General features: G+C 36.8%; 4 protein-coding genes, 1 non-coding gene and 1 pseudogene across 5 annotated transcripts in view; 3 read left to right on the plus strand and 3 right to left on the minus strand.

Annotated features, from left to right (window-relative positions):
- Nucleotides 1–846: 846 nt before the first annotated feature.
- Nucleotides 847–976, plus strand: LOC116638992. The gene has a single exon (XR_004300757.1). It is a non-coding gene; the product is annotated as a small nucleolar RNA SNORA18 (small nucleolar RNA).
- Nucleotides 977–18,667: 17,691 nt separating this feature from the next.
- LOC116638462 (olfactory receptor 4P4-like) lies at nucleotides 18,668–19,594 on the plus strand. The gene has a single exon (XM_032414448.1). It carries the CDS (start codon nucleotides 18,668–18,670, stop codon nucleotides 19,592–19,594), a length of 927 nt encoding a protein of 308 aa, XP_032270339.1.
- An 8,599-nt stretch (nucleotides 19,595–28,193) lies between these two features.
- On the minus strand, nucleotides 28,194–29,123 carry LOC116638936 (annotated as a pseudogene).
- Nucleotides 29,124–45,160: 16,037 nt separating this feature from the next.
- LOC116638916 (olfactory receptor 4S2) lies at nucleotides 45,161–46,096 on the minus strand. Its single transcript, XM_032415093.1, has one exon. The coding sequence runs from the start codon at nucleotides 46,094–46,096 to the stop codon at nucleotides 45,161–45,163; it is 936 nt and encodes a 311-aa protein (XP_032270984.1).
- An 8,521-nt stretch (nucleotides 46,097–54,617) lies between these two features.
- LOC116638927 (olfactory receptor 4C11) lies at nucleotides 54,618–55,550 on the minus strand. The gene has a single exon (XM_032415100.1). It carries the CDS (start codon nucleotides 55,548–55,550, stop codon nucleotides 54,618–54,620), a length of 933 nt encoding a protein of 310 aa, XP_032270991.1.
- Nucleotides 55,551–71,916: 16,366 nt separating this feature from the next.
- Nucleotides 71,917–72,089, plus strand: part of LOC116638633 (olfactory receptor 4P4-like) — a 762-nt gene continuing 589 nt past the window's right edge. The window contains exon 1 of the mRNA XM_032414741.1: nucleotides 71,917–72,089. This exon is cut by the window's right edge and continues 589 nt beyond it. Within this exon, the coding sequence (XP_032270632.1) occupies nucleotides 71,917–72,089 (173 nt within the window).

Below are 72,089 nucleotides of genomic sequence, written 5' to 3' on the forward strand. Positions count from 1 at the left end.
GTGAATTCCACAATGAACACTAGTGACATATATACATCACTTTTTTTTTCAGATTCAGAATTTATCCATCTCAAGCAGTTTATCATTGATCATAGCTGATTTTCCTCTTGCAAGTGTCACACTTTAGTAGATCTTAGTTGGCAGAGTTTTATTTGAAGTCCTCTTCTATTTCATGACAAGGCATATACGAAAAGGGGAATATGTTGGATCTAATTTTGGTATCTCCTCGGAGACACTCTATTCAAAATGCCTTCTGGACACACTTCTGAGATGGAGTTCCCTGGGCTGCTGTTACTGTGTCTCTTGACAACAGAGGTTATGATCTAATTCCAGTTCAGAATTTTGTGATAAAAATAGTAGAACTGAAAAGGTGATGGAATGTGCAACCTCACCAGGATTTTTTTTTTTGACATCAGTGTTTTGATAGGGAAAGAGTAGTACTCTGACATCTAATGTAGACACATTTGTGTGGGTAAGAGGGAGAACTATGAACTCAGAGATGATCTTGCATCCTCTTGGTTGTCATAAGTAGCTCTGTCTTCCTTGAAAGAGGGCAACAACAGTCTTCTGTTGCCTAGACACCTTGTGATTACTTCATTTGAACAAGTTGTCAGACAATGATATTTGGTTTCTTCCTGAGATTCCTCCCACACCCTTCGTTGCTTCCAAACATCTAACCAGGTGCAAGTCACAGGGAAGGCCAAGCAGGAAAGTCCAGTATTGCTCTAGGAGGACATGTCATACATGAGAGAACTGTAGGATTCCATGACCACTATGTACAAGTGTGACCTAGGGGAACACTTAATGATGGGGGGTGTTTTCAGTGTGGTAAAAGAGAAGTTTGGAGTTGAGGTCTATCCTGATTGGCTTTTTCTGCAGACCCACATCATTGGAGATGCCTCATTGAATAACTATGTTGTCTGCTTTTTCTCACGGAACTCTTTGTTAGATCTGTGGAAAGAACTATAAGAGAGAGCTGCCAAAGTATGAAAGACCTGATAGTCCATTTTTTTAAAAAATCTTAGGTATTGGTATATCCTCAAAGTCTGTATTATTCTTGGGTGTGCTAGTTTTGGAGTAAATATGATTTAAACTCAATTCATATTCAGAGGACCCTAAAGTAAATTGTTTGAAAAAATTAGATCCCAAAGTTTATAGGTAGAAAAGTATCCCATCAGTAAGTCATCAGTGTGTCCATAATCACATAAAATTTTCAGAGAAAATAAGCCCAACTGAAAGAATTGAAGCTTGACATGACAACTGAGGATTGAGCATGGGGTGTGTGTGTGTGTGTATATATATGTACATATATATATGTGTATGTATTTATGTATTATTTTTTATTTTTATGCTTCTTAGCATTCTTAGAAACATCTTTAATACAAGTGATCATAAACACTTCTCCATAGGCATTGTAGAATGTTATAACTTCCATTTACTGATACTACACTGTTCTCAATGCATCTTGCAAGTTCTTATATTTTTAATGGCAATCATACTACAATATATTAATGTATCAAATCAACATGTTGTATACCATAAACTTACACAAGATATTTTAATTAAAAAAAAAAGATGTTCTTATTAAAAGGGCTATCCTGAAGATAAATTTTGATTCAAACTTTGGAGGAACTAACGGGACATTGGTGAGTAGTGAAAAACAATAACATGTGAGAGTCCCTAAGTAAAATTTTGCTGACTTTAAATAATTTGGCTACTATTGCATGTAATAATTAAAAAAAACTTTACAGTTAAAAAATGCATATGTCTGAATATAGAATCTTTTGACATGAAACATGTAGCTAGGACTTGAAATTTGATGTTAGGAGTTGATTTGTTGAAATCCCTTTAGGCATGTAATTCTACATTTAACATGTGCTATATTATCATATTTCCAGTTCCCAGGGCTAGGGCAGGAAATTCTGAGGGGCATTTTGGAATTATGTCCACCACAGTGTAAAAGGAGTTTTGGAAAATCATAGCTTTAACCCAAGAACTGGAGAGTGCATAATTCAATATTTCTAAAATGAACGTATTTCTATCTCTATTAAATATGCCACTTTTGCATCTTCTTCCAAATGTTATTTATCCATGTGGAGAATATGACATTCCCTTAGGCGTGGTTCGAGTCTTGGAAGAAATATAAGTAACATTTTATATTAACATAATCCTTGAATACAACTAAATATATGATCTTCATCAAGTATTTTATACAATCAGTTCAGCTATAACAAATTGTCCACATGCACAAACATGTCAATGCCATGGATGAGGGCCTGGAGTGGGGAACTTATATTTCAGTGTCACAGAGTTTTGTGCAGTGAGCTGTTGTCTTATTTTGTCCTTCAGTATCAATGACTTTGGTCTAAAGATTGTGATCTGAATGCTTTGTCCTGGAGATATTTCCAAGTTTCTTTGTAAATTGTGTCAGAAATTTTCCAATAATAATAGTAAATAATAGTAGTAATACTAATTATAATAATAGTGACTACATATTACTGATGTGTGATAAAATAATTATACTTATAGGGGAAGAATCTAAATATCAGTGAGATAAGTGTCTTATCCAAGGTCACATAGCCTGTGAAAGGTACGCCTGGGATTCAAACTCAGACCCTCTGGTTTCAGCGTTTGAGGTGGTAAACATGAAATCATCCTGGACATCCGGCAAATGCATCTCACATAAAATTGTCTCTTCTTCTAAATACTTAAGATGCATATATAATTAGGTTTTGACGCTCTTCCTATGGTGCATCCTTCAGCCATCTTCCTGTTTCCATTCGCATGCTCAAATGCATGCACTCACACAAAAATAATCAGTCCTCCTTGCAGTGTTTCTGACATCAAAAGCACAAAAATTAAATTGTTTAGACAGGGAACGGAATTGTATTTCAATAAAAAAATGAAAAATAAATCTTTTAAATTTTATGGTACTTTGCCATCATCAAATAATCAAAACTACAGAAATTATCTTAGTAATTTATTTTGTTGGTGCAATTGAGATTCTACTATGAGTGGACTGTGTAAGTTGGAAAATAACATTATTTATCCTAAGTACACAATTCAAAATTTAAGTGTAATTTTGAAATATGCAGTACATTATTTTATTATTTTAATAAAAATTCAGATACACTTATTAAGTACTTCCTCTGTGTAAAATGTGGTAGTACTGGTCACAGTCATTGTAGGGTCAGTAAAGCATCTTAGCCAAGGTCAAATCCTACTATACTAGTTACTAGTTGCCTAGTCTTGTCAATTTATCTCTTTGTGCCTCTGTGGAAATATTAATAATATCATCTCATAAGATCATTATGTGCATTAAATTTAAAAAATTCCTTTAACATCCTTAGCACAATTACTAGCACACTGTAATGACTTTTCAATTACTGCTATTACACTTGCTATCCTCAAAATTTAAGTTATTAAATACAGTCTAAGGAAGAATAGACCCTATTTTCATTGAGTTAATATTCTATTGAGAAAATGAGAGAAGAACACCAATATTTAAAGAATACACACAAAACCCCCCAAAACAAAATGAGAAAACCTTCAACTATTTATGAAAAGAGGGTCAAATGATCTGGTGAAATTAGGTATTGGGAGTGTAAAGGGATGACTTGGGTTGTGCAATTAGGTTTCAGAAAGGTGATATAATGAGGATAAGCTTTGTTGGAATGGGGACATTTAAATGACACCTTAATTATTTTAAGAAAAAGCTGAATACCTCAATGTTAGTAAATAATTAGCCTTGATAATGGAAGCAGTGGAAGACCCTTAATAAATATAATGGATGCATTAGTGTTTATTCTTTGTGTAGAAAGGAATAAGGCCACTTTAAAAACTTTTTGATCAGTGACCGTAGAAACTACATTCGATATTTAACATCATATATTTGAGGCAATCTAAAAAAAAATCTATTTTAAAAAGCACATTTGAAAAACCAAAGCAATAGCAAATTAAAATCACCAGTTTATTTTTACTAGCCTTGTCCAAGAATTCCCATAAGGATTGCCATTGACAGGTACAGTTCTCACGTGCATCCAGAGCCTTTAAATACTCTTCCTGACCTGTTCCCCTGCAGCTTCTCCAAGAGTCCCCAACCCTGTGTATTTAGGGAAGTAGATATTGAAGCTCATTATTGCACCAAAGGGAAAAAAAGGCAAGACAGAAAGGCCCAGATGCAGTTGAGATTTTCCTTCCAGTTTTATGCTTCTCATTCCTGTTCTGAGTATTCATAGTTTTTAAGATATATTTATTTTATTTTTTTATTTTTGTAGTTTCAAGTTTTTATTTATATTCCAGTTAGTTAACATATAGTGTAATATTAGTTTCAGGAGTAGAATTCATTACAGTTAAATATAATTTGAAACCTACCTACAAAGTATGAGACTTTTTCATTACTTTTTTTGTCCTAAGAGATCTATTCACCTTCTGATTTTGAAGATTTTTTTTCATTTGTTGTCTTGAGTTCAAGAAGACAAAGATATCCCTTTCAATATTAATTGGAATTGGTTGATACTAAATATGTGAGTTCTTATATTTTTTTCCTTTTCCTTCTTTTCTTTATTCTTACATTTTCTATTTTTGCATGTCTGAGTTATGTCATCTCTTTGAACAGCTATAGAATCATCTATCTTTATTCACTTGTTTTCTAAGGTAATATTTTTGCATGAATAATATTCTAGAAATATATCTTCTTGATAATGATTTCTTTTATAACCTTTTAGGCTTCTAATTCATGTAACAATTTGGCATTTTAATAGTTTAAAAACAACTTTTAAAGGTCTATTGTAATAAAAAAATTAAAAAAAAATGGGAATGCTATTTTGAAATCCTGGTTTCAAACTTGGGACTGCTTAGCTGCCAGGTCAGGAGGCTAAGAGAAATTATGGAACGTTGTGTATTCTCCTTTGGATAGAAAATCAATGATTAAAAACAGTAAAAGTTTAGAAAAAATCAAATAATTGAATAAGATAAGAAGTAAGTAATAAAGAGAATAAAGATAGTAAAAAATTGATGGAAATTAATTGATAATTTTGATAAACTGGTAAATGAATTAGTAAATCATTTGATTAAAAAAATTAGTTCTTTGCAGCTGGAAGGATCCATGAAAACTACAATTCCTTATTTTCTTAAGAGGAAATAGATATCCAAAGAATCTGAGGAACTAAATCCCATAATCAGGGAGTGGCAGATCAGGACAAGAACCTCCATTTCTTGCCTCACTGTGCCATAGGTCTGTAATACTGAGCAGTAATCCATGGTATTTGAAATGAATAGGGATTATATGGAAGAAAATTTCAGTAACCACAGTTAGAGAATTTCAAATTATATAATCGATGACTATTTCTTTAACAAAAATAAATTTGATATATATTAAAATTTTAAAAAACCTGCAGAAAACTAGAAAATGACCTAAGTAAAATAGAGGGATAGAGAAATTATTTTCTTGAAGTGTTTGATTCATTATTCTAAATAATAAGAGAGAGACTATTTTTTGTAGGGTATTGAAGATCTTTATGAATAAATTTTTACTTTGATTTTAGTTCTTCCATCTGTGAAATGGGAGAGCCTATGACCTCCCCCAGGTCTTGGTCATTAGTTTGGGATTTTCAGTAATGGTTAGTTGTCAAAATACTTTTATAACTTCTGTAGAAATTTATATTCAGTGGCATGTTAAACTCATTAAAGAAAATTTATTCCCAATGTTCCCTTTGTCCTAGAACTGTGAAGCATTTATAGAATATTAGTCATTTTTAAATTAATAATAAAATTTCATAGTTAATTCTTATGATGTATTATATGCACTGTAGCTAAACATTTTATATGAGTATTTTAATTTGATTCCCACAAGAATCTTATGTGATAAGTACTATTATCACTGTTTTACAGATGAAAAACAAGGCTCAGAAGGTTTATAACGTGCCTAAGATTATTTAGGTTTAGTGGACCATATATTGAAAGGCATTCAGCCAAATTCAAGCACTCTCTCCCACCATGATAACCTGTCTCTCTTGCAAATACAATTGCCAATTTCACTTCAGGAATTGAAGATTAGCCAGTCAGTCTTGTGTCCTAAGAAATATTTTCTGTGAGAACAAGGACACCAAGATGATCCTGAAAATCAGGGGTTATTTTTTTCCCTCCTTTTTAATGCCTTTTTAGAAGTTGTGGTAAGGCAGAGTGAACACCAGTGTCCCAACTGCCCCTTTTAGGATGCTGTCTGGTGTAGATTTTCTTAGTGACCTTGTTGCAACAGAGTTGAAGATTGCAGGTAATCAGAAGTTTTAAATATGGCGGCATTTCTACTGAGTCCATATATATTGGAGGTTGTTAACCTTTTGTGTAGCATATCCTGATATTCAGCAATCTCTGCTGCAAATTTGTTGTTTCCTTCTGTTAAAATGAAAATAGAGTTGGTTCAGTAAAACAAGGAACCATGAAAAGGAGCAAATTATGAACTTGAGTCCTCAGTGATAACAGCTAGAGATATAACAAATCACCTTGAAATTTCTTTAAATCCTATCTGGATTATAAAAGTATAACTAGATGTGCTAGTGCTGATATAAAGACCAAATCCAGATAGAGGTTTAAAAGAGATACAGATATAGATGTGTTTCCTGTTTCCTTATTATCAAATATGTCCTCATGAAGGAGTGTGGGAGTTGGGTACATATGTACCTGTCTAGTTATATTTACATTTTTTATGACAATTGATGACATATGATGCTTGAGGAACAGCATCTATGTTTAAACTTGCTAAAGACATTGAGGAAACAATGTAGTAATTAATGATAAACAAGTTATTTAAGTTTACTGAATTCCAGTTCACTTTTTATTCTGCTTCATTTCATTTCTTATGTATTGTGTTCTTCTCAAACCATATTATAAAATGAGTTTTAAAATTAACTTTAATTTCAGAAGTAATAATGAAATATAATCTCTTTAATAAAGAAATTAAAACATTGAATAACACTACAATCTCCTTTGGCCATCACCTCCTTTATTTCTGAGAAGTAAATCTTTACTTCACACATTTTTCTATTAATTTATAAGCACAGAAGTTCTCACAGAAACTACATGGTATTCTGTGGCTGTGATCTTTTTTTTTTTAACATGCATGTTATCATATGTGATTATTTTTGTCCACTAAGTTTTCCATACTAAAGTATGTCTTAGCGATTTGTATCATGGTAGATGTCTCCCAGGGATTGAACATTTAAATTTGCCTACTTTTCCATAATGAGAACGTACCACCCCTTATTTCCATTCTATTGTCAGGTTTTAGATCACTTCTATTTTCCAAATTTGAATGAGTATGTGAAGAATATCCTTTTGTATGCTTTCTGGGGTAGTTTTTCTGGGTCACTCATCAAAATTTTAATGGACAGCCTTTAAATTTTATTTTTATAAAGTTGATGAGTGGGAATATAGTATCTCATTCTTGTTGAATCTACATTTCCCTGATTCTAATGAGGTTGAATATTTTGATATACACTTTTTGACAGTTGTGATTTCCTTTCTGTGTATTGCCTTGTCAAATATTTCTTTTTTAGAATATTGGACTATTTATCCTTATGTGATTGATTCATAGGATTTATAAATATTTACTCCCATTTGCCACTTCTAAATATATTTGGTTTATATGAAATTATGTCATATAGAAGGTTTTAAAATAGATTTTATTTTTTTTAATGAATTTCCTTTTTGTGCTTTGCTTAAAAAATGTTTCTCCATAAGATCGAAACCCATTCTAATTATTTCTCAGATTTTTATTTTAACTTTTGTTACATACATTTGTATCCTTCTCCCATTTGGATTATGATTTTTTGTGCCTTTGAGGTATATTGTTTTCAGCAAGAGATTCAAAGTCTTAACATCAGTTACTAAAATTCACATCAATTTGAATTCACTGGAGTTCATATCAATTTGAAATTTCAACTTAAATATGGAAAAAATTCCAGGATATATGTGTTTATTTATTGACTGTCTTCAAATATAGCAATCTGGGGGCGCCTGGGTGGCTTAGTCGGTTAAGTGGCTGCCTTCGGCTCAGGTCATGATCCCACATCGAGCCCCACGTCGGGCTCCCTGCTCAGTGGAGAGCCTGCTTCTCCCTCTCCCTCTGCCTGCCTCTCTGCCTACTTGTGCTCTCTCTCTCTCTGTCAAATAAATAAAATCTTTAAAAAAAATAAAGCAATCTGTCTTTACCTACAACTTTGTTTTTCAAGATTTATTTTTGAGAGAGAGAGTGCACATGCGAGAGCAAGAGCAAGAGGGATTAGGGAGAGGGAGAGAGAATCTCAAGCTGCATCTGCTCTGAGCACAGAGCCCAACACTGGGCTCGATCTCACAACACTGAGATCCTGCCCTAGCCGAAACCAAGAGTCAGATGCTTAACCTACTGAGCCACCCAGGCACCCCTACCTACAACTTTTTAATTGCCATAGCTTTATAATATACTTCAATTCTGGAAGGTATGTCTATTCTCTTTGTTCTTCCTTTAAAAAAGTTAGCTTAACTACTCTGCATTTTAATTCTTTCAGAATTTTGGAATCAGCTTTTCATGAAAAAGTTTGTCAGAATTTTTGTTTTAATTATTAAATGCATTGATTAATTTGGGAAGAATTGCATCTGTCTTATAGATCGATCCTCCCTAACCATAAACATGGTATAATCTTTTAACTTGTTACGATGTTTTCATATCGTTTTTTTTTTAGGATTTTATTTATTTATTTTTTCTATTTGTTATTTTTTATTGTTATGTTAATCACCATACATTACATCATTAGTTTTTGATGTAGTGTTCCATGATTCATTGTTTGTGCATAAAACCCAGTGCTCCATGCGGTACGTGCCCTCTTTAATACCCATCACCAGGCTAACCCATCCTCCCGCCCCCCTCCCTCCCCTCTAGAACCCTCAGTTTGTTTTGCAGAGTCCATCGTCTCTCATGGTTCGTCTCCCCCTCCGATTCCCCCCCTTCATTCTTCCCCTCCTGCTATCTTCTTCTTTTTTTTTTTCTTAACATATATTGCATTATTTGTTTCAGAGGTACAGATCTGTGATTCAACAGTCTTGCACAATTCACAGTGCTCACCATAGCACATACCCTCCCCAGTGTCTATCACCCAGCCACCCCATCCCTCCCACCCCCCACCACTCCAGCAACCCTCAGTTTGTTTCCTGAGATTAAGAATTCCTCAAAGCAGTGAGATCATATGATACATGTCTTTCTCTGATTGACTTATTTCGCTCAGCATAACATCCTCCAGTTCCATCCACGTCGTTGCAAATGGCAAGATCTCATTCCTTTTGATGGCTGCATAATATTCCATTGTATATATATATACCACTTCTTCTTTATCCATTCATCTGTTGATGGACATATTGACTCTTTCCACAGTTTGGCTATTGTGGACATTGCTGCTATAAACATCAGGGTGCACGTACCCCTTCGGATCCATACATTTGTATCTTTGGGGTAAATACCCAGTAGTGCAATTGCTGGATCTATGGTAGCTCAATTTTCAACTTTTTGAGGAACCTCCATACTGTTTTCCAGACTGGCTGCACCAGCTTGCATTCCCACCAACAGTGTAGGAGGGTTCCCCTTTCTCTGCATCCCGCCAACATCTGTCGTTTCCTGACTTGTTAATTTTAGCCATTCTGACTGGTGTGAGGTGGTATCTCATTGAGGTTTTGATTTGGATTTTCCTGATGCTGAGCGATGTTGAGCACTTTTTCATGTGTCTGTTGGCCATTTGGATGTCCTCTTTGTAAAAATGTCTGTTCATGTCTTCTGCCCATTTCTTGATTGGATTCTTTGTTCTTTGGGTGTTGAGTTTGATAAGTTCTTTATAGATTTTGGATACTAGTGCTTTATCTGATATGTCCTTTGCAAATATTTCCTCCCATTCTGTCGGTTGTCTTTTGGTTTTGTTGACTGTTTCTTTTGCCGTGCAAAAGCTTTTTATCTGATGAAGTCCCAATAGTTCATTTTTGCCCTTGCTTCCCTTGCCTTTGGCGATGTTTCTAGGAAGAAGTTGCTGCGGCTGAGGTCGAAGAGGTTGCTGCCTGTGTTCTCCTTTTGGATGTTGATGGACTCCTGTCTCACATTGGGTCTTTCAACAATTTTGAGTCTATTTTTGTGTGTGGTGTAAGGAAATGGTCCAGTTTCATTCTTCTGCATGTGGCTGTCCAATTCTCCCAACACCATTTGTTGAAGAGACAGTCTTTTTTCCATTGGACATTCTTTCCTGCTTTGTCAAAGATGAATTGACCATAGAGTTGAGGGTCCATTTCTGGGCTCTCTACTCTGTTCCATTGACCTATGTGTCTGTTTTTGTGCCAGTACCATAATGTCTTGATGATGACAGCTTTGTAGTAGAGCTGGAAGTCCGGAATTGTGATGCCACCAGCTTTGCTTTTCTTTTTCAACATTCCTCTGGCTATTCGGGGTCTTTTCTGGTTCCATACAAATTTTAGGATGATTTGTTCCATTTCTTTGAAAAAAGTGGATGGTATTTTGATGGGGATTGCATTGAATGTGTAGATTGCTCTAGGTAGCATTGACATCTTCACAATATTTATTCTTCCAAATCATGAGCATGGAACATTTTTCCATTTCTTTGTGTCTTCCTCAATTTCTTTCATGAGTATTTTATAGTTTTCTGAGTACAGATTCTTTGCCTCTTTGGTTAGATTTATTCCTGGGTATCTTATGGTTTTGGGTGCAATTGTAAATGGGATCAACTCTTTAATTTCTCTTTCTTTTGTCTTGTTGTTGGTGTATAGGAATGCCACTGATTTCTGTGCATTGATTTTCTATCCTGCCACTTGACTGAATTCCTGTATGAGTTCTAGCAGTTTTGGGGTGGAATCTTTTGGGTTTTCCACATAAAGTATCATATCATCTGCAAAGAGTGAGAGTTTGACTTCTTCTTTGCCGATTTGGATGCCTTTTATTTCTTTTTGTTGTCTGATTGCTGTGGCTAGGACTTCTAATACTATGTTGAATAGCAGTGGTGATAGTGGACATCCCTGCTGCATTCCTGACCTTAGGGGGAAAGCTCTCAGTTTTTCCCCATTGAGAATGACATTCGCTGTAGGTTTTTCATAGATGGCTTTTATGATATTGAGGTATGTACCCTCTATGCCTATACTCTGAAGAGTTTTGATCAAGAAAGGTTGCTGTACTTTGTCAAATGCTTTTTCTGCATCTATTGAGAGGATCATATGATTCTTGTTCTTTCTTCTGTTAATGTATTGTATCACATTGATTGATTTGCGGATGTTGAACCAACCTTGTAGCCCAGGGATAAATCCCACTTGGTCGTGGTGAATAATCCTTTTAATGTACTGTTGGATCCTATTGGCTAGTATTTTGGTGAGAATTTTTGCATCCATGTTCATCAGGGATATTGGTCTGTAATTTTCCTTTTTGATGGGGTCTTTGTCTGGTTTTGGGATCAAGGTAATGGTGGCCTCATAAAATGAATTTGGAAGTTTTCCTTCCATTTCTATTTTTTGGAACAGTTTCAGAAGAATAGGTATTAATCCTTCTTGAAATGTTTGGTAGAATTCCCCTGGGAAGCCATCTGGCCCTGGGCTTTTGTTTGTTGGGAGATTTTTGATGACTGCTTCAATTTCCTTAGTGGTTATAGGTCTGTTCAGGTTTTCTATTTCTTCCTGGTTCAGTTTTGGTAGTTGATACATCTCTAGGATTGCATCCATTTCTTCCAGGTTATCTAATTTGCTGGCATAGAGTTGCTCATAATATGTTCTTATAATTGTTTGTATTTCTTTGGTGTTGGTTGTGATCTCTCCTCTTTCATTCATGATTTTGTTGATTTGGGTCATTTCTCTTTTCTTTTGGATAAGTCTGGCCAGGGGTTTATCAATCTTGTTAATTCTTTCAAAGAACCAGCTCCTTGTTTTGTTGATCTGTTCTACTGTTCTTTTGGTTTCTATTTCATTGATTTCTGCTCTGATCTTTATTATTTCTCTTCTCCTGCTGGGTTTAGGCTTTATTTGCTGTTCTCTCTCCAGCTCCTTTAGGTGTAGGGTTAGATTGTGTACGTGAGACCTTTCTTGTTTCTTGAGAAAGGCTTGTATTGCTATATACTTTCCTCTTAGGACCACCTTTGCTGCATCCCAAAGATTTTGAACAGTTGTGTTTTCATTATCATTGGTTTCCATGAATTGTTTTAGTTCTTCTTTAATCTCCTGGTTGACCCATTCATTCTTTAGTAGGATGCTCTTTAGCTCCATGTATTTGAGTTCTTTCTGACTTTCCTCTTGTGATTGAGTTCTAGTTTCAAAGCATTGTGGTCTGAAAGTATGCAGGGAATGATCCCAATCTTTTGGTACCAGTTGAGACCTGAATTGTGACCTGGGATATGATCTATTCTGGAGAATGTTCCATGGGCACTAGAGAAGAATGTGTATTCCATTGCTTTGGGATAGAATGTTCTGAATATGTCTGTGAAGTCCATTTGGTCCAGTGTGTCATTTAAAGTCTTTATTTCCTTGTTGATCTTTGATTTAGATGATCTGTCCATTTCAGTGAGGGGGGTGTTAAAGTCCCCCACTATTATTGTATTGTTGTCGATGTGTTTCTTTGCTTTTGTTATTAATTGGCTTATATAATTGGCTGCTCCCATGTGAAGGGCATAGATATTTACAATTTTTAGATCTTCTTGTTGGATAGACCCTTTAAGTAGGATATAGTGTCCTTCCTCATCTCTTATTACAGTCTTTGGTTTAAAATCTAATTTGTCTGATATAAGGATTGCCACCCCAGCTTTCTTTTGGTGTCCATTAGCATGGTAAGTGGTTTTCCACCCCTCACTTTCAATCTGGGGGTGTCTTTGGGTCTAAAATGAGTCTCTTGCAGACAGCATATCAATTGGTCTTGTTTTTTAATCCAATTTGATAGCCTGTGTCTTTTGATTGGGGCATTTAGCCCATTTACATTCAGGGTAACTATTGAAAATAGGAATTTAGTGCCATTGTATTGCCTGTAAGGTGACTGTTACTATATATTGTCTGTGTTCCTTTCTGGTCTAAGTTGCTTTTAGGCTCTCTCTTTGCTTAGAGAACCCCTTTCAATATCTCTTGTAGGGCTGGTTTTGTGTTTGCAAATTCCTTTAGATTTTGTTTGTCCTGAAAGCTTTTTATCTCTCCTTCTATTTTCAATGACAGCCTAGCTGGATATTGTATTCTTGGCTGCATATTTTTTTCATTTAGTGCTCTGAATATATCATGCCAGTCCTTTCTGGCCTGCCAGGTCTCTGTGGATAGGTCTGTTGCCAATCTAATGTTTCTACCATTGAAGGTTACTGATCTCTTGTCCCGAGCTGCTTTCAGGATTTTCTCTTTGTCTCTGAGACTTGTAAGTTTTACTATTAGATGTTGCAGTGTTGACCTATTTTTATTGATTTTGAGAGGGTTTCTCTGTGCCTCCTGGATTTCGATGCCTGTTTCCTTCCCCAAATTAGGGAAGTTCTCTGCTATAATTTGCTCCAATATACTCTGCCCCTCTCTCTCTTTCTTCTTCTTCTGGGATCCCAATTATTCTAATGTTGTTTCGTCCTATGATATAGCTTATCTCTCGAATTCTGCCCTTGTGATCCAGTAGTTGTTTATCTCTCTTTTTCTCAGCTTCTTTATTTTCCATCATTTGGTCTTCTATATCACTGATTCTCTCTTCTACCTCATTTAACCTAGCAGTTAGCGCCCCCATTTTTGATTGCACCTCATTAATAGCCTTTTTGATTTCGACTTGCTTAGATTTTAGTTCTTTTATTTCTCCAGAAAGTGTTTCTCTAATAACTTCCCTGGTTTTTTCAAGCCCAGCTAGTATCTTTAAAGTGATGATTCTAAACTCTAGATCCGACATCGTACTAATGTCCGTATTGAGTAGGTCCCTGGCAGTCGGTACTACCTCTTGTTCTTTTTGTTGAGGTGATTTTTTCCGTCTTGTCATTTTGTCCACAGGAGAATAGATGAGTGAGAGAACAACATTCTAACAGGGTAACAATGTCTCCAGAAAATATACTCTAAACAAATCAGAAAAGACCTGAAGCTGGGGGAAAAGAAAGGGAAAGAAAGAAAAAAGAAAAAGAAAAAAAAGAAAAAGAAAAAGATAAAAACAAACAAAAACAGAACAAAACAAAAAAAAAAACAGAATATGATCAAATATGATCAGGCTGGTGCATAGATCAGTGGCATACACTAGATTTTGGGTGTATTTTGGTCTGTTAGAAGGACGTGCCTCCCAAAATTTTAAAGAAAGAAAAACTTATATATGTACAAAAATAAGGGGTGATATGATGAAGGGATGGAATGACTGTAAAGATGGAAATTATAAAAAATTTTATAAAAGGAATTGATAAGAAGTTGTTTGAAAAAAGAAAGAAGATGATTTAAAAAAAAAAGAAAAAAAAAGGGAGAGAATGTGATCAGGCAGGAGACCAGAACAAAGCCATACACTAGAGATTTAGGGTATATTTTGATCTGTTAGAAGAAACTATCTCAAAATTTTAAAAAGAAAAACTTATATATATATGCCAAAAATAAGGGTAACTACTATGAAGGGATAGAATATGACTCTAAAAATGAAAAATAAAAATGTTTTTTAAAAAAGGGATTGATAAGATGTTGGTTGAAAAAGGGAAAGAGAAAAAATTAAAAAAAAAAACACAGTTAAAAAAAAATTATCTTTGAAAGACTAAAGAATCATGGTAAAAAAGCCATGGATTCTATGTGCAGTATTCTCCTAGCGCTGGAGTTCTGCCGTTCATTGATCGGTAAACTTGGTCTTGGCTGGCTGTTCTTGCTGATCTTCTGGGGGAGGGGTCTGTTGCCATGGTTCCCAAATGTCTTTGCCAGAGGTGGAATTGCCCCGCCCTTGCCCGGTCCGGGCTAAGTAATCTGCTTGGGTTTGCTCTTGGGAGCTTTTGTTCCCTGCAAGCTCTCCGCACAGCTTTGGAGGCCCAGAGTGAAAATGGTGGCCTCCCAATCTCCACCCCGGAGGAGCCGAGAACTTGGGCCCCACTCCTCAGTGCGCCCCCAGAGAAAAGCAGTCAATCATTCCCATCTCCCCGGTCTCCGGCCGCACTCCGTGCTCACCTGGCCTGTGACCGAGCTTTTCTATCTCTGGCACCCGACCCCGTGTGGAGTGTCCAAACCTGGCCGATCCCTGTGGTGCGCTCCCATGCTGCTCCTCCCGAGAGAGGAAGGGGAGTCTCCCCAGATCTGCCACTTGTTGGGTCCCTGCTGGAGGAGCAGTGGCCCGACTGTGCCGCGGATCATGGTTTATGGCAACCCCGAGCTGAGAGCCCGCGCCTCGGCTCCGTCTCTGCAGCCGGCTTCCCCGCTCCGATCCCTGGGAGCTCTGCCGCACTCAGGCACCCCCCGTCTTTCTGTGACCCTGATGGTCCTGAGACCACACTGTCCCATGAGGGTTCCACCCACCGCTTAGCCACTAGAGCGATGTCCCTCAGTGGAGCAGACTTCTAAAAGTTCCGATTTTGTGCTCTGTGGCTCTATCACTTGCCGGAAGCGGCAGATGGAGCCCCCCTCCCCCACCGTCTATCCTCCTGAATATCGCCTCAGATTCACTTCTCTGCATGTCCTACCTTCCAGAAAGTGGTCGCTTTTCTGTTCAGAGAGTTGTTGCTATTCTTTTCTTTGATCTCCTGTTTAGTTTGTAGGTGTTCAGAATGGTTCGATCCCTATCCAGCTGAATTCCTGAGACCAGATGAAATCCAGGTCTCCTACTCCTCCGCCATCTTGCTCTGTCCCCTCCTAATACAATTCTATATTCAATGAGGGAATTCCATTTTTAAGGACAGAAGAGATAACTCACAGATAAAATAATCTTGAACCATTTATTTTAAACAAGTCACACCGTTGCCCAGAATCATTGCAACTGATTGTGCTTATGTGACAGTGTTATTTTCAGAGATTTTTGCAAGAAATTAGGCCACAGGTGGTTAATTTGAGGTTCATGGATAGAATTCAACCCAAAAGTCCAAAAACTACCTAAAATCCTATTAAAAATCTTGTTGTATGCCCAATGTGCATTTTTCTAAAATAATCTCATAGGAACTCACATTATAAAAGTAAAAGTAAAAGTAAAAAGCATTGTTAAGTTGCTGTTATAACCCCTCAAAATAGACTGTCATATTTTATCAGTGTGTAGAGTTTATGTTTTGTCCAACTGGGCACTGAGTTTAGCAGTTTTGTAATACATTTTTTTGCTAAAATGAAGTAAGAGAAATAGTTTAATATTTTGCACCAAAGCAATATGTCCTTTTTAATTAAAATATTTCAGGACTGGGACCCACGAGCCTGTAATGAGCCTGTTAAGGAGAGAACGTGGTTCAATTCAAAGAAATAGAAGGTGGTAAAACAGATCTAGTGAAAAAGAATCTCTGGATGCAATTTACCCTTCAAAGGATGCTGTCATACTGGGAAGTGCCAGAAAACTCCTGGATTAGGCCTGGTAAATGAGGTCAATTACAGGAAGCCACAAATATATTACAATCCCTTAGCATAATCTCCTCTAGTTCCATCCATGTTGATGCAAAAGTTGGGTATTTATCCTTTCTGATGGCTGAGTAATATTTCATTGTATATATGGACCATATCTTCTTTATCCATTCATCTGCTGAAGAGCATCTCAGCTCTTTCCACAGATTGGCTATTGTGGACATTGTTGCTATGAACATTGAGTTGCATGTGCCCTTTCTTTTCACTACATCTGTATCTCTGGAGTAAATGCCCAGTAGTGCAATTGCTGGGTCATAGGGTAGCTCTATTTTTAACTTTTTGAGGTACCTCCACACTGTTTTCCAAAGTGGCTATACCAACTTGCATTCCCACCAACAGTGTAAGAGGGTTCCCCTTTCTCCACAACCTCCCCAACATTTGTTGTTTCTTGCCTTGTCAATTTTTGCCATTCTAACTGGTGTAAGGTGGTATCTCAATGTGGTTTTGATTTGAATTTCCCTGATGGCTAATAATGATGAAGATTTTTTCATGTGTCTGTTAGCCATTTGTATGTCTTCTTTGGAGAAGTGTCTGTTCATGTCTTCTGCCCATTTTTTGACTTGATTATTTGTTTTTTGGGTGTTGAGTTTGAGAAGTTCTTTATAGATCTTGGATACCAGCCCTTTATCTGTAGTGTCATTTGCAAATATCTTCTCCCATTCTATCGGTTACCTTTTTATTTTGTTGACTGTTTCCTTTGCTGTGCAGAAGTTTTTTATCTTGATGAAGTCACAAAGTACATTTCGCTTTTGTTTCCCTTGCCTTTGGAGAACTGTCTTGAAAGAAATTTGCTGTGGCCGATGTCAAAGAGGTTACTGCCTATGTTCTCCTCTAAGATTTTGATGGATTACTGTCTCACATTGAGGTCTTTCATCCATTTAGAGTTTATCTGTGTGTATGGTGTAAGAGAATGGTTGAGTGTCATTCTTATGTATATAGGGTCCAATTTTCCCAGCACCATTTATTGAAAAAGACTGTCTTTTCTCCATTGGATATTCTTTCCTGATTTGTCGAAGATTAGTTGACCATCGAGTTGAGGGTCCATATCTGGTCTCTCTATTCTGTTCCATTGATCTATGTGTCTGTTTTTGTGCCAGTACCATACTGTCTTTGTGATCACAGCTTTGTAATATAGCTTGAAATCAGGCAACGTGATGCCCCCAGCTTTGTTTTCCTTTTCCAACATTTCCTTGGTGATTTGGGGTCTTTTCTGGTTCCATACAAATTTTAGATTTGTTTGTTTCAGCACCTCGAAAAACGCCATTGGTCAATTATCATATGGTTTCACTTATTTGTGGAACATAAGGAATAGCATGGAAGACATTAGGAGAAGGAAAGGAAAAATGAAGGGGGGGGGAATCAGAGGGGGAGATGAACCATTAGAGACTAAGGACTCTGGGAAAAAAACAGGGTTTTAGAGGGGAGGGGGGTGGGGGGATGGGTTAGTGTGGTGATGGGTATTAAGGAGCTCACGTATAGCAAGAGGCACAATGAAACAATGAATCATGGAACACTACATCAAAAACTAATGATGTAATTTATGGTGATTAACATAGCATAAAATAAAATAAAATAATAAAATAAAATAAAATAAGGGAGGGATGGAGTGGCTGGGTGATAGACATTGTGGAGGGTATGTGCTATGGTGAGCGCTGTGAATAGTGTAAGACTGATGAATCACAGACCTGTACCTCTGAAACAAATAATACATTATATGTTAAAAAAAAAAAAAGAAGATAGTAGGAAGGGAAAAATGATTGGGGGGAATCGGAGGGGGAGACGAACCATGAAAGACTATGGACTCTAAATGAATGACTTTTAAAGATTTTATTTATTTATTTATTTGAGAGAGAGAGAATGAGAGAGAGGGAGAGATCATGAGGGGGGGAGGGTCAGATGGAGGAGCAGACTCCCTGATGAGCAGGGAGTACAATGTGGGAGTCGAACCCGCTACTCCAGGATCATGACCTGAGCTGAAGGCAGTCACTTAACCAACTGAGCCACCCAGGGGCCCCTCAATAAATGACTTTCAAAATCAATCAATAATTTTAAAAGTTGAGTGTTTCCAGTTAACTTTCTCCTTTATATGATCAAATCCACAGAAGCAATGGGACATGAAAACATCACAGAATTTATCCTCCTGGGACTTTTCAGTGATGAGGATGAAAAGGTTGCCTGCTTTGTGGTGTTCTCATTTTGCTACATTGCGATTCTTTCAGGAAACCTGTTCATTCTTCTCACCATCAGGGGCAGCCGCCTCCGTGAACAACCCATGTACTTTTTCCTGAGCTACCTGTCTTTCATGGATGTCTGCTTCACTTCCACAGTGGTCCCCAAACTGATCACAGACCTACTGACTCAGCGGAAGACCATCTCCTACAATAGCTGCATAGCCCAGATGTTTTATGCCCACTTCTTTGGTGCCACTGAGATCTTCATCTTGGTGGCCATGGCCTATGACCGTTATGCAGCTATCTGCAGACCCCTTCACTATATGGTCATCATGAGAAGACAGGTGTGCTATGTCCTTGTGATGGCCTCAATTCTTGGAGCATTTATCCATTCAATCCTGCAGGTACTGATTATTATTGAACTTCCCTTCTGTGGCCCCAATCAGATAGACCACTATTTCTGTGATGTTTTCCCTTTGCTGAAGCTAGCCTGCACGGACATTAGCCTGTTGGTTATTGTGATCATTAGCACCACCGGAGTGCTGTCCATTTTGACCTTTGTTGCCTTGGTAATTTCTTACGTCATCATCCTGTCCACCCTGAGGACCCACTCAGCCCAGGGCTGCCACAAAGCCCTCTCCACCTGTGGCTCACACATCACTGTCGTGTTCATGTTCTTCTTGCCCCTCATCTTCACATATGTCCCCATGGCTGATTCCGTCAGTAACGACAAAGTTTTTGCCCTATTTTACACCATGATTGCCCCAATGTTCAACCCTCTCATCTACACGCTGAGAAACACAGACATGAAGAATGTCATGAGGAAAATGTGGTGCCGGGACACAAGGTTTGAAGGGAAATGAAGTCTCTGGAGCTCAAACCCTTGTTTGGATCTGGTTCTATCCACAGAATCCTAATGTCAACAAATACAGCAAGTATAGAGAGGTGGTGCGCTGTCATCAAAGTTGCAAAACTTGAAGAAGCCCCCTCAGCCACCCTCTTTCTGTTACTTTAGTTTTCTGAACTTGTATAAGAGGAAAAATCACATGAGCTCCAGGTCCCTTTCATCTTTGACATTCTGGAACTTAAGTCTGGTATTCTGGAACATTCTGTCCTTCATGATCCTAATCATAGTGGACATTATAACACTTTTATCAGGGCACACTGTAAAGATTGCCTGGTTTGAGAGTTATGCCCTGCTTTAGGAAACAGATTCTTGATTAAGACACCTCTCACAGAGAGAGAGAGAGAGAGAGAGAGAGAGAGGTCATAAGCACTCCGTTTTTTGGTGGTATCCATTGCAATAAAAGAAGAGCAATACCAAAATTTTAATAGTGTTATTGTATATTTTAACTCTTTACATAAACAAAAAATGTTTTTAAAATAATGTAATGCAATGTAATTACACTATTCACACTGTCCTTATGGAAGTTATTATAAATTAATTCTTAGTACCCTATTGATGGTGTATTCCAGAAATTAGAAGTTTCAAATTAGATAACAAACATCACTTTTCAATCCTTTAAATGTAATTCCATGGCATATTTATAACCTCATTTGAAAATCCCTCATGAGTATACAAATTGATGCTTTTTGTAAATGTGCAACATGGAAAATCTCCCATTCTGTAAAGGGCCCTGAGCTTAAGAAGCCACATAGCTTAGGGTGCCTGGGTGGCTCAGTTAGTTAAGGGATTAAGCATCTGACTTTGGCTCAGGTCCTGATCTCAGGGTCCTGGTATTGAGCCTGTGACCTACTCCCTGCTCAGTGGGAGTCTGCTTGTCCCTCTTTCTCTCTCCTTCACCCTTTCCATGCTCTTGCTCTCTCTTTCTCTTTCTCTCTCACAAATAAAAAAAATAAAATCATAAAAGAAAAAAAAAGTAACCACATAGCAGAATAGATGTATGTCTAAATGCATGGGGTACATTTTGTTAATCCTCACTGCTCTTTTTGCAAACAGTATATTTTGACATTTTTTTCCACCATTCACGCTATGCAAAACTGTCTCAGTTCTACTCAGGCACACCCTTATTCTAGTGAGAAACAAGGAAGGTTAGACTGAGAAGCAAATGTAACCAGCTGAAAACTGGGGCATAGGCCAAGAACAACTTTGGTGCATTGAGATGTTTCCTTAGTTTATACAAGAATACTTAAGCTTTGTGAATTGGAATGGGCCTCTGATATCATCCAGGGTCATCCACTAGCATGACATGAGGACCTGAGTCCCAGAGGATGGGGTCACCAAGTTCTCAAATATGAGAGGCAAGTACTTGTTATTTTCTGGTGCTCCATTCTCTTCACCACAGTCCCCACGAAGAGACTGAATTATATTTACTTGAAGTATTATTGTCCTTTGTGCAACAGGAATCTGTTTTTGTTTCTGTTTTGGAATATAGTCAATCGATACACAATGTTGCATTAGTTTCAGATGTACAGACGAGTTATTCCACAGATCTCTGTGTTTTGCTGTGCTCACCACAACTGTAGCTACCATCTGTCCCCATGCACTGTTATTATAATACTGTAGACTATATTCACTATGCTATGCCTTTTATTCTCATGACATATTCATTCCATAACTGAAGCCTGTATCTTTCCCTTCCCTTCACGCATTTTGCCAACCCCCCCACCCCACCGTCCCTCTGGTAACCATCAGTTTGTTCTCTATATTTATGGGTCTGCAGGAATCTGGGTTTTAAGGTGAGGAGTAGTAATTAGCCATAGTTGATGATGATTTCAGCAATAGTTTTCCTCTTCCCAAAAGACCCTGACATGTGTACTGCCTGCAAATTAGGGAACTTAGAACATAAGGGGAGGCAGGAAAATAATGAAGTATATTGAAAAGGAGGTAAGAAAGACAATAGCACATTAAGTCAGGATTTTGTTTTGATGTTGATCTGGTAGCAGTTATGTCCTGGTGGGATTCTCCAATTCAGAAAGGTGAAGGTGAACAGCAATGTCTATAGCTGCATGGGCTGGTGCCTAATTCTGGTGTTTATTTTTAACAAGCCTGTTATTGATGTATATATAGGCCACATTCTCTGGTAATGAATTAAATTTGCTTAATGTAACAAATTTGCTGTTTGTTTTTTCCCCTAAGAAGACAGGCCTTTCAGAAGTCCGTTTGAACTTGGCTCTTATCTTTTGTTAACATTCTTCTTATAATTTATCAACAAAGGAGGGGTGGAAAGAAACCTACCCCAAAATAATAAATATGTCTTTCTTTTCCTGTGGTTATCCATGGATGAAATAGTGAAGAGGGAGGTTGGCTGCATGCTTAGGTATTTAGAATTTGTCCTTTATGTATATAACCAAGCTTAGGTGCTGTCCCTCATGCCCGTTCTCTCTTGCTCGGCCTTTTATACTGCTCCTTTCAAGGTACCTTACACTAAACATATTGGACGTTTTATTAACTCAAGAGTATGCCTCGATCCCTACTTCTATAGTTTGACCATGCTGTTCCTGGATCAGTCAGCTCAACAATGCTGTGTAACAAGCCACTGTAGTATTTGTAGCTTATACAATAAGCATTTCATTTTTGCTCATGTGTCTTTGCAAAAGGTGGGGTTCAGCTGATTTAGGGCAGGTTCAGGTATACTTCAGGCAGCTCTCTTTTTCCTCAGGCATAAAACAGAAATGTTATCTCAGTCTTTCCTGAAATGGAAAGTTTATCTTCTGGACACGTGATGTTTGACATTACCATTGACTATTATGAAAGTTCAGCATTGTCTGTCTCTCTTCATACTGTGGTACACTTTGCTGGTGGATTTTTTTTTTTTTTTTTTAAAGATTTTATTTATTTATCTGACAGAGAGAGAGAGAGAGAGAGAACAAGTAGGCAGAGAGACAGGCAGAAGCAGGCTGCCCGCTGAGCAGGGAGCCCGATGCGGGGCTCGATCCTAGGACCCTGGGATCATGACCTGAGCCGAAGGCAGCCACTTAACCGGCTGAGCCACCCAGGTGCCCCTGCTGGTGGATTTTTTAATACTAAAATGTAAAATAAAGACTATTTTGAAAATTTGAATAAAGTGATGAAGTTGCATTACACCTCAAAACAAAAATGGTTTCTATGAAAGATTTGGATATATTGAAACACTGACAAAATGAGGCATTCCCACTGAGTTATTATAAACATGGTGAAATTCTAGAGACTGATATGTGACAAATGTTTTTCTCCTGGATATGTTTAAATGAAAGAGGGGATAACATATGGAGGAACGTGAAAACTATTTTTACATATTAAACTGAGCAGTGCAAGAAAACATGTTTAAAAATGTTTTTGCTCCTCCCAGGGACAGAAGTATAACCACTGATTGGAAGACAGAGGGAGACACATTTTTTTTTATTGTTTTCCACTGTGAAATAAATTAATTTATCCATCTGGAAAGTGAGAAGGGTTTTCATTAATTTTCATCAATGAAGGCTCTAGTCAAATTCCTATCTTGTAACATCTTGCAACAGCAACGTTGAAAACTACAAAAACTATAAAACTACAGTGGTTGGCGGGCAATGCTGAGATCATATGTCTATGAAATAAAATGGTATAAACCAGACTCACCCCTACTGAAACTGGGGAGAGTCTAGGTTCTAATGAAAGAAATGATCTCTTTCCAGGAACCAAGAGTAGACTCTCTGAGCTCCTCTGATTGGGATTGGCACTGAGGACCTTTTGTGAACGGGAATAAATGTAAAAAGTCATTGGTAGAAACTTGAATACTATTTCACATGTCCTGCTTCTTGGTCTTTGAGAATAATAATCTGTCAGCTTTTACCTTCTTAGGGACGTCAGAACTTCAGAACTAACATCTCTTGGTAGTCAAGATTTAAGTGCAAAGACATACAGGAAAGAGTATTGTGGAGGAAACTTACAAATAGATAATAATATTTATTTATTCCTGTTCATTCTTCTGGAGTGTAGATTGGGCTCTACCACACCACGGTTGTTTCAGGGCAGTGGTTGTTTCACAAAAACAAAAGCCTTAAGGCCTCTCAAGCCAACCTTTAGGGATTATACAAGATCACTTTTAGCACCTTCTGTTCATGTTGTTAAAGGTTCCAAGTAAGATGTGTCACAAGTTTAGCTCAGATAAAATCACGGAGAGATAGACCCCACTTTTTTTTTTTTTACTGAGATAATTAGCATATAACATTATTAGTGGTTTCAGGTGTACAACCTCATGATTTGAATTTGTATATATTTCAAATTGATCACCCCAATAAATCTAGTTAGCATCCACCACCACACATAGTTACAACTTCTCCTTGTGATGAAAATTTTCACGAGCTACTATTTGTAATTTTCAAATAAGTTTTATAGTGTTATTAATATGGACATTAGGTTGTATTTTAATCATAATAGAGATCCAAAGTCACTGTTATGCACTAATTTTTAATACATATAGTTATTTCATGGCCTTTTATTCTGTACAAATAATCAAATAATCTCAAAATTTAACATTTATCTGTTTTTAACAGCTTTATTGAGATATAATCCACATACTAAACAATTCACTTATTTAAAGTATATGATGTAATGGTTTTTAGTATAGAAAACTGTGAAACAAGACTGTCTAATTTTAAACATTTTGCCACCTTAAAAAGAAATTCCTTACCCACTCGCAGTTACTTATTCCTCTCCATCATCATCATTAGACATCCCAGGCAAATACTAATCTACTTTCTTTTTTTCTTTTTTGAGAGAGAGAGTGAGAGTGTGCAAGTGAGCCAGGGGAGGAGGGGTGGAATTGGGGTGTGTGGGATGGAGGTTGGGGAGGGGCAGACAGGGAGAGGTAATCCCAAGCAGACTCTATGCTGATCACAGAGCCTGACATGGGGCTCAATCCCATGACCCTGAAATAATGACCAGATCAGAAATCAAGAGTTGCATTCTTAACCAACTGACCCATTCAGGCACCCCATAATCTACTTCCTTTCACTGTAGAATATCTTTTCTAGACATTTCATACAAAAGGAATTATGCAGTATGTTATCTTTTCTAAATTGTTGCTTTCATTTAGCATAATGTTCTTGCATAATTTTCATCCACGTTGTGGCAAGTATCAGTATTTCTTTCCTTTATGTTGATGAATAAAATTCCATTTTATGAATATATAAGTTACCCATTCATCAGTTGATTGACATGTAGATGTTCCCCCATTTTAGCTATTATGAATAATGATGCTATGAACATTGGTGTAAAAAGTTTCTGTGATAGGGGCGCCTGGGTGGCTCAGTTGGTTAAGCGACTGCCTTCGGCTCAGGTCATGATCCTGGAGTCCCTGGATCGAGTCCCGCATCAGGCTCCCTGCTCGGCAGGGAGTCTGCTTCTCCCTCTGACCCTCCCCCCTCTCATGTGCTCTCTCTCTCAAATAAATAAATAAAATCTTAAAAAAAAAAAAAAGTTTCTGTGATAATATATACTTAAATTCCCTTGGGTAGTGCCTAAGATTAGAATTGCTAGGTCATTGATACTATATGATTAACCTTTTGAGGAGCTGCCACATTGTTTTTCAAAGTCATTTTACCAGGGAAGCCTGGGGGACTCAGTCGGTTGAGCATCTGCCTTCAGCTCAGGTCCTGATCCCAGGGTCCTGGGAATCAGTCCTGCATCAAGCTACTTGCTAGGTGGGGAGCCTGCTTCTCCCTTTGCCTCCCCTTCACCTACATGTGCTCTTTCTCTCTGACAAATAAATAAATAAAATCTAAAAAAAGAAATCGTTGCACCAGGCTACATTACCACGAGCAATTTATGAGAACTCCTATTTCTCCACCTCCTCACTAAAACTTGTTATTGCCTGTCTTTTTTGATTCTAGACATTCTAGTGGGTGGTAACTACATAGAGAAGACAGATTTGTTAATTACTTATATTGTGGTGAAATTTTCACGTTATATGTATGTCAAAAAATCAGTTTATACAATTGCAATATATATATAATTTTTGTACGTCAACATGTCAATTTTGGGACACTAGTGCCCTCACTAGCTTCATAATATCCCCAAAAGCAAAAAGTTGTGAGAACATGGAAAACATGATATTTTAATGAATTTAGCTGAAAATAGTCTTTGACAGGAGGAAACTATTGGTAGAAATGGTTTTCCAGGTAAATAATGGGGAACAGCATTAAAAATGAAATGGAATCTTGTCATAGTTACTAAGGATGTGGTACACTTGAATACACTGAAATAATTTATTTTTTTTTAAAGTTTCTGTTTAAATTCCCATTAGTTAACATACAGTGTAATAGGAGTTCCAGGTGTACAGTTTAGTGATTCAACACTTACATACCACAGCCAGTGCTCATCACAAATGTACTCTTACATCGCCATCACCTAATTAACCTGTCCTCCTACCCACCTCCCCTGGTAACCATTAGTTTGTTCTCTATATTTAAGAGTCTGTTTGTTGGTTTGCCCCCTCTATCATTTTGTCCCTATACTCATTTGTTTTGTTTCTTAAATTCCACATGAGTGAAATCATATGGTAGTTTTCTTTCTCTGACTTACTAATTTTGGTTAGAATAATACTCTCTAGCTCCATCCTTGTTATTGAAAATAACAAGATCTCATTCCTTTTGAGGGCTGAGTAATAGTCCATTTTAGATGGATAGATAGATGATAGATAGATAGATATATCCCCCACATCTTTATCCATTCATCATTCGATGGACACTTGGGCTATTTCCACAGTTTGGCTATTGTAGATAATGCTGATATAAACATTAGGGGGGCATGTATTCCTTTGAATAAGTATTTTTGTACTCTCTGAAATCAATGAATTTCAAAATTACATGATATAACCCCTGGCATACACATATTGAAGGCATGGCTGCAAATCTGTGCTCACTATCAGCATCAGAATTCTACTGGCAATTCTAACTTGTGAATAGACACTCCCCTTTTATCAGGAAAGTACAAACAGAGAAAGAAAGTGGTTTCCTGCTGTAAAAGTACGTTCTCTCCAACTCCATTACTAGACACAAGTACCCTGAGTATTTCTGAATGCCTCTGATAGTTTCTCTTATTCCATTGATACATCCCAACTGCAAATGAAATAATATACATTTTTTCCTTCACACTATGTCCTAACCTTCTGTACTTCAATCTCAGAAAATATGTTGAATCTGCGTTGTATTTATTTATTTAAAATTTTATTTATTTTTTGTCAGAGAGAGAGAGAGCACAAGCAGGGGAAGTGGCAGGCAGAGCAGGCAGAGGGAGAAATAGGCCCCCAGCTGAGCAAGGAGCCTGATGCAGGATTCGATCCCAGGACCCTGGGATCATGAGTGGAGCCGAAGTCTGACGCTTAACCGGACTGAGCCACCCAGGCATCCTTACGGTGCATTTAAATTCTTATTCAGTCTTGACCCCATACATATTTTACTTCTTTCCCTCTTACAGTTGTAGAAGTCTCTTGCTGTAGCCCCTATATCCTAATCACACAAATTAGTTGAATATCATGAATACTTTGTAATACTACATTTAAAAAATCCCATATGTGCTATGGTGAGCGCTGTGAATTGTGTAAGACTGATGAATCATAGACCTGTACCTCTGAAACAAATAATACATTATATGTGAAAAAAAAAAAAGATAGCAGGAAGGGAAGAATGAAGGGGAGAAATCGGAGGGGAAGATGAACCATGAGAGATGATGGACTCTGACAAGCAAACTGAGGGTTTTAGAGGGGAGGGGTGTGGGGGAATGGGTTAGCCCAGTGATGGGTATTAAGGAGGGCATGTATTGCATGGAGCACTGGGTGTTATACACAAACAATGAATCATGGAACACTACATCAAAAACTAATGATGTAATGTATGGTGACTAACATAACAAAATAAAATTAATTAAAACAATAAATTAATTAATTAAAAAAAAAAAGATGTGCCTTATGGCCCAGAAAAAAAAAAATCCCATACATAATGCCATAGTTATATTAATAGTCAAAGGAAACATAAAAATTATTTAAGAAAAAATTACATATTTTATATATGCAGCCTTTTGGCCTTTAGTTCACTAGTATGGAATGTTTTTCAAGATTAATGATAAAATGAAAAGAATTTCTTGACACAGAAATTTAGTTCCTTTGCTCTGAATGTGTTCAAGAGGAAACCAGATACCTTATTTAAAATGTGCTATAGAGAATTACAAGTCATAGAGAACAGGCTAATCTTTATTTATGGGTGCTCACTTTTTGAACAGTTGTGATTGTATAAATACCTTTCTCCTTATCAAACCAGAGTGTAGACTGAGATGTAAGTAGTATTTCATAATCAGCAATGTCAGAATTGAGCTCTCAGGAAAAGTAAGAACCAGGCTGGCATTATGAGGGAAGCTATTAGTTTAAGGACAGAAGTACAGAAAAAAATGAGGAAATCAGGTGTTAGAGTGTCTTGTGCAAGTCAGGATATACACTATCATATTTGATATCTGTACAGATTAAGGAATCAGCCAAAGCCCTCAATTCATCTTTTGCTTTTTAAAGTAATTTTGATATGCCATAGCTTTCTCATGGCATTTTTCACTTCTGCATTTCTCAGTGTGTAGATGAGTGGGTTGACAAAAGGGGTCCCAATAGTATAAAATACAAACACCATCTTGTCCATGGGGAAAGTGGTTGAGGGGCGTGTATATATGAATATACATGGACCAAAGAATAAGATTACTACGATGATATGAGAAGTACAAGTAGAGAGAGCTTTTTTCCTCCCTTCTGCACTGTGGTTTCGCAGGGAATGCAAGATGACAATGTGTGAGATCATCAGAAACACAAACCTGCTTGTGCAAATGGTCCCGCTGTTAGACACCCATTCTAAGTTGATCATATAGGTGTCCATGCAAGCAAGTTCCAGCAAGGGCTGCAAATCACAGCAGTAATGATCAATCAAATTGGGTCCACAGAAGGCAATTTCAAGGCCAGTGCAATCTCGACTACAGAATGGATAAAAGCCCCTATCCATGCAATAACAATCAAGATGGTGCAGACCTGCCGTCTCATGATGGTTGGGTAATGTAAGGGCTTACAGATGGCCACATAACGATCAGCAGCCATGAGGATGAGGACATAGATCTCCATGCAGCCAAAGAAATGTAGTGCAAAGACTTGAGTCATGCACTCATTATAAGTTATGATTCTTTTTGCAGAGAGTGAATCCACAATTAGTCTGGGGGCTGTGGATGTTGAAAAGCAGGAATCAGCAAGAGACAAATAAAATAGGAAAAAGTACATGGGCTCCCAAGTGTCTGGCTGAACTTTTGGTCACTATAATAAGTAAATTCCCTATCATGGTTCCCATATATAAAATGAAGAAGATTACAAATATCATTTTCTTTTTCATAGGATCTTGTGTCAATCCTGATAGTATGAACTCAGTTACGCTGTTATTTTGCTGCATTATTTCAGGCAAAGTGGAGAAAGCGCAGGTTAGAAATAATTAATCTGCAAAGAAAGAAATATTATGAAATGAATACTCCATTTTGAGATCATATCCATATGCTTGATCATGGATATGCCACTTACCTGTGTGTAATCCCTTACCTTTCATGTTTTTTTCTTCTGAATAAAGTGGAAATCATAATATTTATTCATAATCTATTCACCTGATTGTTTATGGAAACAATCAAATATATCAATAATTAGAGTACCTGATTCTTCAGGCATAAAAAACATTAATTTAGGGGATTTGGATTGGGAGGGTATCTTTCTGAGCTGAATGTCTTTCTTTAGTTTATGGCAAGATCCTTTTAGGGTAGAATGTTGCCAAATGGAGAAAACTCATGCATGATTTACATAATGCCCTTTCACACCACTTGAAACTGGTAGTTCAGTTATAAAGTATCTTCTCGTAAATATTCTGAACATTCAAGGAATGATGTAGAAACTTTTGATAGTGTTCCCCTTAATGTAACCTGAGAGAGAGAGTGAGAGAGAGAGAGAAGGGAGAAACAATATTTTAGCAGTGAGCTTTCCTCAATTAATCCAGTCCATCCTGAAATTTATTTTAATCTGTTAGTTTGACTGTTTATTTCCTGTTACTTTAACTGTCAATAATTTCTAGTTGTTTGTAGTTTTAAATTCAGCTTCTATCATAAAGCTTTGTACTTTTGAAATTGTACTATGTTGTCCAAAGTTAAATCTTTGCCTTTTTTTATTATGTTATGCTAGTCACAATACAATACATCATTAGTTTTTGAGGTAGTATTCTATGATACATTGTTTGCATATAACACCCAGTGCTCCATGCAATATGTGCCCTCCTTAATACCCACTCATTGCCTCTTTCAGTATTTTAATGGGTCTTTCAGCATATTTTCTTAAGAAACAAGGAGAGACTCAGACTAAATAAATATAAATAGAGAACATCTGGCACAAAGCAAAATATTTTTTTCAAATTTCATGTTATTTTAAGCACCAGGGATTTAGAAAATGAGCTAAGGAAGTTCCAAGTCATAGCTGAAACTTTTCAATAGAATTCTTGGAATCTATATTCTTGAATGTCCCATATTCTGACTTTAGTAAGAGAAGATAGAAAGAGGAAGGGAACTAATATTTATTTATATATGCCTAACAGTGGAATAACGTTCTCTGTCCTCATCACATACATTTTCCAAATAGTAGCACAATTAAAAGCATAAGTGACAAGTCATTTAAGTATATTTACCTCATGCATTCTAGACAAAAGGAAAAGTTTCTCAAATATAATTAGATTTCAAGGATCAATCTTTAAAAACTTAATGCTTAGGGTACCTGGGTGGCTCAGTCACTTATGTGTCCGACTCTGGATTTCCACTCAGGTCATGATCTCAGGGTTATGGGATCGAGCCCCATGCCAGGCTCTGTGTCTGGTGTGGAGCCTGCTTAAGATTCTCTCTCTCCCTCTCCCACTGCCCCTTCTCCTGCTCACACACACACTCTCCCTCTCTCTAAATAAGTAAAATCTTAAAAAAAAAAAAGTGCAAATGAAAATGGGTCAAATAATTGATTTCAAAAGAAACTCTTCTTATTAAAAATGTGAATAGATAATCAATTTCATTCATATCTAAATACATTCAAATTTAAATTCCAATTATATATCTTTTCACTTATCAGATTAATAAATTAAATAAAGATCTTTTTGAAAAATGTGTTTTTTTAAAGATTTTATTTATTTATTTGATAGAGAGAGAACACAAGCAGGGGGAACAGCTGGCAGAGGGAGAGGGAGAAGCAGACTCCCCGCTGAGCAGGGAGCCCGATGCAGGGCTCAATCCCAGGGCCCTGAGATCATGACCTGAGCCAAAGGCAGATGCTTAATGACTGAGCCACCCAGGTGCCCCATTGATAAATATATCTTAATAAACACTACTGAAAATAATGTGGGAAACAATGGATCCCACACAATTTTGGTAGGAGTTTAAGGGGGTGCAATTTCTTGGGGAGTGATTTTCAGCATTGATGATACTTCAATGGCACATAGACTATGAGTCCATTTGCTGCAAGTAATCCACTCACAGGCACAAGGACAATCACAGCAGTCCTTTCCAAATTGGCCAAAGGTAAGAAACAACTTCAATGCCCATCAGAAGGAAGCTAAATGAGTCAGGGATGGTATTTTATGCAATAATAAAAAAACTAATGATGTAATGTATGGTGATTAACACACAAAAAAGGGAAGTGGATATATATGCAATGGTTTCTAAAATATTTTGAAAAGTGATAGAGTTCAGAACGCTATGCAGAGGATGGTAATATTTTCATTATCAGCAGAATAATATATATCACACACACACACACACGGACTCTTACCAATTAATTGTATTTAAGATAGTACCAAAATTACATAATATTTGTGGCCTCAGGGTGGGGAAATTGCTTTCTTGGAATCAAAGTCAGGAGGATGACCTGTGTCTTAAAGTATTTCCTTTGGTAGTTGAAAATATGTCATAATTATGTTTCATTAAAAATAAAAGCTCAAAAACCTTCTCTTAGTAGATGGTTTGTTAATCACACTGGCATATTACTGGTTCATAACAACTGTCTTCTGGCATAGGCTGCTGGGACAGCAAGATTCCCAGGGCCAGATGAGATTTAAATGTCTGTTTAAGAGGGTGAGTCAGCTAGAGACAGTTCTGGACTCAAGGCTCTTTACCACATCATGCCGCAACCACACTGCCATTCACTACAGATTCCCCTGCACTCTTAGAGAAGTTCGCCAAATATGTTCTTTGTCCAACTCTTCAGCAAATCGGAATGAAAACTTTTCTGTTGTTTCTAACAGTTAAGTACAATAAAAAGACATCTATTTATCTATGTATTAATTGATCAATCTGTCAGTCTATCTATCATCCATCTACCTGATAGAGATATACACAGATACTGGTATATTTCACATAATAATAGATATGAGTGGCATACATTGGAATGAAGCACCATAAAGAGGGTAATTTTTATCTGTTCACGGCTGAATTTAACATCTAGGAAAAAGTACATATTTAATAATAAGTATTCATAATGTGAATGAAAGAATTAAGAGAATTTCCTATTGATACAATCCAATAGTGTTCAGTCCTATTCAATATGCAGTTACCACTGAAAAGGGAAGCTTACTCCATCCAAAGTAAAATCATCAACTCCATGGAGCATTTCCTGGAATGCTCAGATATTAATTCTCTTTGCTTAGATCTCCACCCGGAGCTGCTATGCATTTCTGTTTTTCTGTCTTCTCAGTTTCGATTGTAAAGCTCTTTTAGAAAATTCCCTAAATTTTCTATCCTTCCATAGATGCCTTTTACATGTTAGATGCACACTATGGAATTGATCAGATGAATTTTCTCAGAGTATTAAAAACAACTAAGTTAATCCCCAAGAGAAATCTTACCAGTTTTGATAAGAGCTTTTGCAAAGGATAGGATGTTCATTCGTACTCTTTTCTTCTCAAGGTAATTTGGCTGTACTTTATTCAAATGAGAATTAAAAAAAAAAGTGTTTCTAAAATTCTATCTGATCTCTTTTGATGTCACTGAGGCTCAGGTTCTTACACGCATGCCAGAAGATAAAGTTTGTCCTGGATTCATCCCACACTTTCTGAAACGCACCCTCACATGTAATTTTGACTGGGAAATGCTTCTCTTTTGCCTTTCCTGCAGGAATATTTAACATGAATGATGCAAAATATAGGAGTCTGGGGAAGGTCATTCCCTAAAGTCTTCCTTCCCTTTTAATTAAGAAGTATCAGCTAGATATGAGAAAGAACTTAATCTTCAATATGTATTATTAGATTATGGGAAAAAAATGATCAATTCTTGCAAGGGGTTTATGTGGGCCATAAATGACGTATTTTGACTAAAATAATAAAAAAAAACAGTGATTATCTAGTTATCTAGTGGCCAGGGCATGGTTCCTGATACCATTATCAAAGAAAATGAGTTAAGATTTCTTAAAGAAATGACGGATTCTAGGTCTGCGGCAGGGAACGTAGGAGATGAACTGGAACATCCTGTAATTCTAGAAGGGAAAGAAATGCTAATACACACACACACACACAGACACACACACACAACACACACACACACACACACACAAGTACATTCACACTGATGAGAATACGCCAAAGGGAAACAAGAGCCAATGGGAAGAGCCTCCAGTGCCAAAATTTGGAAAAGATTTGAGCAACAAAATAAATGACACTGAGTTGAAATATAACTCATAGTGTAAAAAATCCACAAGTTCATAATGATGTAAATCACTTAAATAAATAACTAATAAATAGGGGATAATAGATAAAGCTCCCATAAAAAAGAATTCATAACGATTTTGTAGGTACTCTGCTCTCAAAGGTTATAGGATAACACTCAATCTCTTATTTGTAGGCTGCACACAAGTGAGTTCCTTTTAAAAGACACATTGTGGAGTGGGGCAGGGGGGAGTAAATTTAAAGAGAAATAGGGAAGACACTACCTCAAACATGTGATCAAGGTTAACATCAATGGTGATGAGTCACATTGAAAATATGTACCCACTGGCAGGATGTGATGCAAATGGCACTTTGCCTCTGTGACCTTTCTCCCAATAACCCATAGCCCCAGTCCAATCTTGAGTAAAATATCAGACAAACCCCAAATGAGGGTTTTTATATAAAATGTTTGTCTAGTTCTGCTCAAAACTGTCAAGTTCATCAGAAACAAGAAAAGTTCAGGGGTGCCTGCTTTGTTCAGTTGATTAAGCCTCCGACTCTTGTTCTGGCTCAAGTCATGATCTCAGGGTCCTGGGATTGAGCCCTTCATGGGGCTCCACACTAAGCAGGGAGTCTATTTCTCTGCCTCTCTCTCCCTCTGTCCTCCTCCTGCTTGAGCTCTCTCTCTCTCAAATAAATAAATAAATTAAAAAAACAGCAACAACAAGAAAATTTAAGAGTATACTTACCATGATGGGCATTGAGTAAACTATAGAATTCTTTTAAAATTTTTTTAGATTTTATTTATTTATTTATTTATTTATTTATTTATTTATTTATTATCAGAGAGAGACAGAGGGAGAGAAAGAGCACAAGCAGGGGGAGCATAGGCATAGGGAGAAGCAGGCTCCCCTCTAACCAGAGAGCTCCATGCAGGGCTCATTCCAGGACCCTGGGATCATGACATGAACTGAAGGCACATGCTTAACCTACTGAGCCAACCAGGTGTCCTTAGAATTGTTGAATCATTATTTTATCCACTTGAAACTGATCTAATGCTGTATGTTAATCACACTTGAAATAAATAAATAAAAGAACATTCAGAGAAACTGTCACTGTCTGGAGTTACTGAAGAACACACAACAACTGAATCTAATGTGGTATGCTGGATGACATTCTGGAGAAGAAAAACGGCATTAGTTAAAATCAAAGTAATCTGAAAAAAGTATGGATATTTGTTAAAAATAACATGTTCACGTGAAGTGAATTAATTGTGACAAATGTACCATACTATGTAAGATGGTAACAGGGGAAACTGAGTGCAGAGCATATTGGAACTCTATATCATTTCCACAATTTCCCTATAAATATAAACCTTTATAAAATATAAAGTTTATTAAAAAGAAACAGCTTATTTCATTTAATATGTCATCAAAGTTTATCTCTCTTGTAGCATGGGTCAGAAATATATTCTTTTTCAACGCTGAATAATATTCCACTGTAGGTATACCACAAAATCTGCACAGTCTATGTCCCATTTTGAGTCTAAAGACCAGAAACTGCTATAAACTGATAAGAGCTGATGTCCCTGTTTAGGTCCATATGCAGGAGGCTAGTGTAGAATCAGGGAAGAGTTGATGTGTCAGTGAGCAAGCCATCAGACAGGAAAAAGGCACTCAGGCAGGAGATTTCCCTCTTACTCAGGGGAGGTTAGCCTTTTGTAATTTGCAGGCCTTCCTTTGGTTGGATGAGGACCCTACTTTAGTGAAAGCCATCTTCTTTATTCAGTCTATCAATTCAAAAATTAATGTCATCCAGAAAAATCTCATAGTCACAACCCAAAACAATAGTCAAAAAAATATCTGAGCACCCTGTGGTCTAGGCAAGTTAACCCATAAAATTAGTCAGTACAAGTTCATTGCTTAACTACCTAGCACCTATACACATCTCCTTAAACCATGCTTAAAGTCCAAGTAAAGAAAACACGGGGAGTCTGGGTGGCTCAGTCAGTTAAGCGTCTGCCTTTGGCTCTGGTCATAATCCGAAAGTCCTGGGATCAAGCCAAGCTTTGGGCTCTCTGCTCAGCAGGGAGCTTGCGTCTCCCTCTCCCTCTGCCTGCCTCTCTGCCTACTTGTGCTCTCTGTCCCTCTGTACAGAGGTCCCTCATTATGTGGGGAGAGCGATGTGTTTCATGACCCCATTAATGCCTGAAATTATAGAGGGTACTGAACCCTATATATACTATATTTTTTTCTATACATATATACCTGTGATAAAAGTTAATTTATAAATTAGGCACAGTAAGAAATTAATAACAATAATAATAAAATAGAAAAATTATAACAATAGACTGTAACAAAAGTTATCTGAATATATTCCCTCTCTCTCTTTCAAAATACCTGGGTGTACTGTACTCACCCTTCTTGCTGTCATGATATGAGATGGTATGATGTGAATGACATGGCACTGTGAAGTAGCAATAGGATACTGCTGACCTTGTGATATTATGTCAGAAGGAGGATCACCTGCTTCTGAACCTCAGGTAACTGAAACCTTGGAAAGCAAAACTGTAGATAACCTGTGACTTTTCTATTTCATAAAGGAGTGCTACTTTGTACACCCAACTTTATGGCTCTACGAATCCGAAAACACCAAGTTCATGATAAGCAGTTCTGGTTTCACAGAAACTTGATGGCCCATGGTTAAGTGTTTAGTCTCTGCTAAGGCCTGGTTGCAGGCCAAGAGCCATTTCTAAAAAGGAGAGTAATTATCTGTAAAGGATGGCAGGACTTTGCTCCAAAATCCTGAGGGCCTGCACTGCAATTCATATATAGAGGACAGCCAAAGACTCCAACAGCATCCTTTTCTTTTTTTTAATTTTATTTTTTTATGTTATGTTAGTCACCATCCAATACATCATTAGTTTTTGATGTAGTGATCCACGATTCATTGTTTTTATATAACACTCAGTGCTTCATGAATCCTTTACTTCCATTGGCACATGAAGCACAGTAGGACTTGCTGAATCCTGACACCCATGTGGAATAGAAGCTTTCACTACAGCCTGGACCTGTAGCAGAACCGTTTCTTTTTTCTGAGCTCAATGCAAACTAGCAACTTTTGAGTCACTTGATAAATAGGCCAGAGTAAAACACCCAAATGAAGAACACATTGGTTTTCCAATCCAAAGGGGCCTAATGAGTATTGTGTATCTTTTTGGTGTTGGAGGGGTTAGATGGACCAAGATACCCTTCACCTTAAAAGGGATATCTTTTGTTTTATTTATTTATTATTATTTTTACATTTTATTTATTTTATTATTATTATTTTTTATTGACATACAATGTATTATTTGTTTCAGGGGTGCAGGTCTGTGATTCATCAGTCTTACACAATTCACAGCATTCACCATAGCGCATACCCTCCCCAATGTCCATCACCCAGCCACCCCATCCCTCCCACCCTCCTCCACTCTAGCAACCCTCAGTTTGTTTCCTGAGATTAAGAGTCTCTTATGGTTTGTCTCCCTCTCTGGTTTCGTCTTGTTTCATTTTTCCCTCCCTTCCCCTATGATCTTCTGTCTTGTTTTATTTAAGTTCAAGTTAGTTCACATATAGTGTATTATTAATTTTGTGGTAGAACTTAGTGATTCATCAGTCACATATAACACCCAGTGCTCATTACATCAAGTGTCCTCCTTAATGTCCATCCTCCAGTTACCCCATCACCCTACCTACCTCCCTTTCAGCAACCCTCAGTTTGTTTTCTATAGTTAGGTGTGTCTTATGGTTTGTCTCCCTCTCTGTCTTTATCCTATTGTATTTTTCCTTCAAAAGGGCTATCTTGATATGCTCTATACTCTGGGCCACTGGAAAATTCACTGAGTTTCAGTCCCCTGAATTTTAATTGTATTTATTTTCCATCCCCTGACCCAGAAATGTCTTACTAATAAATCTAGAGTAGTTAAGTCTTGATCAGTAGATCCATTCAGCATAATGTCATCAATATGACAGACCAGTATGGATATCTTGTAGAATGAAAGATAATAGGGTTCCCTGTGAAATAAAATATGACATAGTCCTGGAGAGTTGACAGAACCCTGAGGTAGGGCAGGGAAGGCATATTGCTGGCCTTGTAAGCTGAAATCGAACTGCCTCTGATGGTCCTTACTGACAGGGAGATAAGAAGCAGTTGCCAAATCAGGTGCTGCATACCAAGTACCAGAGAATCTGTTAATTTGTTCAAGCAAGGAAACCACACCTGGCACAGCAGGTATAATTTAGTGGGGTCTCCACCTGGTTAAGCTTATAAGTATCTACTGTCATTCTCCAAGATCCATCTAACTCCTGCATAGGCCAAATAAGTGAGGTAAATGTGTATGTTGTAGGAATCACCACCTCCGTATCTTTCAAGTCCTTGATGGTGGCACTAATCTCTATGATTCCTCCAGGGATGTGGTATCACTTTCGGTTTACTCTTACCTAAGTAGAGGCAGTTCTAGAGGCTTCCACTTGGCTTTTCACCATAATAGCCCTCAGTCCACATGCCAGGGAACCAATGTGGGGATTCTGCCAGTTGCAAAGTATGTCTATTCAAATTATGCATTCTGGAACCGGGGATGTAACCATAGGATGAGTTCAGTGACCTATTGGTCCCAATGCTAAGTAGCCCTGACCTAAAACTCCAGTGACAACCTGTCCTCTGTAAACTGATGCTCTGCCTGGTGAATCACACTGTTGTTGAGGGTTTTCTGGAATCAATTTCAGGTCAAAGCCAGTGTCCAGGAGTTCGTGAAAGGTCTGCTTATTTTCTTTTGTCCAACACACACTTTGACTGATAAAAGGCCACAGGCCTCTTTTGGGGAAGGCTGAGGGAAAGATTATTATAAGATTTTTTTAGCAATGTCCCAGAGTCCTTCCTCAGGAAGACCCAATCTCCCCTTTATTCAAGGAATTTTTACTCTATAAACTGGTTTGAGTCTGGGAATTGATTGTGAGGTCATGAATCTCTGCTGTTATGATTAAGTTAGACTTCTGTTTACTTAACCTAGACCGTTTTTACTACCCAGATCAACTAAAACTTGAATAGAGAGGCTTCCTCTGTATTTGACTTCTAGGAACAATGTTATAAACTAGCCAACAATCTGATTATGCTTGTATTGATTATTCTGATTGCTGTTTTGAATCTGCTGTCCTTTATGGGAAGCATGCCCACCTTGCCTTTAAGGTTGTTGAGTGCTACCAATTGGCCACTATTATCTAGGATCAAATACCTCCCGTTGCATTAGGATTTCCAGTTTACTGACACTAAAGGTCTTGTTTATAGAAAACAGTGATCACAGAGGTTTTCAAGGATGCTGGGACTAGCCTGACAAATTTATTTCTCAGGGTCATATGAAAGGTATGTCTTCTGGATCCTCCCAGGGGCGTTAAGTAAATCTTAAATGACAAATCCATTCTAACATTCCAATATCTCCATAGCGTTAAATCGCTCCCTTTCCATTAAACCAAGGAGGTTTTGCATTTCTAATGAGCCTAATGTGGTCCACCTTTTCATTCATGCTTTAGCGACTGAACAGAAAAACTTAGCTTTTCCTCAGTTCCAGCTACAATATTAAATGAAGAATCTCTTCTTAGTGACCCATATCAAGAAATTTGACTTTATTGAATTTTATGTTTCTTCCATGATTATTCTATATCTAACTTTATAAATTAGAAAACTCACATAGTTATTCTGGAGTGTAGTGTGTTTCTCATGGGTCACATTTAGTACCTCACCTTTAGGGGTCTTCTGGGAATCATGTCTAGTTATAGGTCTAGGAGCAAAGAGGGTGGTGGGGGTGGGTCCTGAGGAGAATGAGCCCTTTTTGTAGGGCAACTGCCTGGGGTGGGGGCCATCACAGTTTCCTTAGGAAATGCAGAGTTAATACTTCAGGCTAAGAGGGAGAAGCCACATCAACTGCCAAAATGTCTCATCTTTCCTGTTCCCTCATCCTTCCATTAATCTAAGGAAGAATCTGGTTTTCAACAATGACTTCTTTCTTAAATTGTCATCCCATGTCAAGTTCTTCTGTTTATACTTTGAAGTATTTCTTAACCTTTTCTATGTCTCTGTGTTAGATTGAGTTCCCTAGATGTAAATTCTGAGATGAGGATTTTACTGAAAATGATTTATAAGGACAAGGGTGGAGGGAAGCTGACTACAGTACAGGAAGAAGGTTGTGGTCTCAACTGGGGCTTAGCATCAGCTTGGAACCAAGGGAATTCTGTGGTATCCATTGTAATACAAGACTGGTTCCACCTTGAGGCAAAGGGACCAGCCTATCTTTCATTGGTTCCTGCTGGGTCCTAGGATGATGGGCATAGCCTATAATTTCATTCTGGAGGAAATATACAGAAAAGATGGGGCACTGAGCTCTGAGCTATTAGTAGCCCAGACATACAACAACTGGGACATTGGAGGATTGAAGGGAAGTGGAGCTGAACACAGCAGTGCCCACCACGTTCTGTATCCTCACTGACACCACCAGATTTCAGGCCTCCATCCTTTCACACCCAAATCATTATATTAACATCCTGCTGCCACTCTTGTTCCCTTCAATCCATTTCCCCCACTGATAACCCATACAGCTATCATCTCAAACTGAGATCAAACTGCATCACTCACTGGTTCAAAAGTCCTCCCAATGTTTGTCCCATTGTATTTAGCAGTAAATCTTAACATGATTATGAGACCTTTCTTCATCTTCCCTGTTCCTCTCTCTCCAGGTTCACATCCTGCTGTTTACCCTTTATAAGCTCATTGTCTAGCACACTGCCTGGCACATGGTGGTAGTTCATTAAATAATTGTTGACTGAATAGATGAATTAACAACCATAGCCACACTGATTTCTTGAGGTTTCCTGCATACTGATTTCCACCCCCTGGCCTTTGTTATGTATTCTGTCTTGTAGGAATGCTCCTACTTCACCTGATGTGAACATATTCACACTGCTGACTTGATTTCAAGTTTCAGGTTCCATGTTGCTTGTCCTTTCATCTTGGAACCTTTCTTGACCCTCATTCTTTGCTGTGTATCCCTCAAACCTGCTTCCATAGCACCCTGTGAAGCCACTACCTTACCATTTATAACAAGTTTTTGTCATTTTCTGCTCCCCTCTGTGTATCTCTCAGTGTATCCAAAGCTCTGTGAAGGCAAGACCCAGGTTCCTCTCTATTCACTTTTGAATCCCCAGCAACCATCAATGTGTCTGATATATTCTTTAGGCTCACAAAATTTCTGTTGATTAATGAGTGAAGGATGGAAGGAATAAATGGAACGTATTTAAACTGAAGTTGTTTTGGGTATAGATAGAGCCACATATTTTTAAAAATACCTTTTCATAATGAAATGTTACCAATAAGTAAACTAATTAAGAGAGAAAAATAATATGAACAGCTCCCAATCATATGATGAAATCTTGCTGAGAGGAAGAAGGGTAGCAAAGTAAGCTATTTGCTCCTTCACAGAAAATCTGTTTCAATTTCTTTCTCATCACACATTTTAAGCAGGAGTTAAATTATTGTTTCTCAAAGAGATATAGCTAGAATTCTTAGAGTCTGAATCAGGTAAAATAGGAAGAAATTCCCTACACTGCAGTATTTTTTTTCTTTATATTTTATTGACTTATTCAACTTCCTGTATACTTTTATTTTTTATTCAATATTTATCATGCACCAGACATTGTACTACTTGTAGAAACTATTTTTCGTTATCAGGCAAGAAATTTTTGGAGTATAAATGTATATTAAAAAATAGAAATTCCAATCTGATATTAAAATAATCTTTCATTTGAGTCATTGCATTTTCTCATGGTTTATTGGCATAAGAAGGGTGACATGAACAATACAAAATGATTCTGAAACCTACATGCTCTACTGACTGAACCAGTCAGGTGTCCCCAAGATACTGATTTTAAGTCTTTCAAATATACCCAGAAGTAGAATTCCTAGATCTTATAAATATGGTAGTTCATTTTTTTTATTTTTTGAAGTCTCACCATATTGTTACCCGTAATGGACATGCCATTTTATATTCCCACCAACAGTGTATAAAGGTACATCAAAAACTAATGATGTAATGTATGGTGATTAACATAACATAATAATAAAAAAAATTAAAAAAAATAAAGGTTCCTTTTGTCCATATTCTTGCTAACATTTTTTATCTCTTGGTTTTGTTTTATAATAATAATTTGAACAGGAATGAGATGATATTCAGTTGTGGTTTTGATTTACATTTATTGACAGCTAGTGAGGTTGAGCACCTTCTCATATATACTTTCATGATTTTATGTCTTCTTTGAAAAAAATGACTATTCAAGTCTTTTGCCCAATTTTAATTGGATTATTTATTTATTTAATTGCTATTAAGTTGTATTAATTCATTAGGTATTTTATTTTATTTTATTATTTTTGTAACCCCTTATCAGATATATGTTTTGTGAATATTTTTCCCATTCTGTAGATTGCTTCAATGTACTATTTCCTTTGCTGTGCAGAATTCTTTGGTTTAATGTAGTCCCCACTTGTTCATTTTAGATTTTGTTGCCTGCTTTTTTTTTTTTTTCTGTCCAATCCCCGAAATTCTTTGGAAGACTAATGTCCAAAATCTTTCACCCTGTTTTCTTCTGGGAGGTTTATTTTATTAGGTCTTATATTTAAGTCTCTGATTCATTCCAAGTTAATTTTGTGATTTGTGTGAGATAAATAAGGACAATTTTATCTTTTCCTGTGAAAAATGCCATTGGAATTTTGATCAGGATTGCATTGAATCTATAGCTTTGGTTTGTTTGGATATTTTCACAATATTAATCTTTTTAATCCACGAACACGGAATACCTTTCCATTCATTTGTGTATTCTTCAATCTCTTTCTTCAGTGTCATGGTTTTCAGTCTACAATTCTTTCACCTCCTCAGTTAAATTTATTCCTAAGACTTTACTGATTTTGAGGCTATTGTAAATAGGATTGCTTTCTCTTTTGTCTTTCAGGGTGTTTCTTATTAGTGTATAGAAATGCAACTGATTTCTGTATGTTGTTTTTTTATCCTTCAAATTGATTGAATTCATTTATTAGTTCTAATATATATACTTATTTTGGTGGAGTCTTTAGGATTTTCTACATATGAGATCATATCTTATGTGAATAGAGAGAGTTTTACTTCTTCCTTTCTTTAAGAGGATGCTTTTATTTATTTTTTAACCTAATTTCTCTGGCAAAAACCTATAGTAAAATGTTGAATATAAGTAGTGAAATTGAACATCTTGGTATTGTTCTGACATTATGGGTGACATGTTTTGTGGGTTGTGGTTGTTTGTTTCTTTGGCGATTTTTCTAAATTATTTTTCTAAAATATGTATTCTTTACTATGTGTGGTTATCAAACAGACTCTTCTATTAGGAATGACATATGGAGGAACATGAATGAAAAAATAGTTTTTTACAGATTAAATTGAGTGGTATAAGGAAACATGTTTAAAAATGTTTTTGCTACTCCACAGAAGTATAACCACTGATAGGAAGACATAGGAAGACTTATTTTTATTGTTTTCCACTATGAAATAAACTAATTTATTCATCTGGAAAATGGGAAGGGTTGCCATATTTTTCATCAGTGAAGGCTCTAATCAAAGTCCTATCTGTCACCTTGTAACAGCAAGGTTGTAAAACTACAAAACCTATAAAACTTCAGTGGTTGGCGGGCAATGCTGTGATCATATGTCTATGAAATAGAATGGTATAAACCAGACTCAACCCTACTGAAACTGGGGAGAGTCTGGTTCTAATGATTATTGGTCATCTCTTTCCAAGGATCTAAGAGTAAACTTTCTGAGCTCCTCTGATTAGGATTGACCCTGAGGAACTTTTGTGAACAGGAATAAATGTATAAAGTCATTGGTAGAAACTTCAATACTATTTCATATGCCCCGCTTCTTGGTCTTTGAGGATAATAAATCTGTCAGGTTTTATCTTCTTGGGGACTTCAGACCTTCAATAGAACTAACATTCCTTGGTATTCAAGCCATCAGCGCAAAAATATGAATGAAAGAGTGTTGTGGAGGAAAGTTACAAATGGATAATATTCATTTATTTCAATGTTTTCTAAACTTATTTAAATTTAGCTCCCTTTGCATCAGTTAGTAGAACAGACAAGGGCCTATATTCAAAGGTAGGGCTCCTAGTATTTCATTGACTCACAGACCTCTTGTGCTCTAAGAACAAGTATCATCCAGTCCTGCTCTTTCCAATCTAAGTGCTCAGATGTTCCACTGACTGTATAACAATTATGAGATGAGCCTGTTAAAAATATAGATTTTTGAATACCCCTTAACCATGACCTAACAGATTAGAAACTCTCAGCACGGATACTGTTATCTGTTCAGAAGTCTCTCCCAATGACTCCCATGATCAAACTAGTTGGAGAAGCACTGATCTAGTCATCATTAAAAACGGAGCAAATGGAAGTCCATTAAGATTCCAAGCTGGGACAATAAACATGTTCCATGGTGTGATTCCAGAGCCAGGGTTTCTTAATTATAACTTCTAATCCAGATATGGTGCTGCCTTTGGTCTTTCTTATCTTTAACTCTGTGAATGCATCAATATAAGAGATATTTTTTAAAAGCACTATGTACAGTTTTCAGTGTAATGTAGACACACACACACACACACACACACACTCCACCATAAACACTTACCCAGGTATAGGTAGTCACTTGAATAATCAGATTTGTTCAAAAGACCATGAAACGATGAGAGGGATAATCAGTGATATGTTCCTTTCTTATAGAAAAATAAAGTTCAGATGCATAAAGTGAAGAAGTGTGTGATGAATGGCTCCCTGAATTCAGTAAAGGTGCCTGGCTCAAACACTGGAGGAAATACAGTTTCCCAGCTATGAATTTCAGCATTGTATTTGCCCTGTTGATTCAATCAAGTGGCTTACTCATCACAGTTGTCTTTGTTTTCATTCATTTTCTTTAGTCTTTCCTTTTAGTCACTTTGTGTTAATTGGAGACCACTGGCTACAGACAAGGCAAGCTTAGTGAGTGAGCAGAAGCATATGAATGGGATGTTAGCATTAGAATGGACATTTTAGAGGTAATTTTATCCCCATTTTCCTTACTGTTTGGGTAAAGAAAATGAGTCTTAGAGAATGGAAAACTCTTTATCCTAAGAGCAGAGGATGAGAACAAGTCTTTTGTGTTTTAAACTTGTTTAATCTCTTTCATATGCTGCACTCACCTCCCCTCCATTTGCAGCCTTGCTAGATTTAGTTTCCACTGTGTTTTGGAGGACTAAGATCAGAACACTGTAGATCAGACCTGTTATTTTTCCTTTATTCTTTTGTGCACGCAACATATACATATTGAGTGCTCAATATGTTTCAAACACAGTTCTAAATGCGAGAAAATGAACTTAAATATTTCACAGTAGACTCTCAATTTAAGGAAAATGGCAAAAAGACCAAAATGGGGAGGAGAAAACAATCGTGCTGAGAATGATCATGCTGAGCTTCTGAGTTTAATAAGATTCCTCTGGCCTAGTTCATTCAGAAAATTTATCTACTTATGAAATATTAGAACAAATATAATAATAATGATGATAAATAATACCTCAGGCATGTAGAAAGTGTTATTCTGTCTTTTGTTCCTCCAAAAACCTATAAGGTTGTCATTACTGTCTTTGTTGAACAGATGAGAAAATTTAAGATCATCCAGGTTAAATTGTTACTTTCAACTATTTACCATTAGCTTTTGAGAAAACCCTCCTGCCCCACAGTCTTTTCATTGCATTCTTTACTTCTGCATTTCTCAGTGTATAGATCAAGGGATTTAACACGGGGGTGATAATGGTGTAAAATACAGCCACCATCTTATCCTCTGAAAAGGTAGTATCAGGGCGCATATACATGAAAGTACAGGGGCCAAAAAAGATGATGACCACAGCAATGTGGGAGCCACAGGTGGAGAGTGCTTTGCGTCTGCGTTCTGCTGAATGCTTTCTCAGGGACATCAGGATGATGGTATAGGAAATTATCAAGATTACAAAGCTCCCCAGAGTAATGGTACCACTGTTGGCGGTCACCACAACACCAACAACATATGTGTCTGTGCAGGCAAGTTTCAGCACAGGGTGGACATCACAAAAGTAGTGATCGATCTCATTGGGTCCACAAAAAGGTAACTGGACTACCATAGCCACTTGAATAATGGAGTGTAAGAACCCACCTATCCAGGTCCCCAGCAACATTTTATTACATCTGCCCTGGTCCATGATGGTCGTATAGTGTAGGGGTTTACAGATAGCCACATAGCGATCATAGGCCATAACAGTAAGGATGAAGATCTCTGTGCAACCAAAGAAATGTACCCCAAAGAGTTGCAGCATGCACTCCGCATAGGAGATAGTTTTGCTCTTGGCTAATAGGTCAACAATCATCTTGGGAGCTGTGACTGAAGAGTAACAAATATCCACAAAAGACAAGTAGTTGAGGAAGAAATACATCGGAACCTTGAAAAGGTTGCCCATGTAAACAGTCAGCATGATGAGGACATTTTCCAGAAGAATGACTGTGTAGAAGAAAGAAAACACCACGAAACAAACTTCTTCACTCTCTAGGTTCTGAGAAAGACCCCAGAAAATGAATTCAGTTACATTGTTTATTTTCCCCATGGAATTAGTCTAGCGCACCAAGTTCCCAAGAGACAATAAAATTATCTGAAAGAAAAACATAACAAGGAACATGTATTTATGACTCAAAATACACGGAGAATCACAGTAGTTAGAAATGTAAAAATGGATATTTACTGCTTCTTAGCATGTAAATTTAGAGAAATTGAGGGGTATATATTTTGATCATCTTACCTCCATGTTTAGTCCATTCATTCATGTTAGATGAGGAAACAAAGTCCAGAGACATAAAGCAAATTCTCTAAGTCGCACATCTAATGAAGAATTTCACCTTTTTTAAAACGTTTTTTAAATTTGTTTCTCAAAATTTAGTTCTTTTTTAATTAATTGATTAATCTATTTTTAATACGTTCAATTAACCAATATATATTACATCATTAGTTTTTGATGTAGTATTCAAGGATTCATTAGTTGCGTATAACACCCAGTGCTCATCACAACACATGCCTTCCTTAATACCAATCACTCACTTACCCCATCCTCCCACCCCCCTCCCTTCTGTAACCCTCAGTTTGTTTCCTGGAGTCCAGATCCCTCATGGTGTGTCTCGTCTCTGATTTCTTCCATTCAGTTTTCCCTCCCTTCCCCCATGATTCTCTACACTATTCCTTATATTCCACATGTGAGTGATACCATATGATAATTGTCTTTCTCTGCTTGACTTATTTCACTTAGCATAAACTTCAGTTTCATCCATGTTGATGCAAATTTAGTAGTTCTAATTCTGTATAAGGCAGTCAACTTAATTTTGAAACAATTCTGTGTTGGGGGATATGGTATTTTTAATATATCTGGAAAAGCTCATCTTATTTTTGTCACAGAAGTGAAAACATGTCCCCGTATTTTCCCTTCTGAATAATGCCATGAGTGTTCAAGTAGTTCAGTGTGGGTGATCTCTACAGGTTCTCTTAGAATACTCTTATCTTTGAGTGAATGAATTTACAGTTCCCTAGTAGATATCAAGCTCTTATACTCAAGAGGTGGTGGGTATAGTTAGAAAGAGGACAGTAATTATACTCATCTTCTGAGACAATTGTGCAGAAATTTTAGATAAATCGTTTAGCTTCATGAGTCTTCTCTTATCCCATTTGTGAAATAAGAAAGTTTCAGTTTCATTACCATTATCATATGAGCAGTTATTTCTACTATGAAATTAAATCCATTCTGTCAGCCTGAATTAGCCATGAAACACTGATGAAGAGGCAGAGACAAAATAAGATAAAGCAATGAAAGGAACTGCTGGAAACACATCAAGACATGTTGGATTTGAAAGGAGGGGAAGTGAAATCTCGGGTGATTTATCATCTTCAGACTCAGTTTTTGAGAATTCCCCAGGAATTACTTTTAAACATCTGCCTGTTAACTAAAAAAATTGAAGATTCAAAGGGGGAAAAAAAAGGAAAGACTCCGCCCTTAATCTCACTAATTCCTTCATCATCTTCTTAATATTTAGGTTTCATGCTGGTTTATATTGGTCTCCCAGTCAGGATGCATTAGATATTTGAGGAGATCATCCCTGGAAATATTTTATTTTATTTTATTATTTTTTAAAGATTTTATTTATTTGACAGAGAGAGACACAGCGAGAGAGGGAATACAAGCAGGGGGAGTGGGAGAGGGAGAAGCAGGCTCCCCGCTCGGGGAGCCCGATGTGGGGATCGATCCCAGGACCCTGGGATCATGACCTGAGCCGAAAGCAGACGCTTAACGACTGAGCCACCCAGGCGCCCCATCCCTGGAAATATTTTAAAAGAAGACAATATTGGATGCATCCTCAGTGCTAGGACTTCAGGTGCTCTAGTGAGTTCACCAGAATGTGCATGTGGAAAGGAGTATGTACAATAGTTTTGATTTAAATGTACAAGTTTTTCCTCAGGCTGAGCCACAGTTGTAAATGATTCCTTCAGTGGTAGGTTAGGATGGCATTGTATTGTCTTAGGCCATCATTAGGAATTTTGTCTGTCTGAGGCCACGTCCCCTCCAGATCTGTCATGTGTAGTGCACATAGCTTCTATTATACTTTGTGCTCTCAGCTGTCCCTTTGCAGCAACATTGTGCCTGGCTCTTCCAGCTTTTGGGAAACTACAGGGCTGTGTTTTCTCAGATCTGTGTATTACGGCTGACAGAGTAGTCATTACAAGTGTGCTTTATCTTACAGGGCATGAAATAATGATAATATCAATGGTAAAAATCATAATAGTAATAATAATTCAGGTTTAGACTCAAGAATACCCCTTTTACATGTTCATTCTCCTTTGTTTGTCCCTCTGAATTAAAACAAACAAATAAAAAAATACACAACTATATTTACTCAGAAAGCCTTCAGTTTAAGAGGTCTGAAGACTAGCAGTTTTTGATAACTGTTAATTATGTTGTTTGGCTTTCATCTAGAAGAAAATGAGCATTTAAACACAAGCCTGGATATTGTGCTTCCATTATTCAATCTATATGGTCCTAGGGGAACACTTACTAGTCCTTGAATTAAGACCTATCTCAAAGAATTTCTTCCTCCACTTTCTGAGCATTTCAAACATGACAATGCCAATTTCTTTTGAAATTATTGGTATTTTCTTGTTCACAGTCATGCTACCCATTTTATAATCATATATAGATGCACCTTATTACCTGACCATCATCTTAATAATTTTATTCTCCACTTATTTCTGAGACTAGTGTCTTACAATTATGTTTTAAGTATTCAAAATATATCAATTGTATTTAATTCCTTTTTTCCATAATCCTTCTTATTTTAATTTTAGAAGAAAAAAAAAATCTCACCAGTATAGCCCCTGGCTTCAATTTTGATTTACACTTCAATCTCTTCCAAGATAACTTGGTTGCAGCTATCCATAATAGAGTGATGCTTTAGGAATTGCTTTGTGAATAATTATTGTCAGAGAATCTCTGACCCCCTGAAACAAAGGCTGGCAGAAGTCAGATCTTTGTCATTCCTGATTTTGTCTCTTTCCTACTGAAATCTGCTTTTTCACAGAATATTTGGCAATAAATGCTGCTTTCTCTACCTCTTATAAGGTGTATTTAAAGAGAATGATGTAAAATGTTAATGACCTTGGGGAAATGCTATCTCCAAAAGTCTCTCTCCATATTCAGAACTACAATAGATAACAAACAATGAGCTTTAATTTCAAGAAGCCTTTCCAACTTGTTAATTTTTAAAAATTTTTTCATTTCCTAATTTTAATTAATTAATTAATTAATTAATTATTCCTCTTACATTTATTGAAGAAAATTTAAACATAGGACATATAGTTAGGGTTTTAAAATTTTTCAGTAAGGTTATTTATTTTTTTCAGACTTACTCTTTTTCTGTTCAATTAGCCAACATATATTACATCATTAGTTTTTTTTTCTTTTTTTAAAATTTTATTTTATTATGTTATGTTAATCACCATACATTACATCATTAGTTTTTGATGTAGTGTTCCATGATTCATTATTTACATATAACACCCAGTGCTCCATTCAATACATGCCCTCTTTAATACCCATCACCAGGCTAACCCAACCCCCCACGCCCTCCCCTCTAGAACTCTCAGTTTGTTTCTCAGAGTCCATAGTCTCTCATGGTTCATCTCCCCCTCCGATTTCCCCCCTTTCATTTTTCCCTTACTACTGCCTTCTCTCTCTCTTTCTTTTTTTTTTTTTAACACAGAATGTATTATTTGTTTTAGAGGTACAGGTCTGTGATTCATCAGTCTTACACAGTTCACAGTGCTCACCACAGCATATACCCTCCCCAATGTCTCTCACCCAGCCACCCCATCCCTCCCACCTTCACCAATCCAGCAACCACCAGTTTGTTTCCTGAGATTAAGAATTCCTCATATCAGTGAGATCATATGATACATGTCTTTCTCTGATTGGTTTATTTTGCTTAGCATAATACCCTCTAGTTCCATCCATGTTGTTGCAAATGGCAAGATTTCATTCCTTTTGATGGCTGCATAGTATTTCATTGTATATGTATACCACATCTTCCCTATCCATTCATCTGTCGATGGATATCTTGGCTCTTCCCACAGTTTGGCTATTGTGGACATTGCCGCTATAAACATCGGGGTGCACGTACCCCTTCAGATCCATACATTTGTATCTTTGGGGTAAATACCCAGTAGTGCAATTGCTGGATCATATGGTAACTCTATTTTCAACTTTTTGAGGAACCTCCATACTGTTTTCCAGAGTGGCTACACCAGCTTGCATTCCCACCAACAGTGTAGGAGGGTTCCCCTTTCTCTGCATCCCTGCCAACATCTGTTTTTTCCTGACTTGTTAATTTTAGCCATTCTGACTGGTGTGAGGTGGTATCTCATTGAGGTTTTGATTTGGATTTCCCTGATGCCAAGCGATGTTGAGCACTTTTTCATGTGTCTGTTGGCCATTTGGATGTCTTCTTTGGAAAAATGTCTGTTCATGTCTTCTGCCCATTTCTTGATTGGATTATTTGTTCTTTGGGTGTTGAGTTGGATAAGTTCTTTATAGATTTTGGATACTAGCCCTTTATCTGATATGTCCTTTGCAAATATCTCCTCCCATTCTGTCAGTTGTCTTTTGGTTTTGTTGACTGTTTGGTTTGCTGTGCAAAAGCTTTTTATCTTGATGAAGTCCCAATAATTCATTTCTGCCTTGCTTCCCTTGCTTTTGGTGATGTTTCTAGAAAGAAGTTGCTGTGGCTGAGGTTGAAGAGGTTGCTGCCTGTGTTCTCCTTTAGGATTTTGATGGACTCCTGTCTCACATTTAGGTCTTTCAACCATTTTGAGTCTATTTTTGTGTGTGGTGTAAGGAAATGGTCCAGTTTCATTCTTCTGCATGTGGCTGTCCAATTTTCCCAATACCATTTGTTGAAGAGACTGCCTTTTTTCCATTGGACATTCTTTCCTGCTTTGTTGAAGATGAGTTGACCATAGAGTTGAGGGTCCATTTCTGGGCTCTCTATTCTGTTCCATTGATCTATGTGTCTGTTTTTGTGCCAGTACCATACTGTCTTGATGATTACAGCTTTGTAATAGAGCTTGAAGTCCAGAATCGTGATCCACCAGTTTTGCTTTTCTTTTTCAACATTCCTCTGGCTGTTCAGGATCTTTTCTGGTTCCATAAAATTTTAGGATTATTTGTTCCATTTCTTTGAAAAAACTGGAAGGTATTTTGATGGGGATTGCATTAAATGTGTAGATTGCTTTAGGTAGCATTGACATCTTCACAATATTTGTTTTTCCAGTCCATGAGCATGGAACATTTTTCCATTTCTTTGTGTCTTCCTCATTTTCTTTCATGAATATTTTATAGTTTTCTGAGTACAGATTCTTTGCCTCTTTGGTTAGATATATTCCTAAGTATCTTATGGTTTTGGGTGCTATTTTTATCTTTTCTATATTCTTCTGAGCTAACTAAGTAGATGATTTTTGTCTAATATTCAGTGTTCTCTTCTTCTTAACATCATTTTAGATAATAGATTTCATTTTTTAGAGTAGTTTCAGGTTCACAGGAAAATTGAGCAGAATCTATGGAGATTTCCTTTATCTCCTCTGATTAAAAAATAGGCAGAGGGACTGAATAGTTATTTTTCCAAGACATACAAAAGGCCAACAGGTACATCAAAAGATGCTCAACAGCACTCATCATCAGGGAAATGTAAATAAAAATCATAATGAGATATCATTTCACATCTGATAGAATGACTATTATCAACTGACAAGTGATAAGAAATGTTGGTGAGGATGTGGAGAAAAGGGATCCCATGTGTACTATTGATGGGTATGTAAATTGGTACAGTCATTATGGAAAAGAGTATAGAGGTTCCTCAAAAAGTTAAAAGTAGAACTACCATCCATCAATCCTATTGGGTACATATCCAAAGTATCTGAAATCATGATTGTGAAGGGCTATCTGCATTCCTAGGTTCACTGCGTCATTTTTTCACTGCATCCAAGGTGTGGATACAACCTCATCCCTGAATGATGAATCAATACAGGAAGTGAGAGACATATATTATTCAGACTCTAAAAAGAGGAAAATTCTGCCATTTGCAATAACATGGATGGAGCTGGGGGACTTGATGTTAAGTGAAACAAGCAGGACACAGAAACAGAAAGACTGCATGATCTCACGCATACATATAAATGATATAGTTCAATTCACAGAAGCAGAGAGTAGAATGGTGGTTACCAGGGGCTGGGGATTGGGGGAAATGGAGAGATGATGGCCCAAGGGTGCAAGGTTTCAGTTTCTTAGACTGAATAAGTTCTAGAGCCTATATATATTGCATGGTCACTATAGTTAACAACACCATAATATATATGCTTGAATCAAAAAGGATAGATCTTAAATCATCTTACACACACACACACACACACACACACACACACAATGGTAACTATATAGAGAAGATAGATGTGCTAATTAGTTAGATTGTGGTGATCTTTTCAAATTATATGTCTATCAAAAAATCAAGTTGTATAACTGAAACATATATATATATATATATATATACATATATATATATACATATACATATATATATATAATTGCACATCATATGCCAAATTTGGGACACTAGTGCAGTCACTAAGCTTTGTAATATTCCAAAAGCAAAAAGTAGTGAGAACACAGAAAACATGATATTTTAATGAATTTATTTTAAAATAATCTTTGACAGGAGGAAACTATTGGTATTGAAAAGGTTTTCCAGGTAAATAATGGGGAACAGAATTAAAAATGAAATGTAATCTTGTAACAATTACTAAGGATGTGGTACATTTGAATACACTGAAATCAATGATTTTATTCATTTTATTTATTTTTTCAAATTTTGTATTAAAATCCAGTTAGTTAACATACAGTGTAATATGAGTTCCAGGTGTACAATTTAGTGATTAACACTTACATACCACACCCACTGCTCATCACAAGTTTGCTCCTTAATTCCCACCACCATTTAACTGCTATTTAATGCTGATATAAACATCAGGGGGCATGCATACCTTTGTTGTTTTTTTTTTTTATTTTATTATGTTATGTTAATCACCATATATTACATCATTAGTTTTTGATGTAGTGTTCCATGATTCTTTGTTTGCATATAACACCCAGTGCCCCATGCAATAGGTGCGCTCCTTAATACCCATCACCAGGCTAACCCATTCCCCCACCCCCCTCCCCTCTAGAACCCTCAGTTTGTTTCTCAGAGTCCATAGTCTCTCATGGTTTGTCTCCTCCTCTGATTTCCCGCCCTTCATTTTTCCCTTCCTGCTATCTGCTTCTTCTTCTTCTTTTTTTAACATATAATGTATTATTTATTTCAGAGGTACAGGTCTGTGATTCAACAGTCTTACATAATTCACAGCGCTCACCATAGCACATACCCTCCCCAATGTCTATCACCCAACCACCCCATCCCTCCCACCTCCCACCACTCCAGCATGTATACCTTTGAATTATTATTTTTGTACTCTCTGAAATCAATGAATTTTAAAAGTCCATGATATAACCCGGGGAATGCACATATTCAAGGTATGGCTGTTAATCTGCTCTGCTCACTATGAGCATCAAAATTCTATTTGCAATTATAATGTGTGAATTCACACTACCACTTTACTAGGAAAGCACAACCTACAAACAAAGTGGCTTCCTGCTGCAAAGGTAGGTTCTCTCTTATTCCATAAACTACAGACAAATACACTGAGTATTTCTGAATGCCTCTCATACTTTCTTTTATTCCACTGATATAAACCTACTTGAAATGAAATAATATACATTTTTTTCCTTCAAACTAGGTTCTACTTTTTTGTACTTCAATCTCAGAAATATGTTGTATCTATGCTGTATTTTAAATTTTTATTTTTTTATTTAGTCTTGAAAACATACATTATTTTACTTCCTTCCCTCTTAGAGTTGTAGAAGTCTCTTGTTGTAGCTCCTATATACCAATCATCAAAATATATATATATATATATATATATATATATATATATATATATGGCCTTTTGGCCTTTGGTTCACTAGTACTGAACTGTCTAAAGATAAACTAATGATATAATGAAAAAAATTTCTTAACACACAAACACACAAGTGTGTTCTTTCTCAAACACACTTTCCTTTGCTCTGAAAGTCTTAAGAGAAGGCAGGATACCTTATTTGAAATGTGCTATAGAGAGAATTACAAGTCATAGAGTACAGGGTATTCTTTATTTACAGATGCTCACTCTTTGAACGATTGTGATTGTATAAATATTTTTCTTATTATCAAACCAGAGTGTAAACAGATATATGAGGAGTATTTCATAATCAGCAATGTCAGAATTGAGCTCTCAATAAAAATAAGAACCAGGCTGGCATTATGAGGGAAGCTACTAGTTTGAGAGCAGAAATACAGAAAAAAGTATGGAAATCAGATGTGTTATATTAGAGTGTGTCTGGCAAGTCAGGATATACACTATCATATTTGATATCTGTACAGATTAAGGAATCAACCAAAGTTCTCAATTCATCTTTTGCTTTCTGAGATAATTTTGTTATGCCATAGCTTTCTCATGGCATTTTTCACTTCTGCATTCCTCAGTGAGTAGATGAGTGGGTTGACAAAAGGGGACCCAATAGTATAAAATACGGACACCATCTTGTCCATGGGGAAAGTGGTTGGGGGGCGTGTATATATGAATATACATGGAACAAAGCATAAGATTACTACAATGATGTGAGAAGTACAAGTAGAGAGAGCTTTTTTCCTCCCTTCTGCACTGTGGTTTCTCAGGGAATGCAAGATGACAATGTATGAGATCATCAGAAACACAAAACTGCTTGAACAAATGACCCCGCTGTTAGACACCAAGAGTAGGTTGATCATGTATGTGTCCGTGCAAGCAAGTTCCAGCAAAGGCTGCAAATCACAGCAGTAATGATCAATCAAATTCGGTCCACAGAAGGGCAACCTCAAAGCCAGGATAATCTGGGCTATAGAATGGATAAAAGACCCTATCCATGCAAGAACAATCAGGATTGTGCAGACCTGCTGCCTCATGATGGTTGGGTAACGTAAGGGCTTACAGATGGCCACATAGCGATCCACAGCCATGAGGATGAGCACAAAGATCTCCATGCAGCCAAAGAAATGTAGTGCAAAGACTTGAGTCATGCACTCATTGTAAGTTATGACTTTTTTTGCAGAGAATGAATCCACAATTAGTCTGGGGGCTGTGGATGTTGAAAAGCAGGAATCAGCAAGGGACAAATAAAATAGGAAATAGTACATGGGGCTCTCTAGTGTCCGGCTGGACTTGATGGTCACAATAATAAGCAAATTCCCAACCACGGTTCCCACATAAAAAATGAAGAACATTACATATACCATTTTCTGTCTCATAGGATCTTGGGTTAATCCTAACAGTATGAACTCAGTTATGCTGTGATTTTGCTGCATTATTTCAGGTAAAATGGAGAAAGTGCAGGTTGGAAATAATTAATCTGCAAAGAAAAAAATGTTATGAAATGAATACTCCATTTGGAGGTCAAATCGATATGCTTGATCATGGACCTGACACCAGTTTGTAATCCCTTACCTTCTATGTTTTTTTCTTCTGAATAAAGTGGAAATCATAATATTTATTTACAATCTATTCACCAGAGTGCTTATGGAAACAATGTAATATGTCAATAATGAAAGTGTACTCAATTCTTCAGGCATAAAGAACATTAATTTTGGGGATTTGGATTGAGAGGGTATCTCTCTGAAGTGAACGTCTTTCTTTAGTTTATAACAGGACCCATTAGGGTAGAATGTTGCAAAATGGAGAAAACTCTTGCGTGATTTACATAATGCCTTTCACCCTACTTGAACCTGGTAGTTCATTTATGAAGTATCTTCTAGTAAATATTCTGAATATTCAAGGAATGATATAGAAACACTTGATAGTGTTTTCCTTAATGAAATGTAAAAGAGAGAGAGAGAGAGGGAAAGAGAGAGAGGACAATAGAGAAACAAAATTTTAGCAGTGAACATTCAGTTAATTATTCCAGTCCATCATGATATTTATTTTAATCATTTCCTTGTCAAAGTTTATTTCCTGTTATCTTAACTCTCAATAATTTCTAGTTGTTTGTAGTTTGAAATTCAGCTTCTATCATAGAACTTTGTACTTTTTAAATTATACTATGTTATCCAAAGTTAAATTCTTTGCCTCATTCAGTGTTGGTTTTTTTTTTTTAAAGATTTTATTTATTTGACAGAGGGAGGACAAGCAGAGGGAGAGAGAGAGAGAAGCAGGCTCCCTGCTGAGCAAGGAGCCCGATGTGGGAATCTAATGAAGGGGGTGGAAATCGGAGGGAGAGATGAACCATGAGAGACTATGGACTCTGAGAAACAAATAGGGTTTTAGAGGGGAGGGGGGATTGGTTAGCCCGGTGATGGGTATTAAGGAGGGCACGACTTCAGTAAGAAATGATAGAAACAAGAATTGAAGTAATATTAATTTATATATACCAAACGTTGGAAAAATCCTTTTCTGTCCTCATCACATATATTTTCAAAATAGTAGCAGAATTAAATACATAAATGCCAAGTCATTTAAGTGTACTTACAACATACATTCCGGACAAATGCATAATTTTACCAATTATAAATGGATTTCAAAGATCAATCTTTGAAAACACAATGCATAGGGTGCCTGAGTGGCTCAGTCTGTTTAAGCTTCCCACTCTTCATTTCCACCCACCTCATGATCTCAGGGTTGTGGGATTTAGCCCCATGCCAAGCTCTGCTCTAGGCATTTCACCTGCTTGGGATTTTTGTCTCTCCATCTTCCTTTGCCTCTACCCCTGCTCACACTCTCTGTCTTTCTCTATATAAATTTTAAAAAATCTTTAAAAAAAAGTTGCAAATGAAAATTCGCAAAAAAACTGATATCAAAAGAAACTCTTCTTATGAAAAATGTGAGAAGATGGGGTGCCTGGGTGGCTCAGTCAGTTAAGCGTCTGCCTTCAGCTCGGGTTGTGATCTCAGGATCCTGGGATTGAGTCCCACAGTTGGGCTCCCTGCTCAGCAGGGAGTCTGTTTCTCCCTCTGCCCCTCCCACCTGCTCGTGCTCTCTTGCTCTCTCTCTCTCAAATAAATAAAATCTTTAAAAAAATAAAAATAAATAATGTGAGAAGAGAATTTTACTCATAGAAAAATACCTTCAAATTTAAATTCCAATTATAGGGGCACCTGGTGGCTCAGTGAGTTAAGCGTGTGCTTTCGAATGGGGTCATGATTCCGGAGTCCAGGGATCAAGCCCCACGTTGTGGTGGTGGTGGGGGGGTTGGTCTGCTTCTTCCTGTGACCTTCTCCCTTCTCGAGGTCTCTCTCTCACTCTCTGTCTCAAATCTAAAAAAAAAATGATAAATTCCAATTATATATCTTTTCACCTATCAGAATAACAAAGTGACCTTTTTGATAAATGTATCTTAACAAACAGTGCTAAAAATGTGGGAAACAACTGATCCATACATTTTTCTTAGGAGATTAAGGGGATAAAATCTCTCCGGGAGTAACTTCAACATTGATGATATTTCAACAGCACATAGAAACTGGTCTAGTGGTTCCATTTGCTACAAGTAATCTCACTCACAGGCACAAAGACAATCACAGCAGTCTTTTCCATGTTGGCAAAAGATAAAAGAAAAAACGTCTATGCTCCTCAGAAAGGAAGGTAAATGAATCAGGGATGATATTTCATGCAAAAATCAATAAAAATTAAGTGGATATATATGAAATGGTTTCTAAAATATGTTGAAAAGTGATAGAGTTCAGGACTATGTGGAGGATGGTAATATTTTAATTAGCTGCAGAATAATATAATACATGCACACACACACACACACACAAGGACTCATATCAATTAATTGTACTTAAGAGAGTACTGAGATAGCATAATATTTGTGGCCTCAGGGTTGGGAAATTGCATTCTTGGAATCAAAGTTAGGTGGATGACTTATCTTTTAAAATATTCCCATTGGTAGTTGAAACTATGTCATAATTATGCTACATTAAAAATAAAGCTTTTAAAAACCTTCTCTTAGTAGATGGTTTGTTAATCACATTGACGTATTACTGGTTCATAACAACTGTCATCTGACATAGGCTGCAGGGACAGCAAGATTACCAGGGCCAGAATAAGATTGAAATGTTTGTGTAAGAGGGTGAGTTAGCTCTAGAGACAGTTCTGGACTCAAGGCTCTTTACCCCATCATGCCCCATGCCCCAACACTGCCATTCACTACAGGTTCCCCTGCTCTCTTAAGAGTTTGCCAAATATGCTCTTTGTCCAACTCTTCAGCAAACTGCAATGAAAACGTGTTCGTTGCTTCTAACAATGAAGTATTATGAAAAGATATCTACCATATCTATCCACCATCTACCTATCAATCTATCGTCTATCTAGCTATTTAGCTATCTACCTGATAGATATATAGACTGAAACATTTGTATAGTTCACATAATAATAGATATAAGAGTGGCATACATTCGAACGAAGCAACATAAGGAAGGTAATTTTTATCTGTTCAGTGTTGAATTTAAGCATCTAGAAAAATGTACATATTTAATAATAAGTATTCATAAAGTGAATGAAAGTATTAAGAGAATTTACTATTGATACAATCCAATAGTGTTAATCCCCTTCAATAGTTAGTTACCACAGAAAAGAGAAGCCTACTCCATCCCAAATAAAATCATCATCTCCATGGAGCATCCTGGAACACTGCAATAGATATAATTTATATTTGCTTATCTCTCCATCTGGAGCAGCTGTGCATTTTTTTTATTCTGTCTTCTCAATTTCAATTGTAATGTACTTCTAGAAAATTCCCTAATCTTTCTATTCCACAGATGCCTTTTATGTGTTAGATGCACACTGTGGCGATGATCAGATGAATTTTCTCTGAGTATGAAATAAAACTAAGTTAATCCCCAACACAAATCTTACCAGTTTTGGTTGAGCTCATGCAAAGGTTAGGATGTTCAGTCGTCCTCTTTTCTTCTCGGTGTAAGTTGGCTACTCTTTACTCAAATGAGAATTAAAAAAAAAAAAAGTGTTTCTAAAATTCTGTCTGATCTCCTTTGATGTCACTGAGGCTCAGGGTCTGGCCTGCATGCCAGAAGACAAAGTTGGTCCTGGGTTCATCCCACATTTTCTGAAATCAACTCTCACATGGAATGTTGACTGGGAAATGCTTCTCTTTTGCCTTTCCTGCAGGAGTATTTAAACATGAGTGATGCAAAATATAGGAGTCTGGGGAAGGTCATTCCCTAAAGTGTCCCTTCCCTTCTAATTAAGAAACATTAGCTAGGTATGAGAAAGAACTCAATCTTCAATATGTATTATTAGATTATGGGGAAATGGTGATCTCTTCTTACAGTTAAGGGTGTTTATTTGAGCCATAAATGACATCTTTTGACTAAAATAAAAAGAAAGAAGAAAAAAAAAAAGAAAAACAGTGATTATTTAGTACTGATCGAGTGGCCAGGACGTGGTTCCTAATACCATTATCAAAGAAAATGAATTAGGATTTCTCAAAGAAATGGCTGATTCTAAGTCTGAGGCAGGGAATGTACAAGATGAACTGGAACAACTTGCAATGCTCGAAGGTAAGGAAATGCTAATACACACACACAAACACACACACACACAAGTACACTCACACTGTGATGAGAATATGCCAAAGAGACTCAAGAGGCAACAAAAATAGCCCCTCAGTGCCAAAAGCTGGAAAAAAATTGAGCAAAAAATAAATGACACTGAATTGAAATATAACACATAGTTTAAAAAATCCACAAGTTCATAATGATATAACCATTTAAATAATTAACTAATAAATAGGGCATTATAGACAAATCTCCCATAAAAAAAGAATTCCCAATTCTTTTGTAGATACTCTTCTCTCAAAGGGTTATAGGATAAGTCTCAATCTCTTATTTGTGGACCATACACAAGTGAGTTCCTTCCAAAAGGTTCACTGTGGAATGGGACAGGGTGGGGGGCGTGGGGAGTAAATTTACAGAGGAGGAATGTGGCAAAAACTACCTCAACTAGGTGATCAAGGTTAACATCAAGAGTGATGAATCACATTGAAAGTATGTACCCACTGGCATGATCTGATGCAAATGCTACTTTGCCTCTGTGACCTTTCTCCCAATAACCCATAATCCCAGTCCGATCATGAGTAAAATATCAAACAAACCCCAAATGAAGGTTTTTATACAAAATGTCTGACTAGTTCTCTTCATAACTGTCAAGTTCATCAAAAACAAGAAAAGTTGAGCAGAATTATTGGGTGATGGGCACTGAGTAAACTATAGAATTGTTGAATCATTATTTTAGCCACTTGAAACTAACACTGTATGTTAATCAGACTTGAAATAAATAAATTAGAGAATATTCAGAGAAACTGTCAGTGTCTGGGGTGCTGAAGAAGACATGACAACTGAATGTAATGTGGTATGCTGGATGAGATTCTGGAGAAGAAAAATAGCATTAGTTAAAAAATGAAGTATGGGGGGCGCCTGGGTGGCTCAGTCGTTAAGCGTCTGCCTTCGCTCAGGTCATGATCTCAGGGTCCTGGGATCGAGCCCCGCATCGGGCTCCCTGCTCAGTCAGGAGCCTGCTTCTCCCTCTCCCACTCCCCCTGCTTGTGTTTCCTCTCTAGCTGTCTCTCTCTCTGTGTCAAATAAATAAATCTTTAAAAAAAAAAAAATGAAGTATGGATGTTAGTTAAAAATAATGCATTCACATCAAGTGAATTAGTTGTGACAAATATACTGTACTATGTACGATGGTAATAGGGGAAACTGAGCACAGAGCATATGGGAGCTGTGTATAATTTCCACAGTTTCCCTGTAAATATAAACCTGTTACAAAATATAAGGTTTATTTCATTTAATACTTCATCGAAGTTTATCTATGTTGTAGCACGGGTCAGAAATTCCTTCCTTTTTAATGCTGAATAATATTCCACTGTATGTGTAACACATTTTGTTTCTTCATATATTGATGGACACTTGGGTTGCTTACACATTTGGCTATCATGACTAATGCTGATATGAACATGGGAGTACACATATCTCTTCCAGCCCCCACTTTCAATGCTTTTTCTATATACTTGGAAGTGAAAATTCTGGATCACTTGGTCTTTGTATTGTTAACTTTCTGAAGAATGTCATACAGTCTTTCACAGTGGCTGCACCATTTTTATATCCTTATGAACAGTGTGCACATGTGTGTTTAGTGATGTTGGGCATTTTTTCACGTGTTCATTGCCCATTTGTATATATTTTTGTGAGAAATGTTTATTCAAGTGTTTTGTTGATATTGAGCTGCCTTGATATTGAATTCCATGAGTTGCCTTTTTCACTCTGTTGATTGTGGCCTTTGATGCATAGAAGTTTTTAACTTTGAGATAGTTCAATTTATTTATTTATTTCTTCTTTAGTCTCTGTTTTTGTTGTCATATTCAAGAAATTATTGCCCAAGGTAATGTCTTGAAGCTTTTCTTTTGCATTTATATTTTCTTCTAAACATTTTTAGTTTTAGCTCTTATACTTAGGTCTTTGATCCATTTTGAGTTTATTTTGTATATGGTGTAAGTTAGGGGTCTACCTTCATTTCTTTGCATATGAATCTCTAGTTTGCCCAAACTATTTGTTGAAAAAACTATCCTTTTCCTATTGGATGATCTTAGCACCCTTGTAGAAAGTCAGGTGACCATATATGTGATGTTGCATTTCTGGGCTCTGCAGTCTATTTCATTTGTCTGTGTTTCTGTCTTAATGCCATTACCACACTGTTTTGATTGCTGTAACTTTATAATAAGTTTTAAAAGATGTGAGACCTACAACTTTTTCTTTCCAAGAAAGTTTTTTGACTACAGATCCCTTGAGATTCCATATGAATCTTTCAGCTGATTTTTCTATATCTGCAGAAATTGTCATTGGAGTTTTGATAAGGTTTGCATTAAATGTGTTTGTTTCAGATATTACTGACATCTAAACATTATTGAGTCTCCTGATCCATGAAAATGTGTTATCTTTCAGTGTACACACACACACACACACACACACAAAGTGATTTATTATAAAGAATTGGCTTTTGTGTATATGGAAGCTGGAAAGTGCAACATCTGCACAAGCAATGTCCCATTTTGAGTCTAAAACCATAAACTGCTATAAACTGGTAAGAGCTGATGTCAGTTCAGATCCACAGGCAGGAGGTTACTGTAGAACCAGGAAGAGTTAGTGTGTCAGTGTGCAAGCCATCAGAAAGGAAGAGCTAATGTTTGAAGGCACTCAGGAAGGAGATTTACCTCTTACTCAGGGGAGGTTATCCTTTTGTAATTTTCAGACCTTTATTTGGTTGGATGAGGACCCTACTTTAGTAAGAGCAATCTAATTTATTCAGTCTACCAATTCAAAAGTTGATATCATCCAGAAAAATCTCATAGTCACAACCCAAAACAATAGTCAAACAAATATTTGAGCACCCGGTGGCCTAGGCAAGTTAACACATAAAATTAATGAGTACAAGTCCATTTTTTATCCACTAGCACCTATCCACATCTCCTGAAACCATACTTGATCCCCAAATAAAGACAACACAAGGTCATAATTCCGCCTAACATCATACAAGTAGCTTGCATACAACTGAAAATGCACTAGAACTTCCAAAGGAAAGGAAGGTACGTTTTGGGAGTGATTTTTACTTTCCCCTTGATATTCAGGAAATGAAATACTATGATGGAAAATGAAAATACTAAAATGCTATGATAGAAATTCAATATATCTTTAGTTTCATGATAAGGTAATAAGAAAGGGAAGAAAACAAAGATATATTCTTTATATATATTTGCACACACAAATACATTCATAACATAAAGAGTAAATTCAATAATTACGGTCTTCATTTTTTGTACCATCATATGGTTAATTTATAGTTACTTTCTTCTGTTACTCATTCTGTATTCAATGTGTCTTCAGCAAGACCCAAAGTTGGTCATGGTTCTTTAGCTGGTGAGGTGACACAGACCTTCATTCCTGAAGGGTCTGGGTCCTTAGTAGTTCTGGGTGGATGGCGTTGTTGTAGTCTTCCTTTGACCTTAATCACAAAGAATGATGATACTAAGGGGGGTCCAATGGGATCTCCTGTATTCTAGATATACTCTTCCTTACCTCCATTGTGGAGTAGTAGTCCAATTTCCCCTTGGTTGCCAAGATCTATCACTCCAACCAGCACAGCACCTTACTTCTTTGACTATAAATTCAAAGGCATGAGCAGCCCAAAGTGGTCAGTCAACAGTCTTAACACTCTGTTCAATGTAATCTTGTTGTGTCTCCTGCTGGAAGTTTTTCTTTCTGAAACTATGGATATTACTGAACCCTATATATACTATGCTATTTCTATACATACATACATATGATAAAGTTTTATTTATAAATTAGGCACAGTTAGAGATTAACAACAATTACAATAAAATAGAAAAAATACAACAATATACTGTAACAAAAGGTATCTGAATACGGTCTCTCTCTCTTTACCAAAATACCTGATTGTACTGTACTCATCCTTCTTCTGGTGATGATGTGAGATGATAAAATGGTGTCATGATGAGATGAAATGAGGTGAGTGAAACAAGGTGTTGTGATGTAGCATTAGGCTACTACTGACCTTCTGACAATATGTCAGAAGAAGGCTCATCTGTTTCTATACTTCAGGTAATTTTTTTTTAAATGTCTAATCCTCTATTTATTAAATCTTCTACACTGAAGTTAATTTTTTTATCATGTTATGTTAATCACCATATATTACATCATTAGTTTTTGATGTAGTGTTTCATGATTCATTGTTTGCATATAACACCCAGTGCTCCATTCAATATGTGCCTCTTTAATACCCATCACTAGGCTAACCCATCCCCCCATCGCCCTCCCCTCTAGAACCCTGTTTGTTTCTCAGAGTCCATAGACTCTCATGGTTCATCTCCCGCTCCGATTTCTCTCCCTTCATTTTTCCCTTCCTACTTCCTTCTTCTTCTTCTTTTTTTTTTTTTAACATATAATGTATTATTTGTTTCAGAGGTACAGGTCTGTGATTCAACAGTCCTACACAATTCACAGCACTCATCATAGCACATACCCTCCCCAGTGTCTATCACCCAGCCACCCCATCCTCCACCCCCCCACCACTCCAGCAACCCTCAGTTTGTTCCCTGAGATTAAGAATTCCTCATATCAGTGAGATCATATGATACATGTCTTTCTCTGATTGACTTATTTCACTCAGCATAATACCCTCCAGTTCCATCCACGTCGTTGCAAATGGCAAGCTCTCATTCTTTTTGATGGCTGCATAATATTCCATTGTATATATATACCACTTCTTCTTTATCCATTCACCTATCAATGGACATCCTGGCTCTTTCCATAGTTCGGCTATTGTGGACATTGCCGCTATAAACATTGGGGTGCACGTACCCCTTTGGATCACTACATTTGTATCTTTGGGGTAAATACCCAGTAGTGCAATTGCTGGATCATATGGTAACTCTATTTTCAACTTTTTGAAGAACCTCCATATTGTTTTCCAGAGTGGCTGCACCAGCTTGCATTCCCACCAACAGTGTAGGAGGGTTCCCCTTTCTCCGCATCCCTGCCAACAGCTGTCATTTCCTGACTTGCTAATTTTAGCCATTCTGACTGGTGTGAGGTGGTGTCTCATTGAGGTTTTGATTTGGATTTCCCCAATGCCAAGTGATGCTGAGCACTTTTTCATGTGTCTGTTGGCCATTTGGATGTCTTCTTTGGAAAAATGTCTGTTCATGTCTTCTGTGCATTTCTTGATTGGATCATTTGTTCTTTGGGTGTTGAGTTGGATAAGTTCTTTATAGATTTTGGATACTAGCCCTTTATCTGATATGTCATTTGCAAATGTCTTCTCCCATTCTGTCGGTTGTCTTTTGGTTTTGTTGCACTGTGCAAAAGCTTTTTATCTTGATGAAGTCCCAATAGTTCATTTTGCCCTTACTTCCCTTGCCTTTGGCGATGTTTCTAGGAAGAAGTTGCTGTGGCTGAGATCGAAGAGGTTGCTCCCTGTGTTCTCCTTTAGGATTTTGGTGGACTCCTGTCTCACATTTAGGTCTTTCAACCATTTTGAGTCTATTTTTGTGTGTGGTGTAAGGAAATGGTCCAGTTTCATTCTTCTGCATGTGGCTGTCCAATTTTCCCGACACCATTTGTTGAAGAGACTGTCTTTTTTCCATTGGACATTCTTTCCTGCTTTGTTGAAGATGAGTTGAGCATAGCATTGAGGGTCCATTTCTGGGCTCTCGATTCTGTTCCATTGATCTATGTGTCTGTTTCTGTGCCAGTACCATACTGTCTTGATGATTACAGCTTTGTAATAGAGCTTGAAGCCCAGAATTGTGATCCACCAGTTTTGCTTTTTTTTTCAACATTCCTCTGGCTGTTCAGGCTCTTTTCTGGTTCCACAAAATTTTAGGATTATTTGTTCCATTTCTTTGAAAAAAGTGGATGGTATTTTGATGGGGTTTGCATTAAATGTGTAGATTGCTCTAGGTAGCATTGACATCTTCACAATATTTGTTCTTCCAATCCATGAGCATGGGACGTTTTTCCATTTTTTTGTGTCTTCCTCAATTTCTTTCATGAGTATTTGATAGTTTTCTGAGTACAGATTCTTTGCCTCTTTGGTTAGATTTATTCCTAAGTATCTTATGGTTTTGGGTGCAATTTTGAATGGGACCGACTCCTTAATTTCTCTTTCCTCTGTCTTGTTGTTGGTGTATAGGAATGCCACTGATTTCTGTGCATTGATTTTATATCCTGCTACTTTACTGAATTCCTGTATGAGTTCTAGCAGTTTTGGGGTGGAGTCTTTTGGGTTTTCCACATAAGTGGAAAGTGCCATATCATGGGCAAAGAGTGAGAGTTTGACTTCTTCTTTGCTGATTCGGATGCCTTTTATTTCTTTTTGTTGTCTGATTGCTGTGGCTAGGACTTCTAGTACTATGTTGAATAGCAGTCAAAATCTTTGGGATGCAGCAAAGGCTGTCCTAAGAAGAAAGTACATAGCAATACAAGCCTTTCTCAAGAAACAAGAAAGGTCTCAAATACACCACCTAACCCTACACCTAAAGGAGCTGGAGAAAGAACAGCAAATAAAGCCTAAACCCAGCAGGAGAAGAGAAATAATAAAGATCAGAGCAGAAATCAGTGAACTAGAAACCAAAAGAACAGTAGAACAGATCAACGAAACTAGGAGCTGGTTCTTTGAAAGAATTAATAAGATTGATAAACCCCTGGCCAGACTTATCCAAAAGAAAAGAGAAATGTCCCAAATAAATAAAATCATGAATGAAAGAGGAGAGATCACAACCAACACCAAAGAAATACAAACAATTATAAGAACATATTATGAGCAACTCTATGCCAGCAAATTAGATAATCTGGAAGAAATGGATGTATTCCTAGAGATGTATCAACTACCAAAACTGAACCAGGAAGAAATAGAAAACCTGAACAGACCTATAACCCCTAAGGAAATTGAAGCAGTAATCAAAAGTCTCCCAACAAACAAAAGCCCAGGGCCAGATGGCTTCCCAGGGGAATTCTACCAAACATTTAAAGAAGAATTAATACCTATTCTTCTGAAAGTGTTCCAAAAAATAGAAATGGAAGGAAAACTTCCAAACTTGTTTTATGAGGCCACCATTACCTTGATCCCAAAACCAGACAAGGACCCCATCAAAAAGAAGAATTACAGACCAATATCCCTGATGAACATGGATGCAAAAATTCTCACCAAAATACTAGTCAATAGGATCCAACAGTACATTAAAAGGATTATTCACCATGACCATGCATCCTTTCTTGATCAAAACTCTTCAGAGTATAGGGATAGAGGGTATATACCTCAATATCATAAAAGCCATCTGTGGACAACCCACAGCAAATATCATTCTCAATGGGGTTAACTGAGAGCTTTCTCCCTAAGGTCAGGAACACTGCAGGGTTGCCATTGGAATTTTGATCAGGATTGCATTGAATCTGTAGATTGTTTTGGGTTGTATGGACATTTTCAGAATATTAACCTTTCTAATCCATGAGCATGGAATATGTTTCCATTTATTTGTGTATTCTTCAATCTGTTTCTTCATTGTCTTATGGTTTTCAGTCTACAAGCCTTTCACTTCCTTGGTTAAATTTATTCCTCAGTATTGGATAGCTGTAGGAGAACCCAAAGAATGTTCAATGCCCCAGGCCAGTGAAGTTGAGTGTGTTAGAGTATGGTGGGTCCACAGAAGGAGCAAGTGGAAGTGGAGATGAGCAATGAAGAAGGGAAAAATGTATTATAAAATACAACCTTAGATGGACCTTGCATGGACCCATGAGGATCATCTGCTATGAACTAAGGGCTATGATTTATTCAACCTGCCTCCATTAGGTTCTACTGACACTCTATTTCTCTCTCAGGAGAGGGAGATAAAACAAAGCAAGATAAAAACAAACTAAAATAAGGGGAGAAAATAATTATGCATTGTGGCATTTCAAATTCTAACCAGTGCCTGAACTAGGTAATATCCAGTAACACAAAAAGGTTATAATTGGAATGATTATTCAACATTTATTAAATATATATTATGTATTATGATCAACAAGAGAGACTTCAGTCTTCAAGGAAATTTTCTAGAAAAGGAGAGAGGGAGAAAAACAAATATCCATAATATTACATCAAGGCTATAACACTATAGAAGTATTGAATCACTTAGGTAATAACTCTCATGAGATTAATGAAATAAGCCTCAAGCCCATCTATATGACCTTATAAAAATATGGACTTTATTTTTCAAATTATAACCACATATGCATTGGCCACTGTAAAATGCCTGTGGGAGTTTTCCCCTCAGGTCCTTCTTGTGCTTTTAATTCAAGGTATTCCCAGTAATGCTTTCCTGAAAGGTTCTTTTGGATGGAAGATTCACAGGACAGTCAGAGACATTCCACATGTGTTTGCTGTTTTATAGCACAGGCACAGAAATTAAAATAAAAACAACACAGCCTGAAGGATCACTTGACATTCCAAAGAGATGTAAAATCTTATAGAAGTGAGCATCCTGATTACTATGTATGTATGTGTGTGTGTATATAATGTAATATATAATTTTTATATTTTAATTTATGCATATATACATAAATATGTATGTTTAAATTGGGAGGAAATAATTGGGATTTCTAACAATTCATTTTATATAAAAATTTGATCTTATTGAATCCCTATCTTTAAGTTTAAGTTCTTCTGAAATATATTTTCTTGGTGGTTATTTTTAAGAGAGGTCATTCAGGATATTCAAGATAAAATCTGGATAATTTGAGGGCAAATTGATAGTTTAAAGCTTTTATTTGTGACAAGGTATTTAAGCAAAATGAATAAAGTATGAGTTTTCAAATCATATAGAAATTGTTTAGATACAGACTCCCCCTTAATACTTGTGTAATCTTGGGTTCAAATTTCCTTATTTGCAAAACAGGGGCAATAGTACAATAATATACCTCATCAAGTCATAGTGTAGATGAAATGCTTGTTAAATGAAAAGCATTTACTAAAGTGCCTAGAATATATTATTACTTAGCATTTGGTATTTAAACATTTTAGTCTAATGGTATCACATAATTCAGCCCATAAATTTCAATTTCACATTTTTCTTTATTATGGATGTGATAAATAGTTTTAAAAAGCCTGAAGAATTAGGGCACCTGGTGGCTCAGTCAGTTAAGGATCTGACTCTTGTTTTCGGTTCAAGTCAAAATCTCAGGGTCTTGAGATCAAGCCCCACGCAGGCTTTGCACTCAGTGTGGAGTCTGCTTGAGATTCTCTCTCTCTTCTCCCCCTGCCTCTTTGCCTGCCTGTGCTTGCTCTCTCTCTCTCTCCCCCTCTCTCAATAAATAAATAAATAAATAAATAAATAAATAACTTCTTAAGGAGAGGTTCTTGAAATTCTTTAAATAAAAAAGTATGTAAAAAGGTGAACTCAAAATTCTTTACTCCTAAAACCCTGTGCATATATATATATGGTGTGTGTGTGTGTGTGTGTGTGTGTGTGTGTGTGTATGAGAGAGAGAGAGAGAGGAAGAGAGAAAAGAGAAGAGAAACAGTATTTTTTTTTTTTTTTTATGGATTAAATAAAGACCACAAGGAAAATATTTGAATATGGGCCAGGGGATATTTATGCATGAGGCAGCATTCCTCTAAGGGCACTGCATGGCAGAATGTTTTTTTCTATGTGGGCTTGTGTTTTCCCAACTGATGTTCAATCACTGTGAACTAAGCAGCCCTGGACCAAATGTTGAGAGATGTTGAGTCTTAACCAAGATTTGAACTTGCTACATTTTTGTTCTACAATTTTATGAAAAGTTATCCGTAAGTTCATATATATCCTTTAACTGATCATATTATTCCACATAAACAAGGACTAGGTTTGGATATTCTCAATTTATACATAAATAAATACTTTGCTAAGCTTGATTGTGTTAACCCAGAACAAATTTATACTAACACCACTTTTTTTCTTTGCATTTAATGTATGTCTAACATGAGTTCTTCAACTATCCCATTGTGGCAGAATACAAAATCCACAGGTAAAAACAATTAACTGATGGACATACTGATAACTATCTCCTTATACAACAACTCATTCCTTTCCATTTCGGGGAGCACTCTTCTTCAGACTTTATCATATCAGAATCATAAGCCTCTATAAGGTATATCCTTAAATAAACTTTATTTATTTTGCCCTGGGAACAGGGCAGGCAGATCCAGTATTATTAGTTCCAATACCAGCTGAAGAAAGAGGATCAGGGAGAATGAATTGCTCAGTGCTAACAAGATAAAGGTAATAAGACGTAGGAGCCTGGATGCTCACCTTCATGAACATTTGACTAGAAATCTGCCCACTACATCATACTGTTCCTCTGCTGGTACCATTGAAATAATTCATTGACATTAACAGTCTTTTAAGCAAATCATGATTTTGCTGTGGCGGACATTTGGTTATGGGTAAAAGGTGATGGCTCAACATATTCACTCTCTCTTCCTAGATCTACTGCATCTAAGTGGCTGTGCTGCTTAACTGCATGGTTAAACATGCAGGACATTCTTTAATCACCTTGGGTTCTTCCATATGTCAACAGAAAACAGCTAGCTCTGCACAGTGTTTCTAACATTTTAAATAGCAACTTCTGAAATGTGTCTTTAAAATGATTAGGAAAAAGGGAAAGTTTTATATAATAATAAACTGCATTCTTATATTCAGATGCCCAGATTGTGTCCCAGTTCCCTTTTTCCTGCCTCTTTATGTTCTGAATCTTGACCAAACCTGTCAAAAAGAAGAATCACCGAAACTATTATCAACTAATTATCAACTAATCTCTGCTATGATTAAGAGCCTTGATTTTGTCCTTATTTCAAGAATATATCTTTAGTTCTACTGGATATATGGAATGTATGTGTGTGATTGGGGCATTATATATAAATTCCAAAATGTCCATTAACTGATGAATGGATAAAGAAGATGTGGTATGTATATATACTGTGGAATATTACTCATTAAAAAGAATGAAGTCTTGCCATTTGTAACAATGTGGATGGAGCTAGAGTGTATTATGCTAAGTGAAATAAGTCAGCCAGAGAAAGACAAATACCATATGATCTCACTCATTTGTGGAATTTAAGAAACAAAACATGAACATAGGGAAAGGGAAAAAATAGAGAGAGGGAAGCAAACCATAAAAGACTTACCTACAGAGAAAAAAATGAGGGTTGATGGAGGGAAGTTGGAGGGAAATGAGCTAGATGGGTAATTGGTATTAAGGAGGGCACTTGTGATGAGTACTGAGTGTTATATGTTAAGTGACAAATCATTACATTCTGTATCTGAAACCAATTTTACCATATATGTCAACTAACTGGAATTTAAATTAAAAATTGAAATAAAAAAGAAATATGACAACCACATGCAACACACACAAATAAATTGTATGTAGAATAGAGAAGGGATGGGACTTGTTTAAAGTTATAGAGGTAGTTAATGGCAGAGATGGAGTAAGACCCATATCTTTTAAGATGGTGGAAAACAGCTGGAAGTCCATTTGCTCAGTAGGTAATGTGGCATAAATGTGAAGAGAATGGAAACGGCATCTGATAAAGTTTCATATCTTAGGTTGCTACTTAACACCTTAATGATTTGGTGGACTTAACTGAATCAATCTATCTTTCTGTTTCCCCGTATGTAAAATAAGTATCAGAAAAGTAACCATTGGGTTGCTATGAATTAAATGCATGTAAAGTGTTTACAATAGTTTCAGACATAAAACATGCTTTCATTAAATATAGTTTGAAATATGATGCCCCTGATCGGCAAGGATTTAAAAGATTGTAACAAAGTCTCTATAACCTACATCATTTTTTTCAATTTATAAATATTCCAAAAATTAAAAAGTGCTATTGAAGATGTCATATGTTCTGTATCATTTCAGATAAATTAAGTTTCTATTGTGTCTCTGGAATCACCTCAACCTCATGGAAAATCAGAACAATGTCACAGAATTTGTTTTCATGGGTCTGTGGGGAAATAAGCAAATGGAGCTACTGTTCTTTTTCTTGTTCCTGTTCTGTTATTTGGCAATCTTAATGGGAAACTTCATTATCTTACTCACAATCACCTGCAGCCATCTAATTGGACAACCAATGTACTATTTTCTCTGCCACCTTTCCCTCATGGACCTCTGCTACACCTCCACTGTGGTCCCCAGGTTAATCAGGGACTTAGGCTCAGCAAGAAAAAATATTTCCTATAACAACTGTATGACCCAGCTCTTCACTGCCCACTTGCTGGCAGGTGTGGAGATATTCATCCTGGT

This window comes from Phoca vitulina, unplaced genomic scaffold, assembly GCF_004348235.1.
Source record: "Phoca vitulina isolate PV1807 unplaced genomic scaffold, GSC_HSeal_1.0 scaffold16, whole genome shotgun sequence".
NCBI lineage: Eukaryota > Metazoa > Chordata > Mammalia > Carnivora > Phocidae > Phoca > Phoca vitulina.

Bases quoted from the DNA above. Each gene is read 5' to 3' on its own strand.
- LOC116638916 (XM_032415093.1), bottom strand. From the start codon at position 46,096: ATGGGGAAAATAAACAATGTAACTGAATTCATTTTCTGGGGTCTTTCT.
- LOC116638462 (XM_032414448.1), top strand. From the start codon at position 18,668: ATGGGACATGAAAACATCACAGAATTTATCCTCCTGGGACTTTTCAGT.
- LOC116638927 (XM_032415100.1), bottom strand. From the start codon at position 55,550: ATGCAGCAAAATCACAGCATAACTGAGTTCATACTGTTAGGATTAACC.